Raw genomic sequence first — 72,089 nt, forward strand, 5'->3', positions numbered from 1 at the left:
CCATAGTTCTTGCCACTTCCTGAAGCAGTTCTGGATGTCCTCTTTCATGCGTGTCCTTACATCATCCTCCAACATGACAATGCTCCGTGTCACACATTGCTTCTGGTACGGCAATTTCTGTCAAATAAAAACTTTACGGTGTGTTCTCATCCACCTTATTCACCAGATCTGGTATCATGTGATTTCTGGCTCTTCCCCAAAGTCAAAATGACCATAAAAGGTAAATGTTTTGAATCGATTCAGGACATTGAGGCAGGCAGCACAACTGAAGACTCTCATGAAAGAGGACTTCCAGAACTGCTTCAGAAAGTGGCAAGAACAACGGGATAAGTGTGTTTGAAGTGAGGGGGATTAATGACAATATCTTTTACTGTGATTTTTAAAAATTTAAATATTCACTGTATTTCTTGATCATACCGTGTACAGACCATCATCACCACTAAACGTCAGGCCTGCCTCTCACCTCTTCCTAATGATCAGGCTGTTTGGAGACTGGGGTTTGACCCAGACCCCTAGGCAGAAACTCACACCAATCAAAATGGCAAGGGCACTGGCATGTTTATCTGAGAGTCCTGCTTCATCAAATCCACTTCAGAATCAGGAAGGCACTCTTGGCTACCTTGGTGCTTCAGACCATCTGGTTAGGTGGCACAGTGCCCACTTACAAGGTCAGTTTCTTACTTTCTTGAACATTCCAGATTATGATGCAGAGCTTTTTTTAAAGAGCCGTTTTTTCTCTGAACTGTCATGGGAAGTCCTCAGACTCATTGTCAGTCCCTCCTTTATCCACTTCTTTATTTCAGTTCTCAATTAGGTAGCAGGAATGTTTCTCCAGGGCATTATTGGGGTCTTCTGACTGCCCCTGGGCACCGTGGAATGGTCTGGGAGCACCAATACAGGTAGTACACACTTCTTATGTTCATTTTCTGTGGGAAGGAGAGCAGCAGTGAAGTGACCAGCATTCTGCAATCTCAGAAACGCTGGAAATACTGTCTAGCATTCTGGAATCTCAGGGATGTGTCCAGTCTGCTTCGTGGACACTTTGATCCTAAATCAAACTTTTTGCTTTAGTAATGACAGTCATTAATTATGTCCCACATCTAAATGATGGTTCTTTCTGCATTAAATATATATATATACATATATATATATATATGTATATGTATATGTATATGTATATGTATATATATATATGTATATATGTTTAATGTATATATTTACCCCAACAGTAGAAATGGAGATGAGAGTAGAAGCCGAAATATGCTTTTTGTTGGTACAATTTTTGGTGGGAGTTTGCCTGAAGATCCCTTAAAGTATCTGGGGACTAATACTATAATGATGAAAGGCTGCTAACAACATGGAGAATGCTGAAAATGGGCAACCATAAGCAGCTCTATACAAATGAAGTATGTCCAGTGCCAAAATAAAAAGTATAGCCACGTTGCAGACAGAGCTCCTAGGGACCAAGATGGGGAAGGAAGCCGGCTTCACATGAAGCCTTACGCGTGGTCAGATATTTAATGTTCCTATAGGTAATTTAGTTTGTGTAGACACTAAAGGACAATTTATTAAAATCAAAGACAATCAAACATAGGCCACATTCCAAAGGAAATATGAGAGGATTTTCTGAAAAGACATCTCTACCTCTGCCTTCTTTTCCTATATATTTGGGGAGGAAGGGGGAAAGAGAGATGGAGGGGAGTAGAAAGAAGCTCTCACCCTTGAAGGTTAAGCATAAAAGCTTTCTCTATGAAGTCCCCCTTAACCACTGCAACCCACAGTGATCTTTCATTCCCCTGAATACCTGTAAGATTTTGCATTTCACTATATTCCATAGTGACTTACATTGCTAGCTATCCACTCACCATCCAAAAACTCCTCTCCCCCATTAGCTGCAAGGTCCTTGAGGACAAGGTGTGCTCCTCCACACTACCTGTCACAGCGACGGAATACAGCATATTCTCAAAATATTTGGTTGCTTGGGTAATGCCACCAGCAAATAATTCCAAATCACAAATATGATTTTGCTATACAGTATATGAAAATTAAGAAATAAATCTATCTCTGTATTAATGTTTTATGCCTTGTATTCTGCAATTCCTGAGAAGTTCAGAGAGCTGAGTATTGAGTACGGCGGGGTGGGGGTGGGGGACTGACGCCGTTGGGGAAGAGGGATGAATACTAAAATGCGTCAGGCCATTGAAAAAACGCCCACAAGGGATGAAAATAAACTGAATTATTGAGAGTTTTTCCTACGCAGTAAAAGGTGTTTTCTGACTTCATTTAATAATTAGATCTGGAACTCTGAGTTTCTGAGAGTTCCCTACTTTGGAAATTTGGGCACATTCTTGGCGACTCGGCGCTCTGCACTCTATTCAGGTTCTGAAGCCAATTTGCGATAGTGCTGTAACGGCGCCTCCTCAACACCAGGGGGCGCCAGGCAGCACGGAGACTCAAGGCGCTGGGCCGCTCTCCCAGCATACCTTGCGCTCGCCCACCGCGACCCGGAAGTTGTCGCCGCCGACCACCGGCCGGCAGCCCTGACGGAATCCGGGCCGCGGAGCGCCGTTACCCTCCTGGGCTGCCCCAGCCGGCGGAGGGCTTCTGCGAGGCCAGCGGAGAAGACACCATTGAATGCACTGCATGCCCGGTCTCAGTCTGGGCGCGCCGCCGCGGCGATGCGTACCCCGGTCCTTCCCCTCTCCGTCCTCGGCGGCTGTAAGTGTTCGGGGAGGGGTCCTGTAGAGACCTGCGCCGCCCTCCTGATGCAGCGTGGAAGCCCTCCGACCCGGGCTTATGAAGGCCGCGGAGCTTTCCTCGCGGGCCTCGTGTCCTCCTGAAGGGGCCGGCGCGAGAGCGAGACGCAGAGCTGCTGCTGTCGCTTCGCGGTGACTGGAGGACGTCGAGCGCCACAGCCGCGGACGGGGCCCCGAATAGCACCCAGGTGTTCTCGTATCCGGGGTACAGCGATGCCCCATTCCCTGACTCCGAGGTGAAATAGAAAGAGGGCTGTCGTCTCGGGCAGCCCCCCGGTCCATTCAGCCATGAAGGCAGAGGCATTATCCTCGTTACAAAAGACCCCGGGTTTGTCCAGCTGTGGCCGCAGTCACCGCAGTAGCCGAAAGCTGATGGCTCTGGGGTTTGTGGTCGGCTGGCTCCTCGTCATCTACTTTCTGGTCAATGTGTGGCTTCTCTGTCCTTTGTCTGCGTTGCTGGTGGTGCTGGGAGGATGGCTGGGCTCCGACGCCATTGTGGGGGCTTCGGGTCGGCTGCACCTGGAACGCTTCATCCCAATGGCCATCTGTCCTCCAGACCCTGAAGCGGAGAGGCAGCTGGGACAGGAGATCAACCGCACCATCCAGATGGTCATTCGGGACTTTGTGTCGTCCTGGTATCGCTCAGTGAGCCAGGAGCCAGCCTTCGAGGAAGAAATGGAGGCCGCCATGAGAGGGCTGGCCCGTGAGTTGCGGAGGAGGATGGGCATGGTGGACAGGCACGCTCTTGCCCAAAGGGTTCTCACGCTCTGTGGCTGTCACCTGCAGAGCTATATTCAGGCAAAGGAGGCCACAGCAGGGAAGCAGAGGGGTACAGTCGAGCCCTCCCGACTCTGGGAGGCTTACTGCCAGGCTACTGCCCCCCATCCTGCTGTGGAAAGCCCCAGTGCTGAGGTCACCTATACACGTGGCATAGTGAATTTGTTGCTGCAAGGACTGGTTCCAAAGCCCCACTTGGAGACTCGGACGGGACGCTATGTAGTGGGCGAACTCATTACGTGCAATGTGATCTTACCACTGATCAGCAAGCTGTCAGACCCTGACTGGATCCACCTTGTGCTCGTGGGCATCTTTTCCAAGGCCAGCAGTAATCCCGCACTCTGCCCAGCCAGTGCCCCAGAACAACCCTCAGTGCCCACATCTTTGCCACTGATTGTTGAGGTACAGAGTCTGCCAGAAGTGAGAGCCCCTTCTCCAGCAGCAGCCCCAGTGCTGCTAACCTGCAATGAGCCAGAGGGACCTTCACGCCCCTCCCCAGACGTTGAAGAAGGCCATGAAGCTATACAGGGAGATTTGGGGGCAGTGCCAGAAGAAAGAAAAGGAGGAAACAATGCATCTCATTTCCTACAGCCAGATATCCGAGGCCCTCTGTTCTTATGTGAAGACACAGAGCTGGAGTCTCCATTGTCTGAACTGGGCAAAGAAACCATCATGCTCATGACCCCAGACAACTTCCTGTCTGACAGGATCCAGGACGCCCTGTGTGCCCTAGGGGGTTCCCAGTCTCTGGAGTGTAAGGATGGTGAGGGATCTGAAGGAATTGAAGGAGCAGAGGCTGAGGAAGGTCCAGGAACAGAAACAGAGACAGGCTTGCTGGTCTCCATGCTGAATTCCTGCCCAGAGATCCAGATTGACACAGCAGACAAAGAGGTAGAGCGAGGGGATGTCACCTCTCTTACAACTTTACTGGCGAGTCCAGAAAGGACCTGCCCACCACGACCCTCATGCTTACAGAAGGATCTTACCAATGGTGTCAGCTCCCTAGATCCTAGTCTACCACAGGTTCTGCTTTCTTCGTCTCCAACTGGTCCTCTCAGCTCAGCCACCTTCAGCTTTGAGCCCCTGAGCAGCCCGGATGGCCCAGTTGTCATCCAGAACCTGCGCATCACTGGCACCATTACTGCTCGAGAGCACAGTGGCACCGGATTTCACCCCTACACACTCTACACAGTGAAGGTAACAGGTTTACAACTGTGGTCACACACTCTGAGCTTGGAATTGGTTTGGAAAGCAGAGTCAGTGAAGCTAGAGTAAGGGAGAGAGGCTACTTTTACTTTGTTTGCTATGAGTCTGAAGCTCATTTGTGAAGCAGAGTAGACTTCTAGCCAATACTCACGCAAATCTTAGAACCTCAGGGTGGTTAGGATATCGAGGGTCATATTTTTCAGTGGTTCCCAATGTATGGAGCCTTGTCCAGAAATTCTCTTTCCAAACTTCTTCCTTGCTAATTTCTTTCTTTTTTAAAATACTGCTATCTTTTTTACTTTGTTTTAGGAAGGACGGTTTTTTTTCCCATATATATACTTGGAAAACAGAAAGTTCCTCATTCCTAGAGACGTTTAAGCACAGAAGCACAGAAGTGGGAACTGTTTTGCAGGAATGATGTAAAGGGATTCATGTATCAGATGGCTGTTTTGATTAGAGCAGCAATTCCCTAAAATGGGCTTTAGAACAGGCTGCCTCCAAGTCTCTTGGAGAGTTTCATTTTTTTTAAATTCTGGGACCCTGTTTTGGAAATTGTCATTCAGAATCCATCAGAGTCTATCGGAATCTGCATAATTAAAAAGAAGCCCAGGTGACTTTGAAGTGCAGCCAGATTTGGGAATTAATCAGTATCAGAGAGTGTCCTTTAAGGACTAGAATATTCCACAGAAAGTATTATAACTCCAAGATGCTCCAAGTTTGAGAGCCCCACCTGGAATTCCACCTGTCTATTACCTAGGCCTTTTACTGGTCTGAGGGACTACTTTGCTCGTGTCAGCTCGTACCACATATGTCTCTTTTTCTTTCTGGCTCTAGAAATTTTTAAAACATCAGCCTCAAGTCCCACCAACAAGGAGATTGTTTCTTCCATCACTTGCCCACAGTATAATGACCTCAACCAAACAATGGTAACCTGCTCCTAATGAGAACAAGAACATAGTTCTTCCACAGTATTTCATTGTATTTTAACTACTCAGTCAAAAAGTCTTCCCCTGTACAAAGTTGCAGTTTTCATGCTGTTCAGGGTGTTGTCTCTGGGGGAGCATACAGTACAAGTTGTCTTTTCCCACATACTGACCCTCCAAGCTATGAAGACAGCAAACCTTGACCCCCCCACAACATCTCCAATCTTCACATGACTTCTAATCATACCGATGACATGTACTTAGGGAAAAAAATTTCAGTTTAGCTCCAAGAATAATAATTAACCTGCCCTGAGCAGAACAAAAACACATGTCCCTTTAGTGCATTACAGGCAAACACATTATTTTTGTTCATCAGCTGTTTTGAATAATTTGTTCTGTCCCCAACTAATATAGATAATTACGGGTTGAATATAATGGCAAAATGGTTATCCCTTTATAATGTACAACCCCATAATTGAGGGATGTAAGGGAGTATCATTTTTATCAGTGTTGTACCTTCTGTTTTATTCCCTGTCTTTAGAATTCGAAAAACATTTATTCAGCCATTTTTATAAGTGAAAGTAAAGTATGGGAAGGAGCTTTGATATGGAAGGAGGGGAGAGCAGTAACATTCACTTTCTACTTTCTGGGCCATGTATTTTGGGAAATGCATCTCATTCCTTAATTCACCCACCCTTGGAATTTGAGTTGTTCATTACAATTTAGAGCAGCCTTCAGATCTAGTAGGTTCAGGAACAGAATAAGAACATCTCCCTTCCTTTACCCCTGCTCGCCTCTTACTGTGTGGCCATTGAGTTGATGTAGTAAACAAGTTTGTTCATTCAACAGTATGAGACAGCCCTTGATGGTGAGAACAGCAGCGGCCTGCAACAGCTGGCCTACCACACTGTGAATCGCCGCTACCGCGAGTTCCTGAATCTGCAGACCCGTCTGGAGGAGAAATCAGATCTACGAAAGTTCATCAAAAGTCAGGAATTTCCCCAGCCCTGAACTGCCTGCTTGCTTTTCACATCTAGCCACCCTGATCTGAGAGGCTGGTGGCCTATTGTTTTGTGGGGAGGGATGGAGGAGAAGAGTGCAGCATCAGGGGTCCTTTGTGCTCCCTCCATTTTGCATACATGTGTTTTAGGTTTTAGTGCTAGACAGCAGTGGTCACATTCGGAGGTACTCCTTTGCCACTGAATGCTTTGTTCTGGGGTCCCCTTTAGTTTGAGCTTAAGAAAGAAACTCACATTTCCACCTATGTCTATGAGATAGCATGAAGAGTTAAACTAACTTTTCCAGATTCATAGATTGATTTCTCTTAAATATTAAAATATTATCCAGAAATCCTTGCCTACTTTCCTGTAACAGCCATGCTTTTTTGTGTGTGCCATAAACACATTGACAATAAGAAATACAATGAAATTTAACTCTAAATATAAGCTAGTAAGCAGCTATTTTGTTTTTTTTAAAGCTGATGGTCACCCAGATAAACATTTTAATAAGTCTAGGCATAAATTGTGGATTTCAGTTAATGCATTTTTTTTAATAACAATAGCTAATACTGAGCAAAGCTTGAAATATATGCCAGGGTCTCTTCTAAGCACTTTATACATGTTAGCTCACTGAATTCTTATCACAGCTTATGACATAAATACTATTATCCTCATTTTACAGACAAGAAAGTCAAAGAAAGGTTAAGCAACTTTTCTAAGGTCATTACTATAGGATAATTAGAGCCTCAATGTAAACTTGGGCAACTGGACTTCAGGGCCCGCCTTCGTTTGGTCTCTTACAACTTAATATTAACAATAATGAGAGTAAGTTGTATTATATCCCTGGAGTATATTTGAAACTCCTGAAATAAAATCCCAGGGAAATATATTGTAACAGTTCTTTTTTTTCTTTTTTCTTTTTTTTTTACATAGATGACGTGTTTTATGTGGAATAGCTCTCAGTGAATGTTAAGTGAATGAACTTTTATTTTTTTTTTAAGATGTGAAGGGTCCTAAAAAGCTCTTTCCAGATCTTCCATTTGGAAACATGGACAGTGACAGAGTAGAAGCCCGTAAAAACCTCCTGGAATCATTCCTAAAGGTCAGCATCCTTCTGTTGGAGCTTTGCTTTCATTCTACCCACAGACTTCCAAGCCAAGGTACAGAGATCCGGGGACTGGAATTTCTCTTTGTGAAGTCTTTCTTGTGTCTTTTGCAGCAACTCTGTGCCATTCCTGAGATTGCTAACAGTGAGGAGGTACAGGAATTCCTGGCTCTGAACACAGATGCTCGTATTGCCTTTGTCAAGAAACCATTCATGGTCTCCAGAATAGACAAGGTAACAGCAGGGCCACCGTGCTCAGCCGTAGTTTGTCATCAGAGTGGAGGCAGTGCTTGAAAACTAAGGGCGGTGGGGCGGTGGGGCGGTGGTGAGAGGCGGCACAGAGGAGTCAGTAGGACATGACTACAAGTTTCAGCTAGACCTGTTCCCAAATATTGGTTGGATCATCCACCTGCTGAGTGATAGTGAGCAACTCTGAGGAGACAGTACCCCTGACACTGTAAGTGTACACATATTCCCTGTGGGTGACATGACATAGTTATTCTAGTGGAGGTATATAAGGATAGATCTATACCTCCATAGATAGGTGGGGGCCGGAAGGTCTGTTTTGGAGCTGAAGGTCATTCCCAGCATTGGTCACTCAGGAACGAGAGCCCTAAGACAGGACACTAAGCTGGATGTAGATCGATGTAATGATTCTCTGTCGGAGAGCAGTATGGGGAAGACTTGCACCTTCTTCAAGAGGCTGTCTTAGGACCTGTGGAGATGGTAGGAGAACATTTGTGTAACTCACTGAAGCCTACAAGCAATGATTACCAACTGATTTCATAGTCCCTAAGGCAGACATCCGAGTTTTCTGTTTATCAAAAGATGGCATGTTTTGAAAGGTTAGAAAACACTGACGCATTGGCAGAAGAGGGGTCTCCCTCTTCTCATCTAGACTTCAGGAGATAAAATGATAACATGGAATTTCATGTGGTAAGAGTTAGGAGACATTCAATGCTATGAGGAAACTTGAAAGTGATACACAAGGTAAAATCGCAGAGTTCCAGGCAGACGTGTTATTTCATTGATTTTTCAGCATCTGCTTACTGATTGCCTGTTTAGAGCCATGTCCTGTACTAGTTGCTTATGATACAACAGTGAACAAGACAGAATAGGACCCTCCCTACAGACTACAATATTGTGAGCCTAGAGAGCAAGTTATTTTCTAAGCTACGTTATGCACATTCATGCTACCTTCTGTGTTCTTTCCCTGGTTTGTTGTGCCTTAGTCTTTTGTGTCTTCTTACTGCACCACCCCAGCTGTGTCTTAGCTGAGCTAGCTGTACTCCTTGTAGAGGGTTGACACGAGAGGAAGTTAAAGACATCATGATGCTGCTCTGAGCCAGCAGCATTAATTAGTGAGAGACACTGAAGGAGAAGTAAGTGTTTCTTCAATATTTTAGGGTTTCATTTGTTTGTACAAATTTTCTTTTTTAGCAAATATCTGTATGTCATTTTCCCATTTTGAAAAATAGAGATAATTCTTACTTTTCATTGAGGATTGTTTTATTTAGTCTTTATGAGTAGAGAAGTTTATGTCAACTTCATATTTCTTAATTTTGATCCAAGTGATTTTTGTTTTTCTTTCTATACTTAAAGAAATTATTTGAATTAACTGGAAAAGCCAGTTTTTTATTCTGTGTGAATTACTGAGCATGTTTACATTATATATGCCTCTAGACTGTATTTCTTATTTGATAATCCTCACTCTCCACATATTCCTGCCTATGTTACTTCTCCTTATTCACATCTTGGTGAAAGGATCATCAATTTGGAAACAAAATCATTCTTTTATGTACAAAGGAATTGAAAAATCAAAAGCATTTCACTAGCTTGCAGAACTCCCAGGTTTTTATTTATCCTATTGTTTATTTCGGTTTCTTTTTCTATGGCATTGTTTGTCTTAACTCTGTGAGAAAAAAGATTTTTGTGGCCGTAGAGAGAAGGGAGGATAGCTGGTGTCTGACTATACTGATGGCTAAGACTCCACTAGATAGCCAGGCTGTCTACCCGACCTGACTGCATGAAGCACCATGACAAAACTGCTCATTCAGTGCTTTCTGTCTGACCCTGCACCTCTGACCCCTGCAGATGGTGGTGAATGCTATCGTGGACACCTTGAAGACAGCATTTCCTCGCTCTGAACCCCAGAGCCCCACAGAAGAGCTGAGTGAGGCCGAGACAGAAAGCAAGCCCCAGACAGAAGGCAAGAAGGCTAGCAAGTGAGAAGCCCATCAGTTGCCCAGGGACCTTTTCCCAACTCTCAGGTTGATCCCCAATCCTCAGCTAAAGCCCGTCCCCAGCTCTCAAGCCCCAGAAGAGAGGAGGTGGGTCATAATACTAGTTTTTATGCAATGCCAGACCTCAGACTCCTCAGTGCTCATCCCAAACCGGCCTGAGATCCTGCATAGACAGCCCTGCTAAATGTTTGTCTTGCCATGGGAACCAAGAACCCAGACTGACCAGGATTTTTGACTAGAAGGAAAACTCTATAGTATGTATATTTTCTATTTTCCTGGAAAATTGAGGTGTTTCTCTCATATTAAGAATTAAGTCTTACAACTGATCTCTCTTTGCCATCATTTCTGGAAATTTTGGTTTAGAAGTTGCATATACCAGTAATAAACAAGAAAGGACTAAAATGGGTACCTGCAGGGCCCATTTTAGTAACTGGTATTGCTGCCACTCTCCTGCACCAGGGTCCCAGATGTTCCCTGGTAGTACTCAACGCCAACACGTGGAAGGGAAGGGCACAATACTTACCCTTACTAGAAACGTCATATCTGTATCTGGACCATTATGGAGAGAGAGAGAATGTGGGGGCATGAGGGATGAAGAGTGTTTGTGTGTGTTTGTCTGACAGATTAACTGTCTGTATTCATGTTTCATGAGCTAGCAATAACAGACTCACCGTTCTTAGCCTTTTCGGGTTGTGTGTGTCTATCTGTCTCATAGTCTCGGTGTTCACATTTCATGGGCCAGCACTAACAGACTCACAGTTCTTAGCCTTTTCGGGTTGTGTGTGTCTATCTGTCTCATAGTCTCGGTGTTCACATTTCATGGGCCAGCACTAACAGACTCACAGTTCTTAGCCTTTTCAGGGTATGTGTGTGTCTGTCCATCTGGCTGTCTATCTTTGTTTCTATGTTCATGTTTCACAGGCCAGCAATAACACAGTTCTTAGCCTTTTTTTTACTGGGCCCATACGTTGAAGGGGGCCCATGGGCCTGTGCTAATAAAGAACCCTATACCTTGAAACACTGAGGTTAGCCCTTGTGGTTCCTTCCCTGGTTTTATTTGGAATACAAGGGGAATAAGTGAATACGCAAAAAGGGTACTGACAACAACAACAAAAACCTTAGTTTATGCTACTTGTCTATTTAATCTTCAACCCATTTTTAACTGAGTGTGTAGTACGTGCTAGCTACTCTTCTAGCTTATGGGAATACAACAACCGTGACAGACTGGTTCCTATTTTACATTAACAGAAGCCCTCACAAATGCATTGTAGACATTGTTTAGTGCAAGATTTGCACTATATATTAAGAACTGCCAGAATATATATTGTCGGGGATTTCAGGGCCAGGTCTCTTCTGGCAACTCTGACCACAGTAAGCTCCCAGAGTAAGTATAGGTGTTCTTGTTTTGAGATACTAATGCTTGTCAGCCCTTTGTATGGGAATCTAGATCATGAATTACATTGTTTCTTTGTTGTTGTTGTTGTTTTCTATGCAAGGTCCAGACTGAGGTTCTCATCCAGTAAAATTGCTCCAACACTGAATATAACTGAAGCACATGAGAAGATACTCTATTGTCTCCAGGAAGGCAATGTGGTAAGAAGTTCCTATAGAACTCCTGGAATTAACAGCTGGAATGTTGATCTTGCAGTTAAGCACCTGAGACATCCTCCAAAGTCAGAAAGGACTTACGTGCCTAGCTGAAGGATTTACCAACATCTGGATCTCTCGTTTTTATTCTAAAAGTTTTCTCCGAGTGATTTGTGATTCCTACTAGTTCTGGGTTGGTAGATTGGCTTCTCAAGGGTTATGGGTATGGGATAATGGATGACAGAATAAGAACGAAAAACAGTTCCTGGAAAAGGTAATGCAAAAGTGTTTGCAGCAAGTGACAATACAAAGGCATTATTTTTCTTGCAATTTCAGTAGAAAATGAAAACTTTCCTAAGTTGGTCAGAAAGTCACGTGGGTCTATACTCATGATACTTCTGCAGGGAAGGCACAGGGAAAGCCTAAGTGCTTCGGTTGCTCTCCTACTTCCGCATTCTTTTTGTGATGTGCAGCGTGCTCTTTTTTCAGGAGTCAGAGATCCTGTCCATGTCTGAGATGGAATCCTTTATTGAAAAACAGACAAAGTTATTAGAAATGCAGCCAGCAGAAGCCTCAGAAGAAGATCCTGAACATATCCCCAAAGAATGTGTGGATGATTGCCTGTCAGATGCAGCCATGCCAGCCCACGACCTCAGCAACAGTGATCCAGGTAAGTGACGAGATCTCTGCTCCCACAGAGAAGGGAGCCAGGACACAGTCCACTTGGTACTTAATGATAGTTAGGATTCGTCACTTTAATTTCTCTTCTGTTTGGCTAAGCAAGCCATGTGTTAAATACCAGAGTTTGATGTACTGTGCTGAGTGCTGGGATGCAAAGAAGTCCCCAGAGCTGAGTCAAGCAGAGGAACAGGGCATGAAAACAGGGAGTCCCAATCCAGCAAGATAAGATCCATGCTTATAATGTCATTATCTTGTTGAAGTTCTTTTTTTGGCATGCGTTGGCATATCCTTGAACTACTCCCTTTATCTCTGCCTTGGTACCACTTTCCTGGTCACTCCCTTCTCAGTCCCTTTTGTTGGCTCCATTATTAGCCTTCCAGAGCTTTATTTTTGGTTTTGTTACTACTCATCACACATCCTGGGTGATTTCATTCATACTATCGGCTTCAACTCTAATACATATGCTATGGTATCTAATATTAGGTATTGTATTTCCAGTTGCCGACTGGCAATCTCCATTGAGATATACCATAAGGCCACTACAATACAAGATGTGCAAAATGGAATTCATCTTTTTTTTCCTGAATCTATTCCTTCTGTTTTATTTATTGTCATAGCAAGTGACACCACCTAGTTACCCATCGTTGAGCAGGAAAGGAGAAGAGGTGAGGGCACTGCTCTGTCCTTATAAGCATTTGAGGCAGGGCAGGTTTGCTTCCCAGAAGAATGCAAAGGAAAATTTAGGAACCCTGGATATTAGTACATTTGCTGAGCTAGAATTTATAAGAAGAAAACATTTTAATTCCACGAAGACACAGGTTTCTGCTGAAAAGAAAGATCATAGAATCTTGGGTTCAGAAGGAAAATAAAAAGGCTTATTTCATCATTTTTTCTCAGGTGCCCCTGACCAGTCACCTCACCTCTGCTCTGTGTACTTCAGCTTAACTATGTGAGAAATGGAGTTTGCAACCCCATCTCTTCACACATATCTCACTTGTTAATTAAATGAAGTGTTTTCACACCAAAGGCATCAGAAAACCGTAAGAAATTATAAGGGGGAATGAGTAAAACAGTATAATTCTAGCCCAAGTCAAGCCTGTAAATTTTGAACCTCATATCTCTATAGAGGAATAGTTTATACCTGAGCCTTTCTTCTAGCCATGAGAGACTCGAGATGCTCATTGATAGAAAATTTACTATTTTCTTTAAGAGGACTTGGTGCCTTGTCTGCTCTTTCTTTTTTAACTGTTATAACTAATTGTCACCACATGGTGGCAGCTCTGTGTATGTTAAACCTGAGAAAACAATAGAATTGAAGAGAATGACTGAGGTTGAGGATGGTGCTGTTTCCCAAGGCACTAAATATCCCATCTCTGAGCAAATTACTAGAAAGCAAACATACCAGCTCTGTGCCCCCTTGAAATACTGTGCAGAAAAAAGAAAATATATATTGGATGGGATTAAAGAAGAAAGTAGGTTACATTTCGAGCAGATGTATACAAATCTGGTCATTCATGTTCTAAAGAACCCTTAAGGGAGGAGAGCTTGAGCAAGCCAACCAAGGGAGTACACATTGGTCCTACTAACAGAATTATTTTGTTGATTAATGATAACATTAAATACAGCAGTAGCATCAGATAGCTAAGATTCATTCTAGAACATTATGTATTCCTGGGAAAGTCTCCTGGGAGCCAGATCAGAAGTGATACAGGACCCCCTGAGTGGGGTTAGAAAACAGATGCTTGCATCCACAAAATACATCTATTTAGGAGACTTTGGCTTAGTGTGATTGTGAGCTTATTTGTGGCCATTCCAGTCTTGAAACAGGAAATAAATCAGAAATTGTCATGGCATTTTACGAAAGGTGTAGTGCTTTTCCTAAAACCGTATGTTATCTCAAGATCAAACTAAAGCTTCCTGGATCCCAACCCAACAGCTCTGTGTAATGGAGATGCTTTCAAAGCACTTTTTAAACAGGAGAATGAATCCCAAATCCTTTCCCAAATCTGCTGCCCACAAGATTTCCATGATGCTTTGTAGAGGCGAGTAGAATACAAGTATGGAAGACTGGGCCTTGCCAGTTCCAGTTACTCACCAGTTCTGAGCACTTACTTGGAACAAAATATATTCAGCTCCTTGGGGGAAATACAAAAGAAACAGGAGCTGGGTAGGCAAAATAACTAAATGGAAAATCTTTTACAAAGATAAAAAATATTTACTAAGTGATTAAGGAACATAAAAGAATTTTAAAGAAATACAGAGCCTATCACCGAACTTTTTAGATATGGAATAAACATCTCTTAACTTGATTTAAGAACTGAAGGATTACAAAAATACGCGATGAGATAAACATGGAGAAGACCTAGTGCGTTGAAACATATTCCTCAAATCTGGGTCTCTTCTGAGTTCCTTTTGATGCCTTTTCATTCCCCAGGAACAGAGACAGAGTTAGCTGACACAGCCCTGGATCTGCTCCTCTTGCTGCTAATGGAACAGTGGAGATGGCTATGTACAGAAAACATGCAGAAAGTTCTTCATCTTATCTTTGGGACCCTAATTCAGAGGTAAGACTGGTGAGTTCTTCACATTGGAGAGGTGTTGGCTGTGGTGCTGAATTCTCCACTAGAAAGTGTAAGGGTAGAGTCCAGGAAACCGGTGGCCGTAAGGGAAGATAGAGTCTCTGTTATACGGGTCCAGGGATGAAGACTGTCTGGAGAGTATCAGAAAGCTTTGTTTAATCACCTTGTTGTCTAAAGTTTGAATGAGTTTGCTTCTGCAAGACTTCTGGTGTAATCTACTGAGTTACAGGCACTGCCTGTGATCTTAAAATACTTCAGCTAAACTCTTCCCAACTCCAGGATCAATTCTCCACCTGTTATACTCCCAAGCCCCTTCACCTTGTTTCAGTGGACATTTCTCTTAAGTGACAAAATATAGTCACCATGACAATAAAAATAGTAAAAAGAAGGAAAAAACAGGTGCTCTCAAAGATTATTTTCTCCAAAAGGGGTGTAAATATTCACAACTGAAGAAGTACTTGCTGACTTCTTCAGTAAGGATGGTAAGGAATAGATGGATACTTGGATTTGAAACTTGGATTTTATAATTCAGGCTTTGTGATTCCCAATACCACTTGAATCTCCTGAAAGATTTGTACACAGATGGAGTTTTTAGCTGCTGACTTTGTAGTAAGCATGAAATTGATGCAAACTTTGCTAAACTGAAGAATGCCAGAGACACTGGCTCTGAACCAGACAGACACACATAGTGCTTGAGCTTTGGCCACTCTTTTTTTTAAATTTCTTTCTCATGAGACATCCTGTCAGATCACAAATTAAGAAGCCAAATCCTGACCTGTTCTGTTAGCATGTGGCTCATGCTAATAGGCACTCCAAAAATAAAAACTTCTTTAAAAAAAAAGAATTGTGTATCTATTCTACAACCTGTAGAAAACCCATTAACAACAAGCAGTTAAATCTCCTCTTCCATACTCAAAGTTACATAGAACCAGGAGGCTTAATAAGCTTGAACCATAAAAAGACCAAGTAAAAGAAGGGGGTGCATTTATATTTGCTGTGCTTATCATATGCTAGCACCTGACCTCTGTTTATATATATTTTCTTACAGCAACCAAGTGAGGTAGGCTACTGCCACTTCTCTAATTATCATGAACACACTGCAGTTATCAGGGATAGTACAGCCATCTAGATTTAGATGCAACTCCTCCTTAAAATGTTACTATTTTCTAACCTCCAGCATTATCATCTCCAAGAAGGTAAATTAATTTCTTCTGCTTCCAGCTTTGTTTACTCTCTTTGCTTCCTTAAAAGATCTGTATACATGACTGCGTTGAACTCCAGGGACTGCTGCCAAATCATAAGTGTTCATCCTCTCCCCACCTCACCCCCTCCACCCCCCCACCCCCCACTCCACCCCCGGAGTTTGCCTTAAGATATAACCAATGTCAGACAGAAAAAAAAAAGGAGAGAGAGAGTAAATTCAACCTCATGACCCCTCCTAAGCCAGGGTTGGGAGAGTTCTGATCTGAGCCAGGCTTAATAAATCTCCCTTGATTGTTGATGGTGAGGAGAAAGTGGGGGAGGGGAGCTGAAGAGAAGTTAGATACCCAAAAAAGGCATTGTTAAGTCAAAGGGTAGTCTTGCATGCATGCGCGCCTGACCTCGTATGTCAGCTTCTGTGCTGGGAACATCCAATTATGTAAGAAGGAACACTCCTTATTTGGAGTTAGAGACAAAGGGAGGGGAGGAAAGTGGAGGTGGCTATGTAAGCAAAGGAGTAAATCCAGCTTGTGCTGACTGCTCATATCGGAAAACAGAAGAAACTTGACAATACCCCTGCATGCATCAGAATCAGGTTCAGGAAATTGGACAAGTACACAGACATAGATTAGGTTGGAGGGGAAGAGGAGAAATGTACTGTGCTCCATTGATGGTAGAAGGTTTTGAGCAGGAAGATGCAGCCAAGGTACGAGGTAAGATTACTATGGAGTCCTGATACAGAGTGAAGGAATGAGGAGAAGCTGGACTAGTGCCCTCCCTGGGTACCCAGGCAGTGCCAGGATAAAAATACGAGCCAGGCCAGCAGGAGAGTAGCTGAAGGCCACGTCCCGTGGCTCTGCCCTCCCCATGGCCCCAAGATGGCATCAGAGTCTGTGTCAAAAGGGCAGCAGACGCATTCCTGGCATCTGCGTCAGGATTTCTTAGTTAGAGAGAGAGTAAGAGAGAGAGCTAGTATGTGTGTGTGTGTTCAGGGCACGTGGAGATGGAATGTTTGACAAAAAGTAGGGCAAACAGGAGACGTTTCTGTGATCTACGGGCAAAGTTAGAGTAGAAAAGTATGTCGTCAGGGTGTGTATAGAGAGGAAGAGGAAAAGAATGTCAGGTTAAGGAGTCCAGCAAGCAGTGCGCCCGGGAGAAAATTAAGTGGCCAGCTCTGGACCTTAAGCCAGGCCATGGAACCATTTTCTTACAAAAGAGACCTCTCTACAAACCGTCTCCCAGGAAAGGTCAGGAGAAGGTTTGTGGGCAGAGTACGGGGCCATTGGAGAGTGCTGTGCTGCCAGGTGGGAGTGTCATCCTCTTTAAGGACAATTAGGAGTGGGTGACCATGAACTCTTTTGCCTCCACTATTCCCTTCGGTTACTCCAGAATCTTAGGTGTTCTCTGAGTGGAGACCGTTCAGGGGCCTTTTCTCTGTGGGCATATCTCTGTAACACATGGATAAAAGGGTCTTTCTGATATTGGTTGTATCTGAAGGGAAACTCCAGACCTACCACCAAAACGGCACACGCAATTGCAACAGGAGCTGACATTTATTAAATACTAACTATATCAGGTAAGCAGCTATGTACTTTATATGCTAATGTGCAGTGCATTTCTATGAGAGAGACATATGTCTCTCATTTTACAGGTTAGGAAAATGATACTCGGATTAAATAAGTGTCCCAGAATCATAGAACTAGTAAGATCCACACCCAAGATTCCTCTTAAGTCATCGTGACCTCAAAACCCATGTACTTGCTACTACTCCATGCTGCCTCCCACTGTGCAAGCTTTCTCACTAAGCAGTGGCCACTACAACCAGCCTCACCTGAAAGTCCCTGTGCCCCCTTATTCGCATCTAATCTCTCTTGCTTTCCATCTAACTGGCCTCGGGGACACATATATATGATGGTACCATATAAATTCATTTCCATCTGCATATTCTGATTTCGTTCTTAAAGTACTCGGGGGTCAGAGATCGTATAGTCTTCCTTGGGTATCTCTTCTACATCCTATTCCCGTTCAGAAAAAGATAAGCAGAGTTAACATTCATAGTTTCTCAGGAAACACAGATTACAGTTTTTTTCCTTTGCTCCATAAACTTGTCTTTCTTTCAGTTTACCTCTGGTGCCTTGTCGTATCTTACATCTGATCTCTCTCTACGCCCAGCTTCTGTAGAAAACTGTGTACCTTTGCAAGAGCCCCAGATACAAAGTTATCTCAAACTAAATCTTCAGTTTTTCCTGTCAGATTATTTCCTGGCCCTCTAATTATTGACTTGGGCTGTTTTAATAGATGCTGAAAGTAATTTTTTTGTAGTGATGACTTTGCTCTGGTTGTATTGTGCTTCCCGGATAAAGGAATGCTGCTCGTCCCATGTGTCTTGCACTAAAATTTGATAAAGGGAAGCTCTTGACTTCTATAGACTGGGCCAGGATGGGTCCCTACAGTCTCTCCTATTGTATGACTGGCCTTCCTATTAATATTTTTTGGGTGTCACATAGTCTACACCCATCTTAGGATAAAGACATCATGTGTTCCCTATCGTGTACTGACAGTTTCTGCTTGGATACATCTTTAACCCTTTTGCCACAACAGTCGGATATATCAGAAGGAATATATCCAAAATTTTTATACACAAAAATCATGTCATTTATATACAAAGCAGCTCAAATTGTTACTAAATGCATAAAATAGTCAAAATATCAACTTCTTGTTTTTTATGGACATCTGACACATTTTGAGGGGAAAAAAACTTGAAATCAATTAACACAGTGAAAGAGTTAAGATTGTAACAGCTGGTGTTAGCTGACTGGTTGTGTGCCTGTGCATGTGTGTTTTGCACTTCTGTGTGTGGTGCCTGGCTTCAATTCTCATACACTCAAACAGAGATACAGAATTGGTCATTGTAACAGTTAAAAAAAACAATTATCATGAGGTATTTAAACCTCAGAATCTTTTTTTCCAAGTCAAGTTATTGGTGTCACTTGCCCATCTGTAACTACCAATAGGAACCCAAGACAGTTTTTGAGCCATTTCAGATTATGCACATCTTGAGAGCAGGGACTATGTCTTATTCCCCATTCTATGGCAAGCGCCTAGCTGTATGCTTGGAAGGCACTTAATAAATTTGTGTCAAAGGAATGAACTTTACGTGCCATTTCAATGGATGCAGTCCCTCTGCTCATCACTAGTGAGAATCTCAGAGATTCTTAACAGTTCTTGAGGATAAGAAACTCAAATGTAAACTGAATCTCTCTTACATCCCTCCCCCACAGCTCTTTAATGGGACAGCTCCAATTTCCAGAGCCATGTTTGGTCCTGAGCAAAGAGATTTCCTTTGGGCCCTTCAGGCCATCTCCCATTCTTGTGACACTCTCCCAAAGCACACAGTGCCCTCTTCCATCATGGGCCTCCTGCTTGGAGGCTCCATTTAAACGTGTCTTCTCTGGAAGAATCTCCTGCTCTTGTGCCTTCTTAATCTCTTTCTTTCCAGACAGGGAAATAAGAATATGAGATTTAGAGTCAGACAGACCTGAGTTCAAATTTTGCTTTGAGGCTACTACCTGTGTAACTTAGATCGAGTCACTTAACCTCTCTTTGCCTCAAGTTCCTCTCCAAATGTGCCTAGCTCATGAAGTTGGTTGGAAGATAAGACATAATAAATGAAAGCCTTTTGGTGTATGCCTGGCGCATGGTAGCACTCAATAAATATGCGTTCCCGTCCATCTTTACAAGCTCCATATTCCATCCCCTTGGAGACTCTTATTTGCTGAGGCAGTAACACATCTGATGTAGAGTAGATAATATGTTTACAGTTTGATGGGTTTTGGGAGAAATCTTTGTAGTGAACTTGTTTGGGGATCTGTTAGTAACAAAGACCCTATGAGACAGAAAGTCTTTTCTGCGTCCTTCAGATCAGAGTGTCTTCCCTCATATTATCTATCCATGCACTGCAGCCTGTCTTACACACTTCCATAAACTCTCCCCCACTCACATCCATAGCAGAAACTCAGAGTTTCTTCTGAACCAGGGAACTACCCCTTAACCCAGGTATTCCCAACCCTCTTGCTTTTCTTTCTAGGAAATTAACTTTATTTAGTTCTAGTTATGGTAGCCTCTTTACAAATAATTTTTGAAAAATGTAAAATTTGATGCCTATGTGTACTTATTAAGTACCTGCTGTGTGCTAACTCTTCAGACCTAGTGTGACATTTTTTTCTACTTTAAGGTCCTTTTAGCCTGAGAAGAGATAACCCATAGAATCAGTTAGAAATATTGAACAATATGAGGTTAAATGACACGGTATAGACCATAAACACAGTAAAAAAAAAAAAACAGGATTCTTTTATACATATCATTTAGACTGGTTTAGGGTAAAGAATGTTTCAGGCACTGAAACATACTTAAAGAGAGGGATGGGGCATTATTTCTACTTTTAAAATAAAAGTAACTAACCTTTAAATATATTTTGAATATTTTCAGTCAGCTTCTTTCTGACAGACAGGGAGCGAGAGATCCTTTTGTTGTGTTAAATACATTATGGGATGTCCACTAGGCTATTGCTGCTTCGGGGAGTTAAGATAAGAATAATTCTCTCTGGGCACCAGGAGGCGCTGCAGGTTAAACAGTACCCACTCACCTTGGAGGGAGCGGAGTTCATTTTGTAATTAATAGGTCCTTGCCTTAGGGGGTGATAGTAATTAAAACCATTAATTCTCTTGCTTCATGATTCAAAGGCTACTTGTCTGTCCTCTCCAGCAGTGCCACTGACTTTTAGAAAAGCCCAGTTTCTTTCATCTTTCACCCTTCTCCTCTCTGTTCTGAACGGTCTTCAACATACACTTGCTTCTCTGAGTAAAGTGTACTGCCAGAAAGTCCCCTCTTTGAGTGTATTCCTATAGATTCCCGCTTTAGTTAGGAATTTTTTTTTATTTTTTTTTTTAAGATTTTATTGGGAAAGGGGAACAGGACTTTATTGGGGAACAGTGTGTACTTCCAGGACTTTTTTTTTCCCAAGTCAAATTGTTGTCCTTTCAATCTTAGTTGTGGAGGGTGCCGTTCAGCTTCAAGTTGTTGTTCTTTCAGTCTTAGTTGCAGAGGGCGCAGCTCAGCTCCAGGTCCAGTTGCCGTTGCTAGTTGCAGGGGGCGCAACCCACCATCCCTTGTGGGAGTCGAACCGGCAACCTTGTGGTTGAGAGGACATCCAACCAACTGAGCCATCCGGGAGCTCAGCGGCAGCTCAGCTCAGGGTGCCATATTCAATTTTAGTTGCAAGGTACACTGCCCACCATCCCTTGCGGGACTCGAGGAATCGAACTGGCAACCTTGTGGTTGAGAGCCCACTGGCCCATGTGGGAATCAAACCAGCAGCCTTCGGAGTTAGGAGCATGGAGCGCTAACCACTTGAGCTACTGGGCCGGCCCCCTAGTTAGGAATTTTTAAGTTCACACCATCCTCTGTGGTTACTTTGGTCTCTGGGTTTATAAAGCCCTCCATGTGGGCCTCCCCTGAGCTTGTCAAGTTTCATATGTGGCCCCTTTTTCATCCACCAGGATAAGCCCCTCCACCACCACCTTCACTCTCCCCTTGTTTTCTAACCACAAGTAGTGCCCCTAAAGTCCCCAAGATGTGGCTGCTCATCTTGTATCCTTAGTGTCAGGATAGATGTTGTTGTATTTGGAAAGCTTTCAAAATTCAGCTTGTAGACAGGAAACTGGAAACAAATATGTTCAGGTAGTTCTTCTGTCCCACTTGTCCTTCCTTGCCATGCTCCTCCCAGTGTTTTTCCTGCTTTCTTCAACGTCTGCTTCTTATGTTTATCCTTTGTTCTCTTCCAAGCTAGTCTTTTCCACCTTACTCTAGCCATTTTCACAGCATAATTTCGAATTCTACCATGTGCGTATTTAAATACAATCCCTAATTCTTCTCCTCCAAATCATGGTTGAGCCTACTTTAAATCTGGGATTAGTACTAGTTGTAGAAGTTGGGGGCCTGCCCATTCCAGTACAGCACATACTTATCACCTGTCCCTCCTCTCCTGTAGTGGTAGCTTTTGCCCAGAGCAGAGCCTGGAGAGGTTCCTGTGAGATAAGTTTACCAGGAACAACAGGGTGTCTAGCTGTCAAGACAACCCTAAATTCCTGCCTCCTGCCCTCTTTTGTGTCTTATTTTCTTCCCAGTGCTGCAGCTTTAAGCAGTTCTCTGCCTCTCCCTGCCCTTTCCCCTCCTCCAGACTCTATATTCTTCTGAATGGGTGGCCATTTTAATTAGCAGAATAACTACCTGGTGACTGAGAATGAGCCAGGTTTCAGTTCACATGGGACCAAGGAAAGAAGGAAAGATTCAGTTTTGATCCTGCAGTCCCTACAGTGAAAGTTTGATTGTTTAATATATAAAGATCTAGTTTTCGGAAGGTTTTCAAAACACAGTCTTCAAATTACCCATAACCCCATGGGATCGGTCGCTTGCCAGTCTTTTTAAACACTCATTACAAAAATGGTTCACTGTTCTAATATTTACATCCTTGAGCCTGCTAGCAGTAGAGCAAGTTTTACAAAAGGGGGAAACTGAGGCATGAAATGCAAAGCTAGCTCAGGATTCTGCCATTGTTTAGGTCCTTGGATCTGGAAGGATTAAGGGATCTTCCTCTGACACATCCACAAACACACAAGCACTCTGAAAAAAAACTGCCTTCATTTTTCTCATTTGATCTTGATAACTTGTGAAGATGACAAGGCAAGAATGAGCCCATTTCATTAGAAAGAAGCCAGAACTCAGAGAGTTCATTTCAGCTTTTAAGTGGTCAAGCCAGGTTCGAACGTGTTTGTGTTTTTTCAGTGTTGGTTTCACTTACTACAACACACTGCCTCTGTGAAACCTTTGTCGCTTTTCTGGATACCAAGTTTGTCTTTTTCCCAGACAGGTGTGAACCTGTTTTATGCTCAGTATTGGCGTGAAAACTATGGTGGCCGCTTCCTGACAGAGGGATCTCTTGGGCTTGGAGCAGAGACATTGGCTATTCCGGAGACTGAGGAATTTGTTGGTTGTGAGAAAGATGTCACTTGGATCAAACGAATAGCAGGCAGTCATCCAAAAAGTACGACTTTGATTTGGCTAGCTTTAAAGTCTGTCAGCCCTGATTTTTCAGAGCTGGATTATTGTGCCTTGATAGCAGCATAGTATGGGGCCGAGAAAAGTTGACCTGAAGGTCTTTAGAGGCACGCTATATTTGCATAGTAAACTTTCAAATTGGAATCCTAAGGTTGTCACAATACTCAAATCTAAAACAAATTTCTAGAGATCTTCCTTTGTAATCAGTCTTATTTGTCTCATGAACACAGGACCCCCAAGTGTCTCCCTCTCATTTTGTACTTGTTGGACTGGTAGCCGAACCTTTCCTTTTGGTCATTTATTACCCAAACATTCTGCTGCCTCCTTTTCTTCTTAATAATTTCAAGTAATGGGATGGAATTGGAATCAGTTTGAATGTGCTTCATCAGGGGCACTTCCCAAAATACAAGTGTGATTCATAGTCCTCATAACCCCTTTGCTTTTGTTTAACTTTCAGTCCCTTCTATTCTGTGGGCCTATTTGCCAGGAAAACCGATGAAAACCAAGGCTGCTGGCAGCTGTCTCTTTTTTCTAGGATTTATAGAGTGTGCCAGACATGAAGCATGGCTGACCCACTCCCTTGCTTTCCACCTTTTTTCCTTTCCAGGGGTATGCATAACCAGGTGTGAATTGTAAGGATTATTCATGATGAATTCTTAGTTCTAGTTCAGCTGACTTATTACCCAGTATACGTCTTACAACATCCACCCACTGGTGTATTGGCACACAGTTGAATTTTAATACTGGCCTGAACGAAAAACTATTAGGAAAATAACTCTGACAAATGTTTATATAAATACATATAAAATGCTAAATACAAAGGATATCTAGATTGTTCACTATTTCTTTAATGTATTATTGTCCTCTTCCGAAAGCACAAATATTATAATTAAGAGCTTACTATTCTGCTGCTGCTTTAAGAAAGCTTACTTTGAACAGTGTGTCATGCTTTAAGACCAGTGTTTGTCCCACATACAGCATTAATTCACTTAGTAACTAATGTTTATTGCTTACCCACTCTGTGGCAGACACTATGTTAAGTGATCAAAATACAAAAGAAAAAGACCCCAAATTCCTACCCTAGGAAATTTAATATTCTGTTGGACGTGCAGTCTTATAAATAAGGACTTATAGTATAAGTTAAAACTTTATAAAGAACTTGATACGATTCAGAGAAGGGGCTGAGTAATCAATTATGAGGGGCCCAAGCAAAGCTTATAGAGGACAAGACATCCGAGATAGAGTTTAAAGGCTGAAGGGAAGTTGAGAGCAGACGTTGGAGAACAGAGCATTAAAGGCAGAGCAGTAAAATAATACGGTATTTGTACTCAAAGAAGTCAGGCATGATTAGAATCTATGATGTGCAACAAAGTGGCTAAAGATTACACCAAAGAGGTTAATAGGCACCAGCTCATACAGAGCCCTGTGAGCCATTCAAAGAACATAGAGTTTATTCCCCATTCAGTGGGAAACCATTTGCAAAATTTAAACAGGTGATGACATGATCAACTTTGTAACTTAAATAGTGTTGTAGAGGATTAATTGAAGGAAGCAAAGTTAGGACCAGGGAGACTTAATTAGGAAAGAATTGAACTGATAGAAACGAAGGAACAAAGGGTGATGAGGACCTAAGCTAAGATCATTGCTACAGGATGGTAAAGGGATGGTGAATTCATGAGATACTGAGGAAGAAGGATCAACCAGATTTAATAATTGCTTTAAAATTATGTGGTGTTGCTGGTGGGGCATGTGGATTAGGGACAAGGAAAAGGAGAAATCAAGAATGACCCAGTTTTCTATCTTGTGGAGTAAGAAGCGTAACTAATAAGATAGTGTAATATCTTCCTGAACAGTATATCTGAGTTGTGATTTAAAGTCTGCTGTTGCTCATTAAATCAATAGATGATTATCTGCTTTTGTGTAAAAATAAGTAATGACACATAAGGAAGCGTGGGCTATATCTCTAATAAATTTTGAGATTTTTGGTAGAAAACTTAAGGAACCGGAGGCCCAGACTATATTTTCATCTTTTCTTCTAGATAGAAGGAAGACCTTTCTTGGGAAGAAAAAGGAAAATGTGGAATGAATAGTTAACCGTGTAACTGGTACAAAGGGAAGGGTTTTTAAATTTCTGTACCTTGGCACATGATACTCACATGGTATATTCCCAACTACAGATAGAGCAAAACTCAAAGATAGTAGAAAATATATACTTGGCAGGAGGCCCACCAACTCAGTGAAGAGGAAGAAGCTGAAAAAAAAAATTGATATAAAGCTAAAACCGAATATTATGAAAAACAGCTAAGAGAGAGAAAAGAAAACGGAGGTGGACAAGAGGTACTCAAATTCACAGGATAATAACACAGTAGGAGATAAATAATAATACTGCTTTAATAAATAAATGAAGTAATAAATGAACTTAAAATTTTATAACACTTGAAGTTATCACTGAGAGTTGCAGAATAAGTCTTATTCATTCAGTAAATATTTGATTGCTTATTGCGTGAATGGCACTATAATGGTAAATGCTGAGGAAGACATCAAAATGAACCAAAAAGATCCCTGCTCTCAAAACCTTGTAATCTTATTCTTTTGTTACAAGAAGCTCAACCAGTATGTGTTGAGTAAATGGAGTAAACAAACACGATTTCAATGAGGAAAGAAAAGAATCAGCGTCAAATGAAAACAGGGTAGTTAACAGATCAGATTGTAGATGAACATATATAAAAAATAAAGAGAAGGGACATATACTGAGTAACACCAAACAATAGCAATAGAATAAGAATGGTGTCCAGTAAGCTTAAACTCAGAAGGAGCTGAAGTTGTGGATAAATGTTAAAAGAAAAAAACTAAAACACTAACAAACCTTAAAAACAAGAAGAACCAAGAAAATATAGGTAAATTGTTTGGAACAGATGTTGTAGTATTAACTGGTTACACTGAGAAAACACTTTTTCATTTATTCAACAATGAATTGGTCTACTTTTTGCTAAGCTATTTAATTTCTCTTTCTTCCATCAAGGAAAATGATCTAACAAGAATTGAACAAACATGATTAAACTAGAATTGAAAACTAAAATAGGAATGAAAATAAGAGAGCATTTAACCTGTTTTAAAGCTCATGTACCTGATCCAGATGAATTATATTCCATGGAACTGAAAAAATTTATATTTATCATAAAGACATAAGATCATTAAGAAAATAGCCATATGAGATGTGTTGGGTTAGAGATGGACAAATATCATGCGGGTTGTTGGAAATTTCTGAAGCAGTTTATTAAATAGCTGTTTTGTGAACACTAGGGGAGGTAAATGGCGAGCTCTAGAAACCAGTATGCCTTCAATGGGAACGTGTCCTGCCTGATAAATATTGTTTTCTAAATTTTTGTAGGAAGATTATTAAATTATTATACAAAAGGAATGCATTGGTTGTTATACTGTATATGGATTTCAACAAGTTTTTGCCATATTTTCATAATATCCATATGGACAAAATGGATATACAAGGTGTGATCAGAAAATATGGTGAATATTTAAATTTTAAAAAGTTTATTATAGTAAAAGACACATTGCCATTAATCCCCCTCAAAATACTCCTCATCTCTTCGAACGCACTTATCCCATCATTCTTGCCACTTTCTGAAGTAGTCTGGAAGTCCTCTTTCATGCATGTCTTTATTTGCATTGTTGTGGCTGCTTCCATGTCCTGAATCGATTAAAAACATTTACCTTTCATGGTCCTTTTGGCTTTGAGGAAGAGCCAGAAGTTGCACGCTGCCAGATTTGGTGAATAAGGTGGATGAGGACACACCGTAATGTTTTTATTTGACAGAAGTTGCCATATGCCAGAAGTCATGTGTGACACGGAGCCTTGTCATGATGGAGGGTGAAACCATTTGCCCATTTCACGTTAATGCATTGTTCGTGATCCATGATTTATAGCACATTTTAAAACACACCTTTTCTCAACCACAGCTCACACCGACTGCACCAAATAGGTTGAAACTTGTCACACACTGTTGTTAAGGTTCAATGCGCCACTTCCTGTGTTGAAGATCCCTGCCTTTCTGTCAGATGGCACTCGGCAGTAGCATTCACCATAGTTTTTGATCACACCTCGTATGTGGCCTAGACTATAGTACTTTTAAGTTATTTGTAGCTAGTTGAGTGTCTTTACCTCATAAGTAATTTATGTCAATCTGGAGGGAAATTTCTAGTAATAGAAGAGCGTTGCTCTTGTTATCCTGTTAAATTCTTTCATCAGTAAATTTGCAACTGACTCCAATCTTAAAGGTATAATTAATACTTGGGATGACAGAAATCAAGATTTGAAAGATTTAGAAAGGCTAGAATGATAGTCTAAAACCAACAAGATGGAATTTAGTAGAAATAAATGTTATAAATCAGAATTTAAATTTTTAAAAAATTGCACAAGTACAGAAGGGCAAGACTATGCTTAACAGAGGGGCATATGATTTTGTGTTAAGTGTGTATATAGACTTAGGGTTCTAGTTGAGTGCAAACTACGTATGAGTCAGTGCTTTGTTGTGTATGCCCAGAAAGCCAACAAAACCTTCGACTATATCAATAGAAGTATAGTGTCTGGATCAAGGAAGGCACTAATCCTCTGCATTCTTTGCTGGTTAGGGACTGTCTGGAGGTTGTGTTTGCTTCTGGGCACTCTATTTTAAGAGAGAGTAACAAAGCAACACACACCCAGGATGACGAATGGTTTATTTCTCTCCTTCATTCATCACACATTTATTGAGTGTCTTCTGTGCACTCAACTTTGACATTGGTGGAATCGAGGGTATATACATAGGGTATATAGAGGGAAGAAAGAATAGATGTGTTTAAAAACACAAAGCGTTGTCTGGTGAAAGTGAGATTTGACTTGGTAATTTCAATACATCCTGTTAGCTCCAGCTAGGGTTTCCCGGCGGGAATTCCTGCCCATTCTCAGGAATTGTTTTTGCTTTCTGGTTCCTGAATCCCGAGATATAAACTGTTTTCTGTTCTCCATGATGAATCGTTTCCACAAAGTGACGGCCAATACTACCAACCACCTGGGTTCAAGGAGCCGATTTTCCCAATTTCCTGACCAACTTTTCTCGGGATTCAGGAATGGAAAAGCGAAAAAAATTCCCGAGAATGGGCCGGAATTCCCACCCGGAAACCCTAGTGATAAATAGGAAAAATGTCTAAGAGATGCATTGTGAGTAGTACGTTTATTTCCCATTGTGGGTATTACTGGGTTCAAGGAGCTGATTTTCCCAATTTCCCAACCAACTTTTCTCAGAATTTGGGAATGGGAAAGCGAAGGAAAAAAATCACGAGAATGGGCGGGAATTCCCGCCCGGAAACCCTAACTTCAGTGGACAGAAGTATGAGCAATGACTGGGAGTTACAAAAGGGAGATTTTGGTTGCCGGTATTTAATAATATCACTAATGAATTGAAATTACTGTTTCAGGAATTAAGCAGCTTCCCCCAAAGTCACATTCCTAATTGGTGGTAGAGCTAAGATAAAGAGCCCAGTTTTCTAGGTTCAGAGGCCAGAACCCCAAGCTATACCATGATATTATACAGGGGATTCCTTGTGAGGAGGTTACATAAGAATAACCTCTACATTTTCTTCCAACTCTAAAGTAAAGTAGCCTCTTGCTATGAAGTGCTCCTTTTTAGTTCTCAGTGTTTTAATGTGTGAATTAATGAGACTGGAATGGATAACCTCTAAGATTCAACAAATAATTACTTTTTTAAAAGATTTTCATTAAAATATAGCTAGCATGCACTATTATATTAGTTTCAGGCATACACAATAGTTATTCAACATTTATATACCTAAAAGAAGTGATCACCATAAGTACAGCAACTATCTGACACCATACCACATTATCACAATATTATTGACTATATTCCCTATGCTGTACATTACATTCCCATGAGTATATTGTAAATACCAATTTCTACTTCTTAATGCCTTAAACTTTTTCACCCTCAATTCCCCTCCCATCTATCACCCCAATAAATCTAGTACCCATCTGACACCATACATAGTTAATACAATTTATTGACTATATTCCTTATGCTATAACCTACATCCCCATGACTTCTGTGTAACAACCAATTTGTATGTCTTAATCCCTTGCCCTTTTTTACTGACCTCCAATCCCCTTCCTGGCAACCATCAAAATGTTCTCTGTATCTATGAGTTTGTTTCTGTTTCGTTTGTTTATTTTGTTCTTTAGATTCCACATATAAGCAAAATCACATTGCATCTGTCTTTCTCTGTCTGACACTCCATGCAGCACAACATTAGGTCCTTCCGTGCCACTGCAGATGGCAAGAACCCATTCCTTTCCCTGGCCGAGCAATACTCCATTGTATATATGTACCATTTTCCCATTAATGGACACCCAGGCTGCCTCTACATCTTGGCCATTGTAAATAATGCTGCAATGAACATACAGATGCACACATCCCTTCGAAGTAGCATGTAGCATTTTGAGTTTCTTTGGATAAACACCCAGAAGTGGGTTGAATGGGTACTTAGTCTCTTGTTATAGCCTTTGTTTTAAAGTCTGTTTTGTCTGATATAAGTATTGCTACCCCAGTTTTTTTTTTTTTTTTTTTTTTTTCATGAAATAACTTTTTGCATCCCTTTACTTTCAGTCTGTATGTGTCTTTCAATCTGAAGTGAGTCTCTTGTAGGCAACATGTGTCAGGTTCTTGTTTTCTTGTCCATTTAACCACCAGATCTTTTTTTTTTAAATTAAAGTTTATTGGGGTGACAATTATTAGTAAAGTTACATAGATTTCAGGTGTACAATTCTGTATTACATCATCTAAAAATCACATTTTGTGTTCACCACCCAGAGTCAGTTCTCCAACCACCAGTTCTCCAATCTTTTGATTGGAGCATTTAATCCATTTACATTGAAAGTAATTATTGATAGATATGTAGTTATTGCCATTTTATTCATATTTATTATCTTTTCTTTTTTTTCGTTGTAACAGAGTCCCTTTAAGATTCGTTATTATTCTGTTTTGGTGTTGATGAACTCCTTTAGCTTTTTTTTTTTTTTTTTTTGTCCAGGAAGCTCTTTATCTGTACTTTGATTCTAAATGATAGCTTTGCTGGGTAGAGTAATCTTGCTTTTCGTCACTTTGAATGTTTCATTCCAGTCCTTTCTGACCTGCAAAGTTTCTGTTGAGAAATCAGCTGACAGTCTAATGGGAGCTCCTTTGTAGGTAACTGCTTTTCTCTTGCTGCTTTTAAGATTTTCTTTGTTTTTAAACTTTGGCATTTTAATTGTGATGTGTCTTGGTGTGGGCCTCTTTGGATTCATCTTGTTTGGGACTCTGAGTGCTTCCTGGGCTTATATATTTATTTGTTTTGCCAGGTTAGAGAAGTTTTGAGTCATTATTTCTTCAAATAGTTTTTCAATTCATTGCTCTCTCTCTCCTCCTGGTACCCCTCTGATGAGAATGTTGTTGTACTTGATGTTGTCCCAGAGGTCCCTTAAACTATCCTCATTTTTTTTGGATTCTTTTTTCTTTTTGCTGTTCTGAATGGATGTTTTCTTCTACCTTATCTTGAATTGCTGATTTGATACTCTGCTTCATCTAATCTGTTGATTCCCTGTAGAGTATTCTTTATTTCTGTCACTGTATTCTTTATTTCTGACTGGTTCTCTTTTATGTTTTCTATCTCCATTTTTATGTTTCCTATATCTTCTTTGTTGAAGTTCTCCCTGAGATCATTGAGCATCCTTATAACCAGTGTTTTGAATTCTGTGTCTGGTAAATTGCTTGTCTCCATCTTGTTTAGTTCTTTTTCTGGAGCTTTATTCTGTTCTTTTATGTGGGACATGTTTCTTTGTCTCTCCATTTTGGCTGCCTGCCTGTTTGTTTCTATGTATTAGGTAGGGCTGCTATGTCTTCCGGCCTTAGTAGAGTGGCCGCATGTAGTAGATGTGCTGTGGGGTTCAGTGGCACAGTCTTTCTGGTCACGTGTGTTGGGTACTTGAGGTATGTCCCTTGTGTGGGTTGTGTGTGCCCTCCTGTTGTAGTTGAGCCTTCATTGCTGTTTGCATGTCAATGGTTGCGATTGACCCTCAGGCCGATTCTTTGTGAGGACTGGCTGTGAATACAGTGGAGGAGCTGTTGTGCAGGGGCTGACCCTAGGGGCAGGATTCGCTTTAGCAGGGTTTTAGTGCCTGCCCAGTCTGCCCTTAGGGTGTGTCATTTCCAGAGGCAGCTGGGTGATGCTCCAACCCCTTCAGAAGCTGGCCACCAGGCATGCCAGCCCCAGGGTCTCTTGGTAGGGGCCCTACCGAAAGCCAAGTACAGCTGCAGCCTATGCCCTGCCCACGGCCACCTGACATGGGCCACAAAGCAATCCACAAATGGCCGCTGACCATGCTGGGCTTGGAGATGCCTCAAGAGGCCAAGCCATGAACCAAGGTCGGCTGTCACTAGTGCTGGGCTTAGTGCAGCTCAACCAGAGGTACAGGACATGCTAAAGCCAGGTGCTGCTTCTTTGGGTTTTGTGAACCTTTGAGAGATTTTAGGGCAGTCCTCAGCATGAACCAAGACAAGCCATTCATACAGAAAAGCCACTGGAAGCAGCTTGGGTAGGCCCAGAAGTTGGGTACGGTGGGGTCTTAGGGACTCAGGGTGAACGAATTGTGTTAGCTAGGTTGAAGGAGACTCAGATATGATGGCCACCTGTGTCGGCATGCCAGGAGAGGGGAGGGCCCTCTAAAGAAACAATGGCTTCCTCCAGTTTCTCCATCAGGTAGAATACTGCTCCTCCAGCCCTCACCCTGAATCCAGACAATTCAGTTCCTCCCTGTTATGTCCCTGGCACCTTTCTAACTGCTGCCCTAGCACTGTAGTTCAGCGCGAGTAACTCCATCAGCAAGTAAGTTCATGCCGAGTCCCTTTAAGAGGAGTGCCTGGGATTCCAGCCACGCTCCATCTCACTCAGCCACAATCTCCGCTGGTTTTCACAGCCAGAAGTTACGGGTACCTCTCTCCCAAGCACTGAGACCCTGGGTTGGGGAGCCTGCTGTGGGGCTGGGTAGGACCCCTCGTTTTTCTGGAGGGGGTACGTCCACAGCCAAGTTATCCCTCCCGATTTTTAATGGTCACATGGGTGTGGGACCAGCCCGTTCTGTGTCTCCACTCTTCCTACCAGTCTCAAGATGGCTGCATCTGTTTGTCCTTAGTTGTAGGGCTTCGGTTCAGCTAGACTTCAGGTGATTCTCAATGATGGTTGTTCTGTAGTTTAGTTGCAATTTGCAATTTTGATGTCCTGAGAAGAGGTGAGCACAGCATTTACCTATTCTCCTATCTTGACCAGATCAACAAATGATTTCTTTAATTTCCTTCCTTGATTAAGAATGCTTCAATTCTTAACACATATTTTATATCCATAACTTGTACATTACTAATCAAAAACAAAAACTCTTTGTGGCTAGGTATAAAACTATGGAACTCAGATTCCTAAATCATGGTATTTAGGCACTATATAGTCTACCCTTGAAGCTCGTGTTTTAAACATGGATCTGTGATTTAAAACATAAATGTAAAAATCAAAGAAGAAATTATGTAGACACCATGAGCCATTTTAGATTTTACAGTAGTCATTGGGAGAAAGAAAGAAGAGTATCTTGCCCTTGAAGTTCATTTCCTCCTCATTCTTCTCCCAATACAGGCAGGAAAGGATGGTGACGTAGATACACAGAGGACAACAGTGATGAACTTTCTCAGACACAGCTGAGAAACCTGGGTCTGGCTAGTTATAGGACTGAGAAGCCTAGAGCTGAGAGCTGCCAGGGGGTGACTGCATAAACACAAGGGGCTCTGGCAGGAAGGCAGAGGCCTGGAAAAGGAATCAGAGGGAAGAGAAGTGTTTTATCAGGTATGAAATTGGCAAAAACAACTGGTTTAGTGGAAAATGCCCTGGATCCACACCATCACCCTCCAGATCTCCTTTCTCTCTACCCCATAGATTGAGGCAACTGATATAATGAGCACATAATCAAAGTAATGTACTAAGAGTGTGGATACAGTGTTCATGGTTTATGCCATTGTAAACATTTTACAGGGTGCTTGAGGGTGGGTGGGTTGCGGAGTGTTTCCAGGAGGCTAAAAATGTGGCTTAGGCTTTTTTCCCCCTGTTGTTGTAATTCCTGATTCCCTGTACTATATCAATGCTTTTCAACTTTTTTTAAACTTCAACCCACTGTAAGAAATACATTTTACATCATGATCCACATGAACACCCACACACGGGCACAAACACATACACACACGTATCAGATATATATCCATAGATACATACATACCGGGTCAGACAATTAAGTTTTCAAACTTGTTGCAACAATGTTGCTAACCTTTTTTGATATCAGAGTGATTATTCATTATGAATTTATACCAACTGGGCAAACAGTTAATCAGGTTTACTATTTGGGAGTGCTGAAAAGGCTGCATGAAAAAGTTAGATGACCTGAAATTTTCACCAGCAATTAATTCATGGCTCTTGCATCAGGACAATGCACCAGCTCAAACAGCACTGCTTGTGAGGGAGTTTTTAGCCAGTAAACAATAACTGTATTGGAACACCCTCCCTACTCACCTGATCTGGCCCCCAGTGTCTTCTTTCTTTACCCGAAGATAAAGGAAACATTGAAAGGAAGACATTTTGATGACATTCAGGACATCAAGCGTAATATGACGACAGCTCTGATGGCCATTCCAGAAAAAGAGTTCCAAAATTGCTTTGAAGGGTGCACTAGGCACTGGCATCAGTGCATAGCTTCCCAAGGGGAGTACTTTGAAGGTGACCTTGGTGATATTCAGCAATGAGGTATGTAGCACTTTTTCTAGGATGAGTTTGTGAACTTGTCAGATCTTGTATATGAAGCAGAAGGGTCCCAAAACATGAGATGCACTTTTATGTCTTCTAATCTATTTCTAATTATATGTATTTAAATATCACAAACCACAAAGCTGATTACATGGCCTCTAATGCCGTTCATCCCACAGTTTGAAAAATATTGTGCCACAACCACCAGTTTTTAAATTACTGTAAAAGTGGCCTGATACACTATATACAAAAGACCCTAAGTCTAAGGCAATGATTCCCAACTGAGAACAATTTTGTCCCTCAGAGGACATGTTATAATGTCTGGAGACATCATTGATTGTCACACAACTAGTATGGTGGGGGGTAGAGATGCAGCTCAACATTTTACAGTGTGCAGGACAGCCCTCCACAACAAAGAATTAGCAGTCCAAGATGTCAGTAGAGCCAAGGTTGGAAAACCCTGCTCTAAGGGTAATAAAATAAGTTGATACTTTTAATGTCCTATGTATCTATTTAGAATGATGGAAGCTTTAACCTGATCTTTCTTTTCTGTTTTTCTTTGACCTGTATTTGGTACGTTAGGATGAGCTTGGAGCGTAATCACACTTGGGTTGTCTACAGAGGTACAGCCCAGTGGATAAAAAGGGTACAAGGAATGAGTCTGTTATTTTATTTCATTGAGACTGCACCAGGCATTTTAGTTAGAATATTTTTATTGCTCTTAGGAATATTTTCTGTGTTATGATTTCACTGTCCTTTTCCCCCTGTCCTCCGCATTAAGCCATACTTAACTCAGGGCCCTTGCTCATTCAGCCATAGCAACTCTCAGAAAAGTGGAAGGAATTTGGCTAATTAGATTAGACATGGTCCCTACAGTTTTCTCCCCTTCTTGTGAGATTTGATTCTGCTGTTTTGATGGAAAGTGACCTTCTGCTAACCTTGAAGTGCCATCTTAAGCCCTAGTATTAAACTTTTATTTTTTAGCCACTGCTTCATTCCTCTATCAGTAGCTGTTTCAGACCAAGTTCTTTTGAACACGGACAAGACATGCACTCTCAGTGCAGTGGGAAGCCCTAATCTCTACATCCTTCCTCCTTCCACTTCTGGCATCAGAGAAGCTCTTCAGTGTGTCAGTGTCAATCTGTTGTTGCCTTTTTCTCATTTTATTGGCTATTTCTGGGCCCACTAGTAAGGCTTCCATTTGCACTGAATCATTCAGAGATGGCCTAATGGAACAGACCTGGTTTGGCTTTTTTCTCTTCTTCTTTTCTTTGGGAAAAAGGTAGGATAGTAGAAAGAGATATCTTTAAATCAAATATCAGAACTGGAATAGTAGTAGAAAAGAAAACCTTGGAACTCTTCTCTGCTGTATTTTAGCATATTTACCTCATGTGTCTTATGTTACATAAACAATAGAATTTGTGTTTAGTGATTTCTTATAAATAATTCATAATACATTTTCAGAACCGTGTGTGTGTGTGTGTGTGTGTGTGTGTATCCACCTTGAAACTTGGGATTTCTGTTAGTGTAACTGTAAGTGGCACCCATAGGTTCCAGAAATTGATGCTGGAATAGCTGTTATGCATTGGACTCCGGACACATAAATTTCATTCCTTTTGCTTCAAGAGAGCTATAGGGATATGGATTTCTTTTTAACCTTCTCACTCCTAGGTTAAGAATAGAAAGGAAACGTGTGGAATAGAGAGATGAAGAGAACTAATGAGGAGTTAAGACATCAGTCTCTCTTTTGATACTCCAGAGCCTGATCTCTCTGCTTTCTCTGCTCTAGCTCAGTTTCAGGATAAACGGAGCAGGACCAAGGGAATTCATAAAGTTAGATAAAGCACTGGTGGTGTGTATGGAGCTTCACTTAGAGCAGGACAAGAGAATAAAAGGAAGGGAATATGGAGGTGGAAAGGGGGGAAGAGATTGTTGGATGAAGAAACCCTTACCCTCTTCGTGGTTGTGTTACTGGTTCTGTGCTCAGTGTTAGGCACAGCAAAGGAAACGGAATCCCTGAATGTGGCCATTTACAACCTAAGGAAGACATTGTTTGTAATAATACAGCGTGCCTTAGAAATGGCTCTACAGCGCATAGATTTTTTGTTGTTGTTTTTTGTATTATCTGTGGGGCAGGGCAGTTTGGGCAATGGTAGTAACGGTGGTGGTGATTTTCTTGGTTTGGGCTTTATCATTTTTTCCTTACAGATTGGGAGATTCATCATTCATGAAGAGATGCCAAATCTCACAAGTTCTGTGAACAAGAAAGATTTATTGCCCTAGTCTTCTCCGTGTGGGCTCGCTGGGGCTAAGAAATGAAACAGGCTAATGTCAGGCTAATGTCTAGGAGAAAGCCTCTGTTTTCTTAGAGGAGGAGGGAAGAACCTGGGCAAGAGGAGAAACCTGAAAAGAATGAATGTTTAAATCTGTGGTACAAGTGTGTGTGGTTTGTGTCTTTTACCTTCAGGGTATTAAAAATAATGAGAAAAACAAACTAGCAAATAGAAGCCACTTTCTAAACTATATTCCTCTATTTAAACATGAAGTTTGTTTTATTTCTGCCAGTTTGCACAAATTCTATTTCTTGTATTCCCGGGACTCCAGTCAGTTAGATGAGACCTTAGTACACATCATTCACCCTTAGCAAAAGTCACACAAGTATATGTGGCTTGAGGTAAAGCAGAGAACTAGGGGTAAGAGAATCGGATCCCTTGCTTCCCTACAGAAAACTCAGGTCATTGCACCCTCTTTGGTAGCCCTCTTCTATAAACAGAAACGGAATTCTTGATCCAGGATCCCTTTCATCAGGCGTCTTAGGCTCGCTGAATGAAAAGCCCTATAAAAAGGCAATGCAGCCCTAATAATACCAAATACTATCGTGATGGCTATTTGGGGCAAGGGCAGCTTTATACTGCTCTTGATCTCCGTCGATGTCTGCCATTCTTGCCCTGCCATTACCTTTTAGACTTCCTATTCTTAGAATCAGTTGTGAGCCCTGGACTTGGGGGACTGCAGCCCTCAAGGCTGGAATGCCTAGCTTGAGTGGAATGCAGACTGTCTGGCAGAGTGGAGGTTAAATAAAGTTTGCCTTGGCAGCCCCTCTGCTCTTGGATAGGTGACAAGTAACTCGGGTATACCGTAGGAGCGACAGCATGAGCTGCCATGTGGTGCTGTACCAAGTAGTCTTCCATGCATGGTTAGACATGGTTGGTGGTCCATCCGTTATGGCCACAGCCATGCCAGTCTCAACCATGGTACACACTACAGAGGCCTCGGTGGTCTTGAACTTCAGCTAGTAGCCACATTGCTCTGAAAAAAAATGCAGGGACAAATAAAGAATAAGGTGGAAACACCGTGCAGGAACTGCAGACTTGGTATATCTGCCCCCTCAGAGTTATTGACTCATTTTTGAAATTTAGACAAAGGGAAATTTTCATTGTAATAACAATTGCCAGTTAATCAGCCAACATTTCCTGAGCACCAAGGCACTGTGGGAATTATTTTTAGAGCTAAAAGTCATAAAACTCTTGTGCTTATAATTTAGTTGGAAAAGTAAAGCTGTAAACACATGAGAAAATAATTTATATTCCAAAGTAATATTAGTTTCAATCCTGTGCTGTAGAACTAAGTGCCAGTAGAGATCGGAGGGGAAAGAGAGTACTTCTAGCTGGAGTGGTCAAGGATTTGGTGGAGGAGGTGGGATTTAAACAGGTCTTGCCGAAGGTGGACTTCTGCTACTACAAAGGAGAGGGCCTTGTCAGTGAAAGGACTGTTATGAGCAAAGTGCAAACATAGGAAATGCTCAAGACAGGTTATGAAGACGTGAAGACCAACTGGATATGGACAAGGTGGCAAGAGAGAGGGATTTGTGTCAAATCATCAAACCCTTGACTGTACAGGCTGCATGCATGTGTTACTGAGAAGTTACACTGCTTCCCACTGGAGGAGAGTTGGAAAGGTGCAGCCTTGCCCAGAGACAGAGACCCCTTTAGACAAAGGAAATTTTTCATTATAATAAGAACAATTGCCAGTTAATCAACAAACATTTCCTGAGCACCAAAGCACTGAGACATTTTTTTAGAGGTGTGACAGAACTCTTGTGGTGCTTGTAAGTGTTGTGTTCTGTGAAACCCTTAATCCGATGAGTGGCTCATAGTGGCCACTCAGTAAATAACAATATCAGTATTATTACTCATCTTCAAGTTCTGTGATCCCAAGTTGTTGAACTGGCCTGGTTTAATTTGTGAGTGTTGGTACTCTTTGCTTTGCCCTGTTTGGATCGCTCACATGATTTATACCTTGGAGTGCCCTTTCCTTCAGATTTATCTGACCTTTCTTCTCTCTTCCACCACAGATGGCTAGAGGTGCAAGTAGTTAACCTAACATGTCCACAGCGCTGGGTGCAGTACCTCCGACTTCTTCAGGAATCCATCTGGCCTGGTGGGGCTTTACCTAAGTATCCGCGGCTGGTAAGGACAAAGGAGCAGAAGCTGACTGCTGAGAAACAAGCTTTGGAGAGCCTCATGGGAGTCCTGCCAGGTAATTGGACAGTGAGATTGATTATTCTAATAACTATTTCTTTCTGATCCTGCTTTGCTACCATTGCCCCATACCTTTCCCCATTTTCAAAGGGCCTTAAATGTGGCTAGACTCAAAAACCTGTTGACCCACCAATTCTCAGACTAATAGGAAAATGATCAGGGCTGCAATGTTTTTGACCCCTCACCCAGGTGATGCTGAGGGAATGAAAAGGATGGCTATGACCAATCACAGATACCGTGTTTCCCTGAAAATAAGACCTAACTGGAAAATCAGCCCTAGCATGATTTTTCAGGTTGACATCCCCTGAACATAAGCCCTGATGTGCCTTTTGGAGCAAAAATTAGTATAATACCTGGTCTTATTTTCGGGGAAACATGGTAGTAGGTGAGAATCCTGCAGATATTTGGGATTGTAACTGTGGGGCAGATCTGGGGAAGCTCTGTCTGCACCACAGAGGCAGGTCTCAGAACCATTCCTACCAGATGGAGACTTGGAGTTCTCTGACAACTCAGAATTCGGACCAGGGAAGGAAATCTGTGTCCTACAGAAGCTCAGCCTAGATAAATTGGGGCCACTGAGTAAGGTGCATGGTCTGTGGCAGTAAATAAAAACAAACTCTGAAGCGGGTTTGTTTTGATTTGCTCTGTACAGTTTTTAGAGGGCAGTTTGTCTATGTTCCCCAGGGTGTGGTAGTGAAGTCTTAGCTCAGGACAATGTTATTCACTGTCAGTAACCTCTGTTCTCCAACCTAAGCCATTGCATCAGGGTACCTGCACTTCAGTGACAGGTTACAAAATCATTTCTTGAGGCCCATTCTTATTTAGACACCTAACTTAAGAAACATTTTTCCTTAATTTTTCTGTTTTCTGAGGATTTCTAGTTTGTCTGTGTAGTTCAGAGGTATGCCAGAAATACTCATTTGAATACAGAGAGCAGATATCATGAGAAACTCTCCTTAGAATCTAAGCCTTCCTTCACTGGTAACACTAAAACCACATCTGTATTTTCCTCTTCAGATGTCCTGGTAGAAATCCTTGGGGTGAATAAATGCCGGCTGAGCTGGAGTCTAGTCTTGGAATCACTGCAGCAACCCCTCATCAATAGGTAGGTGAAAAGTGTGTACCCAACATCAGCATAGCTGAAGCCATCTGTGGTCTCAGAGGTGCCCACGGTTTCCAAGTGAACAACCCACACTGAGAAGAACGGGATTACAGTCTTTCCTTGCCCTGGGTCCTGACTGCAGAGAGTGACACTCAGGTCCACACACACCAAGTAAAACCCACACACTACTGGCTCCTACAGGTTGTCATGTGAGCAGAAGCTAGTGTTGCACCAGCCTCTTCTGTGTTTATATTTGGCAGAACTTGGTGCAGGCCCCCACTTGAGCTACTGAAAGTGCGCTATCACCCTGCAGGCTTGTTTTGTGTGCTTAATGTTTCTTTCCAACATCTGCCAGCCCCTGTGAACATTGAGAACATCCCCTGGCCTGTGCGTTATAGGCCATGTAATGATTTTCACCCATAGGTGCCTGGCCTCACAGCAAAGCTATGATTAGTGTTAGGATCAGGAAGGGTCTTTGTTTTGTATGAGGTAGACAGATAATGAGGTTGGGCTTCGATAAAGCACCAGAAATGCTGGGTGAATACTCTTAGAATAATTCAGAAGAGCTAAGTATTTCCTGGCTGGTACCTTGGGATAGAACGCTTCTGAGAAGTACTGAGCACTTCCCCTCCTCTCTCAAACCCTGTCCCAAAGCAGACGGCATCTACCAGCTCCCACTCCTCAAGGATCCTGGCCTTTGCCTCATTGTTTGTAAGGTAGCCTGTACATCTATAGTGATGAGAAATAGCAGTAGTCAGAAGCTCTGAAAATTCTTAGTAAGTTGATATCACAGGGATTTTCTCTCCCTCACAGTTCTTCGGAGCAGTGCCGATGTGCTAACGTAGCTATATAAACAAATACAGAATTTTCTAAAATCTAATCTCAAGTACTATTTGTACCTTTACTGGGGTCATAGCCTTTTTTAGTTCAACAAACGTGTGTCATGTCAGTGGCTTCATCAAGCTATATCCGTAGTGGGGGGTGGGGAGGGAAAATAAATGTCGTAAACAGAATCTGGTGTCTCCTGAGTGAGCCACGCCTTCCTCTAAGTTGTGTCCATTTGTTTCAGGCATTTGATTTACTGCCTTTGGGACATCATCCTGGAATTCTTGGATCTCAATGCTGCAGTTGAGGAGTCTGCCACAACCACCTCTGCCTCAGATACCCCAAGCAACCCCAAGAGGACGGGTGTCTCCCTTTAGCCATAGGTTATTCACCCATTCTTTGAAGGTTTGAAAAGGAGTTACTGTGCCACTCAGAGACCAGTCAGGCGATGGGAGAATATATGTACCAATTGCACGCATATCCATTGCCGTACTTTCTTTGTGGTGGTTAGTGTTGCTGGTGGGTAGATCCTGTTTCCTTTGAAAAAGGAATCTGTGAAGTAGAGGAATGAGCCCGTTTGCCATAAGATTGTTTGCTGATAGCCTGGCCCTGTGCATGCGTGTACCTAATCTGCCAGCACACAAACTCTAGGTAAATCAAGAGAAAAAAAGATAGCCAGATTTCCTTGGAGAAGAAAACAATCTTCTGAGCTCTTTGTTCCCACTAGAAAACGGAAAATTCATTCAGGACTGCTCTTGAAAGCCAGACCCGTGGGTCCTATCTAGGTTCCCAACAATTCCAGAAGAGGGAGGGACACATTTCTCAAGGGACTTCTTGCTCATTGGCTATTTTCCAGCACATCAGACCTGTGAAGGATATCATTGAAGCCTGCTTCCCTGGGTGGCTACACTTTTCCTGTCCAGAAGACTTCAAAGCAGACTGCCAAGGCTGCTGGTACATCCACCCAACCCTCCACAGCCTTTTCTGAAAGAGAGTTGCATCACAGATTTTATTTAATTAGCTTTCTTCACAACCCCTTCCCTAAGAGCAATTGAGTTTTGGCCTTTGTGACCTTCTCTCTGTCTTCCTTCAACAAAATCCTATGACAATTTGCATGTTCAACTCAGTGCTTCCAAAGGGAAGGGAAATACTTGCACCATGGCTGAGAATGCACAAAGAATAGGAACCCCAGGAATGATGGGGTTCTCTCTGCACAAGTCGGGTGGGGAACTTTTAATCGGAACCAATAATATCAGCAAACTTGCAGGGAATTGATTGTCCCCATAAAGCTTTTTACTTCCTATTCCTTAAGGATCTAGTTAGTCTTTAGGAACACCAGTAATGAAGGCAGAGGTGCTGTGTCAGGCTGCAGTGTCTATCAGAAAATGGAACGATTAGGATACAATGTTGGTAGAGAAGGAGGCAGAGGGAAAGTCACGAGGAAATGCTGCACATTAAATGCATGTGAATGTGAGCTGACAAAAAGGGTTTAAAGGGTATCACTGCAGGACCTTTGCTCACCCCTCATGCTTTAGCACTCCCCTGTTAGAGCCCGCTTTCACTGAATTATGGGTCTTCCTCCCCATTTAGAAGAGGGGCTTGGGGTTAACCTGACAAGAACAGGTGAGTCTAGAACAAGCGTCAACTTTCTCTGAGGCCCTGAAGTAGTTGATGGGCACATCATTAAAGTGGTTTATGGAAGAAATCCTGAAATCTTTTTACTCATCTCCACCCCCACCCCCAGGCTTTTAACCAGAAAATGTGTGCAGCTGCTATTGAGAGACTTTAGATATGTTGTTACTGCCTAAAGACGAGGAGATGAATGAAATACTGTCTCCTGGACCCTTCTAGCTTTAAAACTCGATTGTTACAGTGACTTTATGGCTCCAAAGTTCTACAAGCATCTTCCCACCTTGGACCCTCAAGGCAGAAGGATCTCAGCATGCCTGTCTTTGGGGAGTGTTTGCTTGGGTATGGAACTGTAGAGATCCAGCCGACTTACTGGAGCTGACCCTTTACCTGCTTCCTCTAGGGCCAAGGTGCTCTGCGGGACAGGTGGAGTCCTGTTTTCTGCTACCTTCTCTCCCCATACTTAGCCACCTATTATGCTTTGAATCTCTGCTACTAGTTTTGGCTCAGAAGTGGTATAAAACCAGTTGTAAGTTGACACACCAAAAATTCCTGTAGCTATAAATTTTAAGGAATCTGTTGATACTTCCAACCCTAAAGAAAACTTCCTTGTATTTCATGTTATATAAGAAACCCCACCCATAGTCTCTGCCCCCAAAAGATAAGGTGTCCTCATACCCTCCATCTACCCAGAGGGGAAATAATGGATATCGCCAAGGAAATCATCAAAACCCATCTGGCTTTGAAACAACCTGCCAACTTGTTACTTGGGTAACAAGTTCAGACAACAAGGGAGATCTGCATTTGGAAGAGAGCCATTGCTATCAAGAAAAGATACTCCCAGCTGAGAGTGATAAAAGGCAATGAAAAATTGGGCCTGCAGTGACCCAGAACATTTTTTATCTTATTTTTTTTTGTCCTACCCAGTCCATTCATTTTCCAAACACTGCTCTTTCTTTCCTCATCGCAGCCAACAACAGTTGTTAGGTCCTGGGTGGAGTAAAAATATGTGTAAACATTGTCCATGGTAATAGGAGTTAGGAAGCTTTGGACTGAAATTAAACTAGGAAAATTTATTTTCTTCCATTAAATTAGTACCTGAGTAGGTAAGCCTCAGGGGTTGATGGAGTCAGCAACTCTGACCTCATAAAGGGCCCAGATTTTTTCCATCTTTCTGCTCTGCTATTGTAAACATGTAAGTGTTCTCAGATAATCCCCCTTTAGTGTTGCTTCAGTTTGAGGCATCACATTTTACAAATCTGTATCTGTGAAACAATAGGGGCATCTCTTTGATTTTTTCTTTTAAAGAATGAGGAAACATTTTCCCAGAAGCCCATCAAGAAAATTATGACTCATTGGCCAGAACTGCCCTCCCATAAGCCAATCCACTGACATTGAGAATGGCATTATGATTGACTTGCAATAGTATTTACCCCCCAAGAGAGAAGGTCACCCTCCAGGAAGGTTACATACCTAAAATAATCGTTAGATGTTAGCAAGAAAGAAGCAGAGAACGGATGGATGTTAATAGACAGTGTCTGTTACAGGGCTCATTCTGCCAGCATCAACAAAGCCCCCATGATAGATAACTCTAAAAATACCTGGTACTAGCCAGGAGGTAACATTTGCCCAAGGTGCCACTTGAAGCAGTTCACATACGTTAACTTACTTAACCCACACGTCAGCACTAAGGTAGGTTCTATGTCCCCATTTGTAGGTGAGCGCGAGGCACAGAGAGGGTATGACTTGCCCACAGTCACTTGCAAGGATATGGCAGAGCCAGCTGCAAATCTTGTTAAGTCTACCCTCAAGCCTACATTATAATCATTATATTAACCTGTCTTTCTTACAAAACAAAATAATACCAGGTTTTTACTTTTAAGAAGCCCATAGTCGAGTAGAGGAGCCAGCACACTTTTTTGATAAAGGACCAGAGACTAAATATTTTAGGCTTTATGGCCATACGGTGGTCTCTTGCAGCTACTCAGCTCTTCCATTGTAGCGTAAAAGCAGAGACAATACATATCCAAACGATTGGTTGTGTCCCAATAAAACTATTTACAAAAACAGGCAGCGGGCCAGATTTGGCTCAAGAGTGGTTTGCAAACTGTTTTGTCTAGGGAGAACAGTACTTATCAAACTTGAGTGTGCATGTGATTTACGTGGGATCTTGTTAAAGTCCTAGTGTGCTACGTGTTTAACAAGCTCCCAGGTGTATGCCGAGGAGAATGCTGCTTTGCACCACTTTATCAAGGGGTTAGAACATGAACAACTCCAAGTGGGTGTGATTAATGCACTAAATATATAGGAAGGGCACTTCATTGAGATTGGGGGACCATGGAAAGCCTGAGATAATACCTAAATTGACTCCTACAGGATTAATAAGTAGCCAGTGAACGCATAGGGAGGATATCCAGATGGAGGAAACAATGAACAATGTGTAAAGACAGAAAGTAGTCACATAAAGACAAATATTGGATGGTTCCACTTACCTGAGGTACCTACGTACCTCAGGTCAAACTCAGAAACAGGTAGAATGGTGGTTGTGGGAGGTTAGAGGGAGGGAGAATGGGGAGTAGTTTTGTAACGGGTACAGAGTTTTGACTGCAAGAGGAAAAAGTTCTGGAGATACAACAGTGTGAGTATACATAACACTGCTGAACTGTACACTGGAAAATGGTTAAGATGGTAAATTTTATGTTATGCATATTTTATTATAATCAAGAAATTTAAAAATTAAAAAAGACATGGAGAGCTGCAAGTGGCAGAGCACAGTAGGAACAGCATACAGGAAGAGAGCGCAAGAGAGGCTGGAAAGCTGTGTGGAGTTAGAGGGGAGGGGCTCGCTCTGGCTTGGCGTGCTAAGGAGCCTGGGATTGTTTTACCTCTACACAGTGGGAATCGCTGAAGAATATTCCTGAAGAGGATTTTTCATCAAGGTTGACAGCTTTTAGGAGCTCATGGGAAACAAAGTGGGGATGATCATACGTGTAAATAGCTCAGCCCTACACCTGCGGATTTGACTGCTGTCTTAGTCACATTCTGACCCCGTTTAATTTCTTCAAGTCTGTTCCCACTGTTTCTTATATATGAGTTGGCTTCAGGGGTCTATAAAGTAAAATGAACTTGAAGAGATAATTGAGAGTTGATTGAAATCCTTGCTCTGCCACTTAATTGGCTGTGAGGATGTGGTCAGTTAGCTTCGTTGAGACTTAAATTTCTCTGAAAAAGGGACAAATACATTTCAACCACTTTGAGAATGGAATGAAATATAAGAACAAGCTTTATAAAGTACAAGTACTGTGCTCCAAAAATGTCCATGACATTAGCCCAGCCCTCTTCTGTCTGGGAGCAGTTGGACATGCCTTACTTCAGGCACCCATTCAGCCAAGCTGTCCTCTGGCAAGCCTTAGGTTCCACAGCCCCCTTCGACCTGTTTATTCCAGTCTCTTTTTTTGCACTGGAGCAAGATGTGTTTTCCCAGGATGAGGAAAGGAAGGTTAGCCAATCCTGCTGGATACAAATGGAAATGGGAACCAGGGAAGGAGTGGTAATTGGGGAGGAAAGGAAACCATGATGCTTTTGTAGTGGAAGGCCCAACTGGGCAAGCCCTGCCATAACTTGGCACTGCTGTTTCCTTTCTACTGGGAGTGCCAGAAATCACAGGGCAACAGTTGATTGTACTGCCTTTGCAAACAAGCGAATGAAACCATTGAAGGATGAATTTCAGCTAGCAAACCTCCATCACTTCTTTGTGGTATAAAGAATGAGACATGCTGCTACAAACAAAATAGTATCTCTTAGGAGAGAGCCAATGAGGAGAAACTGCAACAAATATTACTTCCACATCCTAAGACTTGTCTGATATCTTTTATTACACAAAGACAACGGTGGCTGGTCTAAGAAACAAAAAAGACATAAATCCAGAATGTGTCAAGCAAAAAAATAAGTGAAAAGTCAAAATTTTTTCTGCTGTGACCCAATAGCAACAGGATTTGAAACTGAGCAGCTCTGAAGAGGTGGAGGAAATTTGGGCACCAGCAGTCACCTTGGCAGATACACTGTGCTGTCCTCAGATTTGTGACCCTTCTTACAGCCTCCCTATCACTTCTCACCTGTTTCTGGTCTGAAAGTATATTTGAACTCTGCTTTCTTGGAAGTGAAACTAAGCATGTGATGAAACAAAGATCTACTGGCTTTGATGTTTCTTCACCAATATGACAAAATCTGGTTTCTCTACATATCCTGATTCTTCAAACCTTACCTGCAGGCACTGCTGTGGAAGGTTGGAAGGGAACACTTTTTAAAAAAATACTATCAAGATGCAAACTTAGAAAACATTTCTCGAAGTGACATTATCTACTCATTTTGACCCAAAACAGACCTCTTTGTCACCAGTCAGTGTTTGTTTAGAAAATGCAAGCTAATTTTATTAAGAATGTAAGTCTGGGGCTTATATATAAATCCACACTTTGACTTTTTCCCCCTTTCCCTTATGTTCCATGTCACTATTGCCTCCTGTTATTATGAGCAATGGAGAGTTGGTTATAATTACTCCCAGACACTTGGATTAATCCATGAGGGTAAAGACCAAGCTAGATAAACAGAAAAGTCTGCAATTGCCAATAAAGGCACTAACGTCGTTAGAAGCTATGACTTCTCTGAACTGAATTGAATTGGACTTGGTGATCTGTAAACCTGGGTAAACAGCCCTTTTGCCTGTGCCCATGTTAAAGAATCATCCTTCCCCTGTACCTATTGAAAAGATTAAATGTTATTTAGCAAAGTGTTTGCATTTCATAGACCTTATTAAGGAAAAAAATCCCCTTGATGTTTATAGCCTTTACAAATAACTCACATGGGATCCAAATTGAGCAAAGTGATGGAAAGCCAGTTCCTTTCCTGTTTCGTGTGGTTGTGTCAAAAGTTTACATCTATTAATCTATGAATGCAATAGTTCTTTCAAGAAATAGCGAGGGCACCTTTCATTAAATCTTCATATGTCTCTACGAAAATCACGTGGGCTTGATTGGCAGTAGGACTTTAACTTGGTGACAATTATTATGGAGATGGTTTCACAGAAATCTAGGGGCCTGCTCTATCTGCTCTTTCCTGCTTCTGTCCTTTGGCCCATCCTCTCTTTGCACCTTCCTTCCTCTAGCTGTGCACAGGTGGACACCCTCTATCTGTCAAGGCCAATTCAAGTTCCATCTTCTCCATGAAGCTTTATCTGACTGTGCCAGTTAAAACTCTCTCCTTCCTCTGAGTTATTTACACTGCGTCACAGATCAATGTGCATATATATGAAGTCTTCAGTTAGTACAATTCTTTCAGGGCAGGGAACATGTCTTGTATCTCTTTTATTACCATTATATTCTTATGTTTCCTCAATATAGTTGTATAGGAGGCACAAAATAAATACTGAAACTCATTTAATTAAAGAAGATTATGCTTATTAACTTCGAGGAGGTAAAATATGTGAATAAATGTAGTAAAAAGAATTTGCTGGACACAAAAAGTTTAGAGAGGGATGAGGGGGAGACAAATATTTTTAGGACCTTATATCAAATGTCAAATGTCAAATGAAAGAAATTTGTTTTTATACTTCCTATGCCAAAATCCACACAGATTTATAACAGTACTGTTTGCAGTCATAAGTATGTGGACCATAAGGTTGTAAAGTTGTATGCTTTTAAAGAAAATTGGTGCTGATTTCAAAATGGTTTTTAAAATTATTCAGTCACAAAAATACCCAACATAGATTTCTGGTCGAGATAGTGAAGTTGGTAAATGCTGTGCTTGCCTCCTCATGACCACATCAAAATTACAACTAACTATAGAATAATAGGATAGTCATTAAGAATTGCCTGAAGTCTAGCTGAACAGAAATCCTACAACTAAGGACATACAGAAGAAGCCACTTTGAGACTGGTGGGAAGAGTGGAGACACTGAAGGGGCTGGTCCCACACCTGTGTCTGGCAGTTAAAAATTGGGAGGAATATCTCTGGAACTGCCCCTGGAGAAGTGAGGGGTCCCAGCTCTGTATGAGGCTCCTAAGTTCAAGGTCTCAGTGCCGGGAAGAGAAGTCCCCACAACTGCTGTGAAAACCAGCAGAGATTGTGGCTGAGTGAGACAGCAGCAGGAGTCCCAGGCTTTCCTCTTAAAGGGTCCCCACATGGACTTACTTTCTGGTGGACTGACTTTCTCTGAGCTCCAAAGATGGGGCAGCAGCTCAAAAGGCTCCAGGGACATACAGGGAGGAACTAAGTTGTCTGGAGTCAGGGTGAGGGCTGGAGGGGCAGCTTTCTCACAGACAAAAGTTCTGGCAGAATCCATTGTTTCTTTGTTGAGCCCTCTCTGCTCCCAGTGTGCAGACGCAGGGAGCCAGATCTGAGTCTTCATCAACCTGACTAACACCATACCTTTGTCCAGCCCTGGTGATTCTCTGGAACCCTGATCCACCCAACTGGTGGGCCCACTCAAGCCATTCCAGTGGCTTTCCATCCAAACAGCGTGTCTTGGCTCATGCTGCAGACTTCCCTAAGATATTTCAAAGGTTCACAAAACCTAAATGAGCAGCACTTGGCCTTGATGTGCTCCATATCTCTTGCTAAATGGTCCTAAATCCAGCACTAGTAGCAGCCACTCTTCTTTCATGGCTTTGCCTCTTTCAGGTACCTCCAAGCCTAGCACAGGTGGCTGCTACCTATGGATTGCTTTGTGGCTCATGCCAGGTGGCCCCAGGTAGGGATAAGCTGTGGCTGAACTTGGCCTGGGGTGGAGCCTCTTCCAGGAGGCTGCAGGGCCGGCACACCAAGTGGATGGCTTCAGACCCAGCTGGAGGACCACCTGCCTGCCTCCACAGATGACGCACCCAAAGGGTAGACTGGGCAGGCATCAGAGCCCTGCTAAAATGAATCCTGCTACTTAGGGTCAGCCCCTGCACAACATGTCCTCCACTGTAGTCACAGTCATTTCTCACAACCAATCAGCCCAAAGAACATTCCCTCCCATAAACGTACAAACAGGAACCAAAGCTCAACTACAATAGAAGGGACCACACAATTCACATAAGGGATACACCTAGAGCTCCTTGCTCAGGTGACCAGGGAGACTGTACCACTTGGCCTTACAGGACACCTACTACATAAGGCCACTCTACTAAGACCAGGAAACATAGCAGCCCTACATACTAAACAGAAGCAAACACAGAGAGGCAACCAAAATGGAGAGACAAAGAAACATGCCCAAATGAAAAAACAGAACAAAGCTCAGGAAAAAGAACTAAACAAAATGTACACAAGCACTTTACCAGATTCAGAGTTCAAAAGACTGGTTATAAGGATTCCCATTGAACTTCAGAGTAGATGAATTCAGTGAGAACTTTAACAAAGAGATAGGAAGCATAAAAACGAAGATAGAAAACATCAAAAACAACCAGTCAGAAATGAAGAATACAATAACTGAAGTAAAAAATACATTAGAAGGAATCAGCAGTAGGTAAGATGAAACAGAGAATCAAGTCAATGATTTAGAAGTTAAGGTAGCAGAAAATACCCAATCAGAACAGCAGAAAGAAAAAAAGGTTTTTAAAAAATGATAGTTTAAGGGGTCTCTGGGACAACATCAAGTGTACCAACAGTCACATTATTGGGATACCAGAAGAAGAAAGAGCAAGGAATTCAAAACCTATTTGAGGAAAAATGAAGAAAAACTTCCCTAACCTGACAAAGGAAATAGACATACAAGATCAAGAAGAGCAGAATCCCAAACAAGATGAATTCAAACAGGCCCACACCAAGACTCATCATAATTAAAACGTTAAAGTTGAAAGACAGAGAATCTTAAATTCAGCAAGAGAAAAGCAGTTATTTCATACAAAGGAGCTCCCAAAAGACTATCAGCTGATTTCTCAACAGAAACTTTGCAGGTCAGAAGGAATTGGCAGGAAATATTCAAAGTGATGAGAAGCAAGGACCTACAACCAAGATTACTCTACCCAGCAAAGCTATCATTTGGAATCAAAGGACAGATAAAGAGCTTCCCAGACAAAATGCTACAGGATTTTATCAAACAAGTATTACAAGAAATGTTAAAGGGACTTCTTTAAGAAGAAGGAAAAAAATATCCGAAATATTAATAATAAAATGGCATAAGTATATATCTATCAACAATTACTTTATTTTAAAAAGATTTTTATTAAAAATATAGGTAAAATACAATAGTATATTAGGGGTACACCATAGTTAGTCAACATTTATACACCTAAAGAAATGATCATCATGATATGTCCAGCAACCATCTGACACTGTACTATGTTATCACAATATTATTGACTGTATTCGCTATGCTACATATTATATCCCCATGACTTATTTGTTTTATACCTGGAATTTTGGACCTCTTATTTCCCTTCACATTTTCCCCTTTTAAAATTATTCAATTACAGTTGAAATTCAATATTATTTTATATTAATTTCAGGTATATAGCACAGTGCTTAGACATATATATAATTTAAGACATGACCTCCCCTGACTAGTACCCACCTGGCACTATAAATAGTTATTGCCGTGTTGTTGACTATATTCCCTATGCTTTACATTCCCATGAGTATTTTGTAACTACCAATTTGTACTTCTTAATCTCTTCACCTTTTTCACCCTGCCCTCAACCCACTCCCATCTATCATCCAAACAAATGTAGTACCCATGTTGACTATATTCCTTATGCTACACCCTGCATCCCTATAACCACTTTAATTACATATTTGTATTTTTAATCCTTTCCCCTTTTTTCACCCTCACCCCTAACACTCCTCCCATCTGGCAGCCATCAAAATGTTTTCTGTATTTATGACTTTCTTTCTGTTTTGTTTGTTTTGTTCTTTAGATTCCTTGTATAAGTGAAATCACATTACATCTGTCTTTCTTTGTCTGACACACCACTCAGCACAATACCCTCCAGGTCTATCCATGTTGCCACAAATGGCAAGAACCCATTCTCTTCCATGGTCAAGCAATATTCCACTGTATATATGTACCACCTCCTATGTATCCATTCTATCAATGGACATCCAGGCTGCCTCCACCTGTTGGCCATTGTAAACAATGCTACAATGAACATATGGATGCACATGGTCCCCTCAAAGTAGCATTTGGGTTTCTTCAGATAAATAACCTGAAATGGGCTTACTGGGCCCTTTTTGGTTTCATTATAGCCTTTGTTTTGAAGTATGTTTTATCTGGTTTAAGTATTGTTACCCCAGATTTTTGATTTTGTTTCCATTTTCATGAACTATCTTTTCCCATCACTTTACTTTCTGTCTGTGAGTGTCTTTCAACCTGAAGCAAGCCTCTTGTAGGCAGCATATGTAAGGGTCATGGTTTTTTATCCATCCAGCCCTCCTGTGTCTTTTGAGAGGATCATTTAATCCATTTAAATTGAAAGTAATTGATATGTAGCTATTGCTATTTATTATTCATAATTTTGATCTTTTTTTTTTTTTTTTTTCCCATCATAGAGAAGTCCCTGTAACATTCCTTGTAATACTGGTTTGCTGATGATGAACTCCTTTGGCTTTTTCTTATTTGAGAAGCTCTTTATCTTTTCTTCAATTCTAAATTGATAGTTTTGCTGGGTAGAGTAATCTTGGTTGTAGGTCCTTGATTTTCATCATGCTGAATATTTTGTGCCAATTCCTTCTGGCCTGCAAAGTTTCTGTTGAAAAATCAGCTGACAATTTTATGGGAGCTCCCCTATAAGTTACTAGTTGCCTTTCTCTTGCTGCTTTTAGGATTTTCTCTTTGTCTTTAACTTTTAGTATTTTAATTGTGATGTGTCTTGGCATGGGCCTGTTTGGGTTCATCTTGTTTGGAACTCTCTGCACTTCCTGGACTTGTATGTTTATTTCTTTCACCAGCTTAGGAAAGTTTTAAGTCATTATTTCTTCAAGTGGGTTTTCAATCCCTTGCTTTCTCTCTCCTCCTTCTGGTACTCCCATGATGTGAATGTTGTTACACTTGATGTTGTCCCAGAGGTCTCTTAAATTGTCCTCATTTTTGGGATTCTTTTTTCTTTTTGCTGTTCCGATTGGGTGTTTTCTGCTACCTTACCTTGTCTTCCACATTGCTGATTCAATTCTCTGCTTCATCTAGTTAGTGAGTGATTCTTTCTAGTGCGTTCTTCATTTCAGTTATTGTATTATTCACTTCTGACTGGTTCTTTTTTATGGTTTATACACCCTTTTTTATGCTTGCTATCTCTTTGTTGAAGTTCTCACTAAATTTCTTGAGCATCCTTATAGCTATTGTTTTGAACTCTGTCTCTGGTAGGTTGCTTCCTGCCATTTTGTTTAGTTCTTTTTCTGGAATTTTCTCCTGTTCTTTCATTTCAGATCTATTTCTTTGTTTCCTCATTTTGGCTGCTTCTCAGTATTTGTTTCTGTGTATTAAGTTGATCGACTATGTCTCCAAGTCCTGGCTGATGGCCTTATGTAGTAGGTGCCCTGTGGGGCCCTAGCACAGTCTCCCTGTTCACTGTTCTGGGTGCTCCAGAAGTGTCCCTTGTGTAGGTTATGTGTGTCCTCCTATTCTTCTTGAGCCTTGATTGCTATTGGCATGTCAGTGGGTGGGATTGACCTTCAAACTGATTGGCTGTGGGGTTTGGTCATGTTCACAGCTTACAGGCTGCTATGCAGGGGGCTTACCCCACTGAATGGGATTCGTCCCAGTGGTCTCTCGTGCCTGTTAATACCTTCCTTTGGGTGTGCTGCTTGTGGGACTAATTGGGCAGTGCTCTGTTGTGGTCTGAAGTCAACCCCCAAGTGTATTGGCCTTTTGGGAGGGGCTCCAGCATAGGCCCAGGTCACCCACTGCCTGTGAGCAGCTGGTAGGAGCTACAAAGCTTCTGCAGTTGTTCACTGCCTGTGCTAAATCTGGAGGCACGTGGAAGAGGCCGTGACATGAACTGAGGATGTCTGCCACCAGTACCTGGCCTGAAGTAGCTCCTTAAAATGCCAGGATACCCTAAGGCCTGCTGCCACCTGCTGGCTCCCTTAAGGTTCAGCCACTGATAAAGCCTCATGTGGTACACAAATTGGGTGAGGCAGGGTCTCAGGGAGTCAGTAGAGTGGGAAGAGTTGGGGTTACCAGATTAATGTAGATTCAGGTTTTGTTCCAGTGCCCAGCCTGGAGCTACTCAGCAAAAGTCTCAGAGCCCACCAAGGCCAGTTGCCACCCACCTGAAGCCTGTGGACTCTGATAGTTTTCCACAAAAGTGTACAATGCAGCGGGGCAGGCTGCTTGCCGAGAAAGTGCCTCTGGCATTGGGGCTGTTGGTTAGGGTGGGTTCCCAGTGAGTCAGCAAGATGAAGCAGTGGAGCTCACCAGACCAATCAGATTCAGATTTAGCCATGTGTGGGAGGGCTCAACACAAGAAAGATGGCGCCCACCTGCTGGCTGCATGGGATGAGGCCTCCTCACAGGGAAAATGGTGACTGTCTTCCAGCCCTCACCCTGAGGCCCCCTAAGTCACTGTCCCTCTACTGGAACCCAGGTGAGTGCCTGTGAGTGAGTCTGGTGTGCAGGTCCCTTAGGAAGACATGGGTTTCCCCCAGCTTTCAGTCCCACCCAGACAGTCGGAATTCTGCACTGTTTTTCACAGCCGATGTGGGGTCTCCTCATCTCAGTACCAGTACTCCAGATGGGGAGATTGATGTGGGCCTGGGGTCCCTCACTTCTCTAGGGGGAACCTCTGTGGCTGAGATATCCCTTCTGATTCTCAGCTGCCACATGGAGGTTTGGGGCCAGCCCATTTCATGTCTCTGCCCATCCTACCAGTCTCAATGTGCCTTCATTATATCCTTAGTTATAAAACTTATGTTCAGCTGGACTTCAGATGATTCTCCATGTTGACTGTTCTATAATTTAGTTGTAATTTTATTGTGTTCATGGAAGGAAGCACACACAATGTTTATCTACTCCATCATCTTGGATCTCTCATCTATCAACAATAACTTTAAATGTAAATGAATTAAATCCTCTAATAAAAAGGGTGGCTGAATCGATAAGAAAACAAGACCCTTACATATGCTGCCTATAAGAGACTCAGTTCAGATCAAAAGACACACAGAGACTGAAAGTAAAGGGATGGAAAAAGATATTTCATGAAAATGGAAACAAAAATAAAAATGTGGGGTAACAATACTTAAACCAGACAAAATAGACTTAAAAACAAAGGCTATCATAAGAGACAAAGAAGGACCCAATAATCCTACTCCTGGGTATTTATCTGAAGAAATTCAAAACACTACTTCAAAGAGACATGTGTGTCCATATGTTCATTATAGCATTACTTATAATAGCCAAGATATGGAGGCAACCTGGGTGTCTATCAATGAATGAATGGATAAAGAACAGATGGTACATACGTACAATGGAATATTACTCAGAACGAAATCTTGCCATCTGCAACAACATGGATGGACCTAGAGGGTATTGTGCTGAGTGGAGTAAGTCAGACATATTAGATCTGACAATTAAGGTCGCAAACTCATCCTAGAAAAAGTACTACATACCTCATTGCTGAATATCACTATGGTCAACTTCAAAGTACTCACCTTGGGAAGCTATGCACAGACACCAGTGCCTAGTCCACCCTTCAAAAGCAATTTTGAAACTCTTTTTCTGGAATGGCCATCAGAGCTGCTGTCGCATTACACTTGATGTCCTAAATGTCATCAAAATGTCTTCCTTTCAATATTTCCTTTATTTTTGGGTAAAGAAAGAAGTCATTGGGGGTCAGATCAGGTGAGTAGGGAGCGTGTTCCAGTACAGTTATTTGTTTACTGGCTAAAAACTGCCTCACAGACAGTGCTGTGGGAGCTGGTGCTTTGTCATGATGCAAGAGCCGTGAGTTGTTTGCGAAAAGTTCAGGTCATCTAACTTCTTCACGCAGCCTTTTCAGCACTTCCAAATAGTAAATTTGGTTAACTGTTTGTCCAGTTGGTACAAATTCATAACGAATAATCCCTCTGATATCAAAAAAGATTAGCAACATTGTTGCAACAAGTTCACGAACTTAATTGTCTGAACTCGTAGGAAGACAAATGTCATATGCTTTCACTTATATGTGGAATCTAAAAAACAAAATAAACAAAACAGAAACAAACTCATAGATATAGAGAACATTTTGATGAGCGCCAGCTGAGAGGAGGGTTGGGAGGGAAGTGAAAAAGGGAAAGGGATTAAGAAGTACAAATTGGTAACTACAAACAGTCATGGGGATGTAGAGTATAGGAATATAGTTCATAATATTGTAATAACTATATATGGTGTCAGGTGTGTACTAGATTTATCGGGGTGATCACTTCATAAGTTATATAAATGTCTAATCACTATGTGGCACACCTGAAAGTAATATAATAATATTGTATGTCAACTATAATTGAAAAATAAAACAATTATTTAAAAAGTAAATAAGGATACCAAACATACACTGTCTGCTCCTTAGTCCTTGACCTTCACCTACTCTCTCCCACTGGGATCAGAAAATAGAAAAAAAAAAATCTGCATGCAGAAAGTATTCTCAACTCCTTCCCTACCTAAGACACAAATTCATAAGAAATGTAATTACCATGAAGAGAAATTTCTCTTCTGCTTGCTGACTTCTTTAGTTATTTTGGAAATCCTTTTGTCCCAGATTTAAAATTATTTATTTCACACCTTCTCTAACAGCTCATTAAGCCATGTCTAAGACACTACAAGGAAAATTCTTTAAAGATAAAGTAATAACCTTCAAGAAAAGGAAGGATAGTAAATTCTTCCTTGTTATACAGGTGTTTGCTATCATCCCCACCACATTTGCTGCAGCAACTATTTTCCCAAACACAGCAGATCAAAACTAGGCAGCTGCAATAAGAATGAAAACTAATGAATCTAAGACATCTGGATTAGCTGCAGGTCAGTGTGTTGGCCATGTAGGGATAAAATCTCCTGCTGTTATGGGGACCTCGATCAAGCCTCCAGGCCATGATTTGAAAGAAGGCAAGAGCAGGTAAAGGAGCAAAGGAGGAAGGAAGTTCAGTCTGAGAATGAAAACTAATGCATGTCAGGAAAAGAAGGAAACTCTAGACAGTTTAATGCTTGGGTCATATATTATCTTAGAGTAGGCCTGCATAAGAAGGGTCCCATCTGCTGTGGAATGAAGTCCACGCCTTGTGCCAGTGTGTGTTTGCACAACACATGACATGCAATAGTCTCTGGAGCCAAGATTGGTTCTATATCAACCCTGGGGCAGGTTGGTCAGTCTCCAGTGTAAACCTCTTTGGAATTAACCACTTATTCCAAAATAGAGCACCGGATAATTAACACCAGATCTGTTCCAAACAGCTATGTACATCCTGCATATGGGTGAGGACCCAAAAAGTTTCCTTTTTGGGGATCTGTTTGGATGAGATAGAGAAAGCTGGTGCTCTAATACTTGAAACAGAAGTTGTCCCCAGGTACAGGTGTGTGTCTTGGTCAGATGTGGGCTTGTGAATGGCATATGGCATTTATAGGGCAAAAGCTTTTCTGGACAGATAAGGGGGGAGATTAGTGTGTATCTGTGGATATGGTAGTAATAGCTGTGGTCTTAATGCTTGAGGAGCAGGCCTATCTACTATGTACCTCCTGTTAGCAGTCTGGAGGGAATTGGGGCAAGAGCTTAGGTTTCAGCAAGCTCCACATACTGAGGTTTTAGATATGGAAGAATGCTCACTGTTGGGGTGGGATGGCCTGAGTTCTTTGTAAGATTAGGGTTTCTGTGGATTTTTTCCAAGTGATAGAAATTTTCCTCATCTAGTATCTTTCATAGCAGGAAGCCTTGGACTAGTAGTTTGCCTCATTCAGCTCCTTCTCTATGTTTATTTCTGAAACTCTTTTCTTAAAAACAAAACTAACAACAACAGAAAAAAAGAAAACTTTTGAAAAAACTTCTTATGTCTCTCATTTCTCCTTTTCTTGTGTAGCTCAAAATTGCTTTCTCTCTATCCCTAAATTGTTCTCTCCTGTAGTAGGTTACCAATCTCCGTGGGCTGACCTGACTGTGCCACTAGTCTAATGGTCTTTTGGAGCAAATAATATGGAAATCTACTTAAGGTTACATGTAAACCTTAAATATATATTTCTTGTCCCTGACTCCGTGTTTGATAGTCTATGAGGAAGATTGCCCTAGTATTCCCTTCTGTAAAATCAGAATAACCACCAACTCTAAGATTAAACATTTGGATAAATTCTTTACATGTTCCAAATTCTGCACATTGTATAATGGACTAAATGTTTGTGTGCCACCCCCCACCCCCGCGCCCCCACCGGGAATTAATATATTGAAACCCTAGCACCTAAGGTGATGGTATTAGAAGGCGGGCCTTTGGAAGGAATTAGATTTAGATGAGGTCATGAAGGGGGAGTCCCCATGAAAGGGTTAGTGCCCTTATATGAAGAGGAAGAGACACCACAGCTTCTTCTTTCCTTGTGTATTAAGAGGTCATGGGAGCACATGGTGAGAAGGTGGCCACCTACAAACCAATAGAAGAGGCCTTAGAATGAAACCTACCCTGCTGGCACCATGATCTTGCTCTGCTCAGCCTCTGGAACTGTGAGAAAAATATTTCTGTTGTCTAAGCCACCTGTCTATGGTGTTTTGTTAATGGCAGCCTGAGCTAAACAAACAACTAGAAAGTTTAGCCACGTCAATCTCTTCCCTCAATTTTAAATCCAGATTCTGAGACTCAGAATTTAGTAACTTGTTGAGCTTTCCATGGAAAACCTGTTGTGAAAACAGTCCAGACATTAAGAAATATAAAACAGTTTCTGGAGATATTGCTAAAGCTTTTCTTTCCCTCAAATCATCTCTACAAGTTCAGCCTCCTAGAGAAACTTCCTAAAAACCGGTGAGAAAATACTGAGTAATTAATTAATGCTCAAGGGGGAAAGATGATGTGTAAAAGAAAAAAAAAAAGAAAGAAAGAAAAAAGCACTTGCTAATTGCACCTGTTCATAGTACTATATGGCTTTTACCTACCTGCACTGATAAGCAATATGTAATAAAGAAGTCCCTTTTTAAAAAATAAAATGTACTTAAACAAAAGTTTATCTTAAATGGGCTGGAGTTAGCACAGCTTGCTTGAAACATACCCAGCTGTCTTCATGGAGAAGCACAGAGTAGTCAGGCGTCTGTCCTAACCTGCCCCTTACAACATGCCTGTCTGGAATCCCCTTGAAGGCAGATTGTCTTGTTTACTATATTTTCTCCAGCATTAAGTACTACACCATGGCACCTCACTGTTTTCTATCACCTCAGGATTTCTTGGAAGCCGTGGTTATTTCCTTTTTCCTCTCCACCTTGGCTCATAACAGACTTTGCCTGCACACAGTTGCTTGATCCACAAACTAAGCTGGCAGCCTTCTTGTGTCAGTGAGTAACATTTTTCTTTCCTTCTGCTGGGCTTGGAATCCTTGTCACCATCTAGCAATTTTTTCTCATCTTCCTACACACGCAATAGAGCCCACACCACTCAGAGTCCCCATAACTAAACCAGACGACAGGAAGAACACCGAGTTCCGCGTGAGCAAGGGGAAAGGAAGCCTTAGGCTTTCGTCTCCTGCAGACTGCTCCCCTGTTATGAAAATATACCAGCTCCTCAGCTGGATCCTGAAGGAGGGCATCCTGAGCGTGTTCACAGCTACAGCAGCCTCACCTGAGATTGGTGACGCTCTGAGGGACCTGTTGCCACAGTAACCAGCTCACTGCTGACTCTAATGCCTTTGGAAACTTGCTATCTAATCTAAGGTGAACATGTCCCCAGAAGTAGACCCCAGACTGGCCGCTCGTAACCATGACTCATCTCATAAGCATATATTCAGCTGGAAACACTTGGTTGCTGCAGCAAAAAGGGCCTCTTTATCACCACAGGAGGAATCTGATGAATTCTGGCTTCAAAAAATGGTGTTGATCCCCCCAAGAGACATACTCTTCAATCTCCAACCTAACCACTGGTGAAAGTTCCCCCCCACACACACACACCTTTTGATTACATTTTGTGGTGTGCATAATGCTAAACTAAAGTGGGAGGGAGTAATAACATCAAAGGATTTGAATTATCTTCCTGTCAGTGGGGGATAGTCTCTGCCACCAGTTATGTGAAGAGGGAAGACGGATGGAGGGGAGCAGAAAGTCAGTTTCATGGAGCTTTGTTGATATTTAATGATGCTAATAGACTGTTTAAGCTCACAGGAACACACAACACCCTAAATGGGTGCAGATTTCAGTCTTAAAGGGACACACTCCTTGCCACAGGAATAGGCACACTTTTTTCCCAAATTTGTGAGGGAAAAATAAGGATGTGCATTATACGTGGGTAGTACTAATTCTGTATCTATATAAATGTTTTTAATTCTTTTGTTTATGCTTATTAGTTAAACTTGCAACTCTAGAAATCAATAATGATATCCATATGCAAAATAAGACCCTGTGGGGTGGCCGGATGACTCAGTTGGTTAGAGCGCGAGCTCTCAGCAACAAGGTTGCTGGTTCAATTCCCACATGGGATGGTGGTCTGCTCCCCCTGCAACTAAAGATTGAAAACGGCGACTGGACTTGGAGCTGAGCTGTGCCCTCCACAACTAGATTGAAGGACAATGACTTGGAGCTGATGGGCCCTGGAAAAACACAGTGCTCCCCAATATACCTCAGTAAAAAAATTTTAAAAAGAAATAATATCCTGGAATATGATAATCAGTTTTATTGAACTTATGACGAACTTGCAACGACGAAGAGTTCTTGGCCTTCTATGATGGGTAAATATCATAAATTTGTTTCCGGTACATAAAATTTCTTATACCTTGTATCTAGTCTTGTGTTTTGTAATTATTTGTTGCATAAATTTTCTTGTACAATAATATGTTAAGAAAGAAATGCTAGAATTCCTTTATAAGACAAAAAACAAGTACCTTAATGTAAACAAATAAAAATTTGAATTAAAAAATTAAAATGAAAGCTTTTTTTACTTGAAAGTTTGGGCAAAAAAAGTGGATGCACATTACACTCAGCAGCGCATCATACACAGCAAAATACGGTAATGGTATCCATGAGACCCATACAGATTGCACCTACTTAACTTCAGGCTATAAAGGCAGAGAAGGAGCCATCTTAAAGATGAGTTTTTAAAAAAATCTCCTGACATTCCTTGGAATTGTCACAGGGGCGTGATACGGCTCTTGAATGAATTCCCACTCACCCCAAACTCTCCCAGTGAAATGGGGCAGAACACACACTTGCCTGGGCATCGGAAAAGCTGTCTTTCAGTGGTGGGTCATAGTGATCGTGGACAGATCTCTTCTCTTCCCTGGACTTAGGTTTCTTTCCTTGCAGACAGAGAGGTCAGATTGGATAATAAGTAAGACCGTGTCCAGGTCTATAACATCAGTTAGAGTGTTAAGACTCTATCTTTCTGCTATTGGCCAGTATTGGGAACAGCGATGATGCTTTCTGATTGTTTACCATGAAAATGAATGAATGATTAGATTTCATCTTGACTTGTATCTCAATAGAGATTTTCTTCCACTTCATTTGGGGCTCAATTTGAGGAAGGAAGAAAGGAAGCATGATGAAAGTGAAGAAGGAAGAAAAGACTTCGAGTGAGGTTTTCTGAGAAGAATGTCGTGACTTTCTCTGGGCTCATAGGATAAAAGTCTCCTAAACTATATTTTTCCTCTTTAAGCCTGCCAAAATCAAAATTGATTAAGGATACCGTACATATTTGAAGAATAAGCCACACCCCCCAAATTTTCATGGAGTCCAAGAACCTATTCACCTCCAATTAGTCTTTCTCAGGACGATGGGAATATTGATAATCAAAGTATACACTTTTTTTTTCTCACTTTCCAGAGTATTTTTCACCAACCGTCTCATTTTATCTTTTCATCATTGCTCTGAAGAATGTAATACTTTATACATGTATAGGACTTTCTAAATCACAAAGTATTTCATATCCAATATCTTATTAGAGCTTGAGAATCACTTTTTAAGGTAATTTGCTAATTTATTAGTGTCCTGATTTTACTGAAAAGGAAACTGAAATGCAGAGAGCTTGTCTCTTGCCCCAGATCACTCACAAAATTTTTCAAGAGGCAACAGCCCAGGGATTAAGAAATTGGTTTTGCCAACAAACAACCAGGTGAGAATCCCAGCTCTGCCACTGATGAGCTCTGTGTCCTTGGGTAAGTGATCTAAAATCTCTGTGCCTTAGTTTCCCCATCCGTTATAAATGTGAATAATAATGGTACTCCCTCATAGAGACTGGGTGAGGGAAGGAGCTAAAAGAGTTAATATACTTAGCATTCTTAGAACAACTTCCAACACAATGCATAATAAAAGTTTGTTATTATCATTGGCAGAGCCAAGACTAAGACCTGAGTCTTCCCACTTCTAGCTCCATGATGTTTCTGCTGCCCTACCAGTATTATCCTTAATATACAGATGAGAACCTAAAGCCTTCAACGTTTAAGTGAAAAGCTCATCCAAAGCCTTTCTGTTCATTAAATCTAGAACGAAATTTGCCTGAAACTCCGTTTAGTTCTTTCACCACTAAACCATGCTTCCCTTCATTGCTCTGGGTAAGGTATCAGCCCTCTTTAAGTTTTTAAAATTTATAAGCCAAACACTCTCATTCAATGTTACTGACAGCCTGAAGGGAGACTCTCCCACTCTTCTGGGGAAAGGGTCTTCTATCTTCGGTCTGAAGAGAGAAAAAGGTTTTAGGGTGAGTCATTGGGATGGGTGCAGACCTTTTCTTGCTATTTGTCCACTGGAATAGTCTGTCTTCCTTCCTATTGCAAATATCATCAGTGCCAGACCAGTCAAATTGGCCATTTTTTAATGGCTCCCTGAATATAAGCCTTGTTTTTTGCACCTTCGTTATGTACTCCTTGAGAGTACAGACTATGCTGTGTGTAGGTTTGTATTCTCCATTGCATATAGCAAAACGCTCAATAAATAGTAGGTACATAAAGAGTCTAGATTTGTGAACTAATTGATTATTTGATAGACTGATGGTGGGCTCTCCAAGCGGTTGACAATTGTCACTACCTTTTAGTTGCAAGTTCAGGATAATCAAAGAACTTGCCTAGATGGCATTAGACAACACAGTGTGGTACCCTGGACAAGGGTAGAAGTTTCAGGAGTTGTCTGCTGTGGGGAGGGGCAGGGGTTGAGGAGGGGAGAAAGTTCTCCCCGCACTCATGCCAAGCCATCTGCCACAAAGCCTCAGAACCTGGTCTATGCTGCCATCTGACTGCATGTTGTGTGCACAGAAAAACACCCACCTGAACTGCGGCTTGCCCTCTTGCCCACGGTCTGTACTATCACCCTCGTAGTGCATCCGAGCCAGACATGACCTTGTTCTCCAGTTAAAAACAAGTGAAAGTCATCCACCAGGATCACTTGGCACCAAAGTCCTACGACAGAAGGGGCTCCACTTAAAGGGCAGCTCAAATCCAAGGGATTAAAATAAACCAGAAGGGTGTCGTTTTCTGATCCAATGCCTTTCCCTGTCGGGTTTGTGATTTTTTAGCCCGAGAATGTCCCCTCACAGCTCAGGTTTCCCTGCTGTCACATTGGTCTTAGGCCTGGAATGTAAGCACTGGCCATTGAGGTCTGATGTAACTATGTCACAATCCCAAAATGGAGAGACATTATCTCATAGATGGTGGCAGCAGGTGGACGGACACCAGTGTGCTGCTGGCAGGCTCAGCTCAAAATCTTGCCCTGGGATTCGTCCCCATGCACATTTCTCAGTGGGCAGACAGCCTGAGGCCCCAGACTCCAATCTGTGCCCTAGTAAATTGGGGTCTTGCAAATCTTCACACCAGCAGGAAAATACAAGCGGAGATGGAGAAAGGCTCGTTTTGGGACAAGTCACATTGGTTTGCAGAAAGGTGATCCCTGGGGGAGAGACCCTGAAGCATCTGCAGGGTTTGATCAGAATGCAGAGCACAGCAACTCACATGATGAAAGACAAGGCGCTCGAGGCAGTGCTAAGCTGCCATCCTTAGCTATGCCCATGGGGACAGGATTGCTTTACAGACAGCAGGTGGGGCTCCGTGGCCTGAGGTAACCATCCCTTTCAGCACTTGGAGAGGATGAGACCCCAAGAGGAAACCAGTAACCCTCTCATAGAGTAATAGAGGCATCGGAGTCCTAACCATTTTGATCATAAAGCATTTGGGATGAAGAGATGCACCTTTTCCTCCAGCCTTAGAAAGAGGGGTCCTTTCCTCTTTGGTCAGCCTGTTTACCACTTTTCTCCTATTTCTCTGTTGTGAGCCGCTTTTGTTACAACCAAGCCGTTTTCCAGTTAGGCCTTGCCCACTGCCACCCCGTACTGCTCACTGCTTCCTTAACTGACAGGCTTCCTCTTTGCAGTTTGCTCTTTCTTCAAGGTCCAGATTTGATTCCCCTGCTGGGCGTGGCGCCTTGGAAGGAGCTTGGAAGCGCCTTCAGAACCTGAGTCTGCACAGTCCATTGGATCCTGGCACACAGCGCCTCCCACCGGCCTTTAACGTCACACATATGGGTCAGTGCGCGTTTGCTCCGGGGTCCGGGTCCGTCAGCGCAGAGACCGTCTTTTATCCCTCGGTAGTCCCAGTGCCTAGCAACATGCTCACGACACTGACTCTTCCTTCAGAACGGACTCGCTCTCCGATGGCAGCCCTTCACACTTAGCATCAAAACCTAAGATGGAATCCAGTAATGCGAGTAATGTGGCCTCTCAGTCCCGGGTCTCCGTGTCTCCCTCCAACACACCAAGCATGTTTGCATCCGGCCCTCCTACTTGCTCTTCCCTAGGCCTGGCGATGGTCTTTCCCTGGACTTCCAGGGGCTCACTCCCTCACTCCATTGTCTCTGCCCAAACGCCATCATCTCAAAGAGGACATGCCTGACCACTCTGCCTAAAAAATACCGTCCTATAATCCGTATCCTGCTTTATTTTTCTTCATAGCATTTACTACCAGCTGCCATGATATTCTATTATACTATACTATATCACATTACACTATACTTGTATATCTTTAATTTGTGTGAGTGTGTGTGTGTGTGTGTGTGTGTGTGAGTGTGTGTGTGGGCGGGGGAGGGGGGCATCAGACTGCAAGCTCCATGAGGACCAAGACTTCGCTTTATCCACAGCTTGTGCTCTGTTCCTACAGCAGTATCAGGAATGTTGTAGGCCCTCACTATAATTTGAATGGATGAAAAAAATAAATGAGCAAATGAACATTTCTCTGTAAAGTAAGAACCATCATGTGTGACAGTGTGACACACAGTACCCTTGGGACGAAGGGTTTCCTTTCAAAGAATCAAAGAGCATTAGAACTGTAAAGGTCTTTTGAAAGTTCAACCTCCAACTGTACAAAGAAGGAAACTGAGTCCCAGAGAGAGAAAATAAATGGAATTAACACTTGGAAAGTTAATATATTTGACGTCTAATAGTTAACTCTTCCTAGAACCTGTTTTGATGTGATAATTCATCTGAACAGATTTTGAGCTCTTAATTTTCTACTGGTTTTAATTTTGAAATAATTTTTAATTAGAATAAAAACCAAACAAATAAGAAACAATGCCAGTAGCATAAAATTTCCCCCCTCCTGGCCGCCAAGTATTTTGGGAGACATTACTGAAAAGGAAGCATGGAGATGTTACCAGCACAGGGCTCCTTGCCACTCAGGATAGAAATCAAGAGAGTAGGTGAAACAGTTTGCAGAGAGAAAAGTTTATTAAAATGAAAGCTTGATGCACCAAGGGCGCCTGCTCCGAAAGAGAATGGATGTGGCTCCCAGGCTTACAGACAGGTGCACTGGTTTTATAGGCTCTTGGGGTTAGAGGCCACTCTTTTCTCTTTCCCTTCTCCCTCCCCAAGGTATGTTGAGGCGGGTTCTGCACTGCTCCTGTGCAGTGTACCTACATGCTACTTCATGCATCACATGTCTCATTAGCATCTTTAATCTCCAACTAGGAGAGTGTTTTTTATTATGATAATGAGGGAAAGTTAGCCATAGGACAGGTCTTTTAACTAATGCACAAGTACATTAGAAACTTTCCTTGGACCCGTGTATCTCTCCTGCGATTATAGTTCTATCTGCTCATTTTTGCTTACTGGATGGGGATGTGGCTCAAGGTTGGTCTCCTCAGCTGCAGGTTCCAGCTACGTGACTACCTTACGTGACCACTGACTACATATACTGATTTTGTCCAGAGTCCCTTCAGTAGCCTAGACCTGCACAAATATAGGCAAATTGTTTCTTCATTCTTCCCAACTTTTGTGGGTTGGGCAGGACCCTGTTGGACAATCTGCTTTTGGAATAAAGAGGAAATGCAAGCATATGCCCAAAGCTAAGCTGCAACTGGGGCTCCAGGTCTTCAGTGCCACTAATGAGTGAGTGGTTCAGCTGCATTGTGTGTGTTGGTGTTCATCAGATAACAGCCATTCCAGATGTTCCGTTTTTTAAAAAAAATTCTCCTGAGGGTTCTGAGAAAGTCCCACCCACCCAGTCAAAAGCCTTCGGTCTCGAGGGTGACTGCCTTTTTGCTCTCTCTGTAAGATTATATTTGACAGCAATGAAAGCCAACAGTTCAACAGCAATAATTTCTTGGCAAGACAGATTGGCATGAGATTTGTCCCAAAACAAAATGAGCCTTTCAGGGAAGTGTATTTCATGTTGGGCTCATGTTCCCAAGACACTTAGATTCTTATATGGCTGATGGAGGAGTTGAGGCTGAGCCCCCGCCAGGGCCGTCAATGACTGTCAATAACACAACAGAGCTAAGTGAATATTAGGGGCCGAGTATGTTACTAACAGTTCAGACAAGGGTAATTGGCAACTCCTGGGGGAAAACTGGGGCTTGCTGTTGTTAAATGACCTTGTTAGTGACTTCAGCCTTGGAGGAGGGGCGTGTGGGTCAGAATATCATCTCCTTTCCATTCCTTCCACTTTCTTTTTTTTCGCTATCCAATTCCTTTCCATAATTCTCCACAATTCTTTCCTCACCACCTACCACCATTTTCTCTGCCACCTTGAGGAGCTCTCTGGATATTTTGTCACCATGGAGCACGCCATGTTATCTATGCTTGGGAACTTACTACATCTTATGCATCTGATATTCTGCATTCTAAACTGCTACAAAGCCTTACTTTCTAGTCTTGGTTCCAGTGCACAAGCCCACAGAATGACTCAAACATCAAAGATGGAAATGGCCCCAGGGCCTCTGTAAGTTGTGACCTAAGGATAACCAAGTCGCTTTTGCGCTGCATCTTCCGAAAGCCCACAAGAGGGAGCCCAAGACCTCCCAAGGCAAGCCACAACAGGAGGCATCGAGGCCAGGAGGTGGCGCTGTTGCCTTAACCATCAAATTAGAGCGGCTCCAAAGTGGGGCGGGCTGTGAACGTCCTTGCTGCGAGACAGAGAGCACCCTTAGGTGAGGAGAGTGATCTCTGGAATATATGCTGCGCTGTCCCAGCCAAACATCGCCCCCCGCCCCACCCCTGCCCTGAAGCAGAGTCAAGCTCCAGCCAGCCTGATTCCATGGAAAAGCTTTAGGTGAGGAGCCCGAATTCTTGGATTACAGTTCTGGCTGCAAGGCCACTTTGCTGGAGACTTCAAAGGAAATCATTTAGTCTTTCTCCCCGACAGGTTCTTCCATGTGTTCAACCAACATAAATTAAGAACATTAAGTCGGGCAACGTGGACTTGGGATGCAGGAATAAAAATGACAAGTGACAGTCATTGTCCACAGGATGGGGAGAGGGGTGGGTGAACTCACAGTCAGAAAGTCACAGTGAGGAGGGGGTGAGGGCTGAACACTTGGGAGCACACAGGAGGAGACGTCGTTCAGCCTGGCGGTGGTGGTAAAGGCTTCGTGGTGATCCCAGACATGTCTCAGCGCAGGGTAGAAGTCATGTTGGTGAGGAAAGTTGGGAACTCGGGCAATGAGGGCAGAGGGGCAGCCAGAGCAAAGGCAGCAAGGCAAGAAAGAGCAGGTGGATGACGGGCTCTCGCATCCCGAGTGGTGGAAAGGAAGAGAGCCGATGAGGGTGCAGGCCAGATGATGGGGTTGGCAGGGAATGTCCAGATGTCCCTCTCCAGGTTTCATGGTCAGCATGCTCTGAAACAGGGAGAATTGCAAAGGGTCGTGGTATCAAGAATATGTGTATTTCTTTATAGGTGCATAAATCTGCACTCATTTGGAGATAAATAAGTAATCCCGAGGGTAAGGGAGAACTGGGGGAGACACTGGAACAACCTCCTCTCTGAGCTGAGTTTCCTTGACCTGAGGTCCTTGATAGGCACAGTGGTTCTCTTTCCTCCCTGACCAAGAAACGCAATAAACTCAGTAGGATACGGACTTGCCAAGATCTGAAATGGAACAACCATCTATTTAGCAAGATAAATATGCACATTAGTTAGTTATGCAAGATAATAAGTAACAAATTTATAAAGGCACATATTGTCATTTATTCATCAAACCAAAGGTGCACACCCATGATGTATAGATGAGAAACAAGAGACTCAGGTCACAGACTTTGTAAATGGTGGTGCTAGCATTCCCGTCTGGGCCCTCTGATCTCCCTTCTTCCCAGACCACTTCTCCCTGGGTCCTTATGGAATTGAGTTCTCAGCTGGGGAGGGCAAGTTCAGCATCCCTGGTACCCAGAGCATTCACTCACTCTGTGACCTGGGGGGCCTAATATAGGGGTTGATGACTCACAGAGTGTGTCATTCACAGAAAGAGAAACATTGATCCCTGGTTTCAGTTTTCATTCTAACCCCCCCTGTCCTACCAATCTGAGGGCCCACTGCTCACCAGCTCTGATAGAGTACACAGTGTGTCATGAGTTCTAGAGAGACTGGAGGGATTTTCAAGGGCACTACTGTAAGGGGCACTATGGCCAGGGCAATAGTTAGGTGGCCGAACAATGCTTGGCTGTTGGCATCCGGGACAACGTTGCAGGGAGGGCCATCTGTGAGTGTGACTTGGTGTCCCCTTAGCTAAAATGGCATCTTTCCCAGACACTTGGTCTCCAAACAGAAGAGAGTCTAAAAATTTCATTTTTTAAAGTTTCTGGTACAGAGATTCTTTGGCAGTGTATTGAAGTTTATGGAGAGAATGTTTTCAATCAACTAAGTGGACTGAAGTGATGTGTAAAGTTCCCAGAAGGAATAAAGTCCACCAGTGACACAGAGGGAGTTGATGTCTAGCAGAGACAAGCGAAGGACCCCATCCTTGACATCTCTGGAAAGAAGTTAAATCCAGCAAGAGGACTGTGGGAGCAGACCATTAAAAAAAAAATTCTTGAGAATGGAACAAATGACAGGAAATGGTCTACAGAATAACATTTAAATTAGCATCAGATTTCCAAAGAGTCTTTGAGTTGAGAGCCTAAAGAGAGAATCTCTCTGAAGCTTGCCATCTGCTGGTGATGGTAGTGAACCCAACAGAGGGGAACCCACTTGCTCTAATAGAAATAGCTCACATCAAACTGGGCTCACAGCGTGTCAGCCGCAGGTGTCAGTGCTGTGTGTGAATCTACTCATTTAATCCTCCCAAATAGGGCATGAAGTATGAAGATTGTCCCAGGTTTACCCATGGGGAAATTGAAGAATAGAGAGGTTAAAGAACTTGCCCAGCCCATCCAGCTAATAACAGGCAGAGCTGGGACCAAACCCAGGCGGTCTATCCTCCCAACCCATCTTTACAACCACCTTGCTGTTTTGCCAGCTCCAAGAACCAGTGGAAATCATTAGCAGAACCAGAATGAAAGGCCTGTACCCCAGCTCCTAGTTCCTGCTCCTTCCACCATCCCACTCTTTCCTCAAATAGGCCCAGAAAGCTTTCCCCTCAGAGCCTTGGCCATCACTGGTCCCTCTGTCTGGAATGTCCTTCTAGATCCCCACAGAACCTGTTCCCTCAATTCCTTTCCTAACCACCCCAAACAAAATAACAACCCCCTCCTGCCCTCTGCAGCCGTGGAGTGTCCGACACCCCATACTTTGCTTTATTCATAGATACAGTTACCAGCATCTATGGCAACCTGTGTTCATTTCAGTTGTTGTTTAGTGTCTTCTCCTACGAAAATACAAGCTCCGTGAAGGCAGTGTCCTTGCTGTCTTCAATGATATGACCCCAGTGCCTGGAACACACGAGGTCTGACAAGTAAATTCGCAAACTTTTTGCAACGTTTCTAAACTTTTTTGATATTAAAGGGATTGTTTATTATGAATTTGCACCAACTGGACAAACAGTTAACCTAATTTACTATTTGGAAGTGCTGAAAAAGTTAGACGACCTGAACTTTTTGCCAACAATTCATGGCTCTTGCCTCACAATGTACCAGCTCACACGGCACTATCTGTGAGGGGAGTTTTTAGCCAGTAAACAAATAACTGTATTGGGACACCCTCCCTACTCACCTGATCTGGCCCCCAATGACTTCTTTCTTTACTCAAAGATAAAGGAAATATTGAAAAGAAGACATTTTGTGACATTCAGGACATCAAGTGTAATACGATGACAGCTCTGATGGCCATTCCAGAAAAAGTTCCAAAATTGCTTTGAAGGGTGGACTCGGTGCTGGCATTGGTGCATAGCTTCCCAAGGGGAGAACTTCGAAGGTGACCATAGTGATATTCAGTGATGAGGGATGTAACACTTTTTCTAGATGAGTTCGCGAACTTAATTATCAGACCTCATATAATCACGGAGTAAACATTTGATGACTATGTAAATCAATAATTAAACAAAAGAGCAAATGGTAAATAAATTTCCAGGCAAAAAGTAAAGAACTCAGGCGCTCTGTACCACGTGCCAAAAGTCATCCTTGGCTGCTTGTCACTAAGATGCTATCCAAATGTCCAGACCCTGCCTCCTCCAGGAAACCCGAATCTTTCCACCATCTAAGTTACTGACAAGATTCAGCCCTTGGGGCTTACTATCATGTTTCCAAAAAACTGGACATACTTCTGAAAGGGACATAATATGTCAATGAATTATCAACCATTACAACTTTGGAATATGCTAAAATAATACACACACATTTTATATATAACAGATCCAAACCGAAATATAGCTAGCAGGGATGGAGCACTTGGAAGATGCCGGTCATAGTGCTCGGTACTTTACACATTGCACTAATTGCCAAAGACTTCCAGCTCTCTGACTTTCTGGCACCTGTGGGAATTGTACTTCCCAGACCCTTTGTGGTGAGTAGCACCATGTGACTGGTTCTAGCCAATCAGATGTATGTGGGCCTGTCACCCATTTAAAGTGCTAATGAGAGACCCTTCAGAGCACTCTTTCTTTTTGGCTCAGCCAATTGGCAATCTTAGAGGAAGCGGCAGTGCGGTCAGCCCGAGTTCCTGAGTGGCTCTGATGAACAGGGGATCCTCATGTCCCCAGTGTCTGCACAGCAGTCTTTTGAGGTAGTCTGTGCTATCACCATTTTATAAAGAACGAAACAGGCTGTAAATTATTAAACAATGTCCCCAAGATTACACAGCTAGAAAGTGACAGAGCAAGGAGAGGAACATAGGTGTGTTTGATGCTAGAACTCATAACTTTTACCTACTTTCTCCCCAAATCTTCACGGAATACATAAGAAATAGGAAAATGGGAATAACAGCTGTTTCCTGAAAACAGAAGCTTTGTAAGGGCAACACAGCTTTAGGGAGACAAGCGGGCACTGGGATCCCAGAAAAATAGTTATAAAAACTGGTGGTTTAAAAGGGGAAGGTCTATTGGCAATATTTTCCCTGTTCATATTGTTGCTGGTTGGAGGGTTAGAATCCTTGTCTGGTTTGATTCTTTCTCATTGCAGACTCATCCATCAGCAAGTCAAGGAATACACAGTGAAGTCTTGCTCTGTGCCAGGCACTGCTCTGAAGACCCCTGATGAATCCAGCACTCAGGCCCCTGCTTTAAGGACCTACAGGCTGCCCAGTCAATCCCACCCCCTTCTGTTTCTCCTACAGGAAATGGTCATCTCTGCTGAGGATAATTGGTCAGCTGTTCTCTCTGAGAAGTATTGAAGGTCAGATCTCAGCCCCTCCCTCCCGGTATTCTTGATGTCATTTGGCACAACTTTTGAAACTTCTGTGTGATCCAATTCCTCATCTGCCCAGAGCTCTACTTGTTCATGTTTGATAGGTGAAGAGACAGGAAAATGCATCTGAATGTACAACAGAGATTTGTGTTTGTAAATGTGAAAATGGGGGATTGGGACTAAAGAGACTGTTTCCACTCTCATTTTTAGCTTCTAAAAGAGGCCGAGTGTAAATGTATTTCCACCGACACTGAAAATCATTAAGAGGGAGGGATGGAGAATCAGACACTGAAAAAGAGCCACTATAAATACTGTGACCAAACTGAATTCCTGTGGCCTGATGGCTTTTGAAAATGAACTGCTGGGCTGGGTGTAATTGCACTTTCTCATCACACATGATTAGCAAATATGGGTGAAGAACTCGGAGTGCTTCTGAAGAAAGCAAGTATTGTGTTGCTGTTGCTGCTGTTGTTGTCACCACTACTACTAGTACTATTGCTATTCTGTTACATAGTTCCCTCTTGAGATTCTAAATGGACTTGTTTAATTTCCATTTGTTAGGTTAGTTCTTGCACCACTGCACCCAGAACCCAGGAACGACATTCTCTGGATCAGATGACTCCTCTGCTTCTTCTTCAGAAAAAGAGTTAGGAGGTACTTGGTGCCAAAGAAAGAAAAGGAGACTGGGAAGGAGGAGGAAGAAGAAAAAAGGGAAAGAGAGGAGAAAAAGAGAGAAGGGGAAAGAGGAACAAAAGGTAATAACATCTCAATTACTTATTTCTGCTTAAGGACTTTGTTGAAGTACCATTT

General features: G+C 42.3%; 1 protein-coding gene across 1 annotated transcript; it reads left to right on the top strand.

Moving 5' to 3' along the window:
- The first annotated feature begins 2,507 nt into the window (after window positions 1–2,507).
- SNX19 (sorting nexin 19) lies at window positions 2,508–40,995 on the top strand. The gene is made up of 11 exons (XM_019713974.2): window positions 2,508–4,730; window positions 6,512–6,650; window positions 7,662–7,762; window positions 7,880–7,999; window positions 9,860–9,990; window positions 11,505–11,601; window positions 12,085–12,265; window positions 14,711–14,840; window positions 38,404–38,588; window positions 39,608–39,695; window positions 40,762–40,995. Exons 1-11 carry the CDS (start codon window positions 3,045–3,047, stop codon window positions 40,892–40,894), a joined length of 2,991 nt encoding a protein of 996 aa, XP_019569533.2. The 5' UTR covers window positions 2,508–3,044; the 3' UTR covers window positions 40,895–40,995.
- The last annotated feature ends 31,094 nt before the right edge of the window (window positions 40,996–72,089 follow it).

Source organism: Rhinolophus sinicus, linkage group LG16 (genome assembly GCF_036562045.2).
Source record: "Rhinolophus sinicus isolate RSC01 linkage group LG16, ASM3656204v1, whole genome shotgun sequence".
NCBI classification, from domain to species: Eukaryota; Metazoa; Chordata; class Mammalia; order Chiroptera; family Rhinolophidae; genus Rhinolophus; species Rhinolophus sinicus.

Coding starts and splice junctions, on each gene's coding strand:
- SNX19 (XM_019713974.2), top strand. CDS start 3,045: ATGAAGGCAGAGGCATTATCCTCGTTACAAAAGACCCCGGGTTTGTCC. Junction 9,991..11,504: donor GAAGGCAAGAAGGCTAGCAA/GTGAGAAGCCCA, acceptor TTTCTATGCAAG/GTCCAGACTGAGGTTCTCAT. Junction 14,841..38,403: donor TTTGGGACCCTAATTCAGAG/GTAAGACTGGTG, acceptor CTTCCACCACAG/ATGGCTAGAGGTGCAAGTAG.